The following is a 72,089-nucleotide window of genomic DNA, read 5'->3' on the forward strand; positions in this document are numbered from 1 at the left end:
TTTTTTCATCTCTCCCTTTTGTCTATTAATTTTTTTTTTTGAAGTTTTTTTTATATTGATTATAGAGTTATCAACAGAAATTATAGTACGAAAAGGAATCTCAAGTTTTTCAACTCCGGAGGCATGCCTCACACGGAGAGAAAACAAAAACCGAGTATGCTAAGCAAAAGTTACATCAATACACCATACAGAGACAGTATTACAAAATGATAATTAACATATACAAAGGTTTAATGTAACAGGTCTTCATATTGTTCCATCCAAGCGGTCCATCCAAGCGGTCCATCCAAGCGGACCTTCCATCCAAGCGATGCTTTTGTTGGCTTGAATTTGGGCTATCATTTTTATCTGATCATCGGTCGCATTCTTATTCTTGACGATTTCTTTGTGTAGTTTTTTCACCGTTTTGTTGAATAGGACCATATTGTTCATGTGGTTACGATAGTTGTAACCGTCTTTCATTTCAAAAACGAACATAGCAGAGTGACCCATCTTGAGGAATCTGCTCAATTTCTCCTTCTCGATCATCATAGTGATACAGACCTGCGAAGAAATTTTCAAAAGGGTGAGTTTTAAGAATAACTCAGTAAGAGATCTATGCACGCCTTGAAACCTTTCTTCATTCCTGCACTTCCATAATTGCCACAAGATGTTAGACGAGATAATAAACCATAAAATATTAGAATCATTTTTGAGACCATGAATATATCCAGTCAGTATTTCTAAAATATCAATGTACTTGGGATAAGTTACTCCACACAGAGCCCACACCTTCTGAGCAAATTTACATTCAAAGAAAATATGCCTATAAGATTCCTGTCTGTTACAAAGCTTACAGAGATCATTAGGGACCAAGTAACTGCTGATAGGAAGCCTATTGATCAAAATAAGCCATTTAAAACATTTGATCTTGGGATCGATGTAGGATTTCCAGTTTCGATTAAAAATTTTATTCCATTGCTTCGTATCCAGTGAGGTATACCAGCAAGTATTGACATGCTTAATAATCTCCTGATTGTTATTCATGGTATTGTACACATTTTTAGCTTTTGTTTTACACAGCACAGTTCCATCCGGCCATTTACTGTTTATAAATCTATGCGAGTCTATGAGACATATTGAAGGTATATTGGTGCAAGCTCTAGTAATCATGTTATATGTTTTTTTATGAGCAGCAGGAAGATTGTACTTGATTCTTAATTCATCCCACTTAATCAGACAGTCATTCTCAAATAAATCGATGAAGGTGGAAATACCTAATCTATTCCAAATTTTAGCCGAGCATCCTTGAGTCAGGGCAAGCGGCTTCCCCTGGAGAAACAGATTCCACCAGATGGACCTCTCACCATGAAGAAGGTTACCTGTGTAGAAGAGGTTATCCGTAATATAATGTCTCGAATCCTCCCAAGCTTTCCATATGGTTTTAAAAACCGCAGATCCATGTACAATAGAGGTAAATTTACCGAATAAAATATCAGCAAATGGGAGATTTTTCCAAGATTTAGCCTTCTTGGGGTAGCCTCTTAAAATATTGTTTCGGATAAGCACCTTCCATGGTTCTTCACCATCAACACAGTGAGAGACCCATTTGGAGGCCAGAGCGATGCCTTGGAGTTTGAGGTCCTTCAGACCTAATCCCCCAAAAATTTTATCAGTTCTGCACCAATCCCATTTTACCGCGTGAAGTTTTTTGTTGCCTTTACCATCAGACCATAGGAAGTTCCTAATGGCCTTCTGAATTTCCACAATTTGGTAATTCTTAAACATCCATGCCGAGGCATAGTAAATGTTATAAGATGATAGAATTTTTTGACAAACTTGGAGTCTACCAGCGAGCGACAGAGTTTTGTTGTACCAGCTATTGAGTTTTTTTGTGATTTTTGAATTGATCCAGAGCCACATGTCCTTAAGCGAAGGTTCAACAGCAAAGGGGATACCCAGGTAACGGACTATATTGTTGGGGCCTCCCCACAGAAAACCATATTGCATAAACCAATCCGGAGGATGTTCGACCCAGCCAAGACAAATACACTTGGCCTGAGACAGTTTAGCTCCGGAGATTGAGCAGAAGAGATCAAGTTTTTTTTTAAGGTGACAAAAGTTTAAATCTTCCAATTTAACAAATAAACTGGTATCATCAGCGAATTGACATATGTTCAGCTCTTCATTGTTGGGCAATGTGATACCTTTGACAGCCGGGGAGAGAGTATTGTCAGTGATGATGAAAGATAAAGCTTCAGAGGCAATCACAAAGAGAGCAGGGGCAAGTGGACAGCCCTGTCTTATAGATCTGGTCAGGGAGAAGGGATCAGAGAGAGACCCATTTATATCAATTTGAGCCATAGCATCTTTTAGTAGAATCTTGATAAAATTGCGGAATAGGACAGGGAAACCAAAAGCCATAAGCATAATGTCAATAAAGCTCCATTCTATTCTATCATACGCTTTCTCGAAATCTAGGAGAAGTATCACAGCATCTTGATTGGAAGACTTCGCCCAGTTCATAGCTTCCCAACTGGTTATAAGGTTTTCCAGGATATATCTTCCTTTAATAAATCCTGTCTGGGTAGAGCTAACAAATTTAGGCAGTATGGTTTCCAGCCTGCGAGCCAAGATTTTAGCAAGTATTTTATAAGATACATTTAAGAGAGTGATTGGCCTCCAGTTTTTGATAATAGTTTTGTCTCCCTCTTTAGGTATTAATTTTATTATACCTCTATTAATCATGTTACCCAGAGTACCTTTCTCATAGGCCTCGTTATAAAGGTCCAGGAGGTCAGAGCTAATCCAGTTAACATTGGCTTGATAAAATTCAGCCGGGATACCATCAGGTCCCGGGGTTTTATCCTTTTTAAGAGAGTTGATAGCATTAATAATCTCCTGTATAGTTAATTTCTCCCCCAGAGAGTCATAATCTGTTTGGTTTATCTTTTTAGGTATAATGGTACTAATCTTGTTTCTTAGCTCCGAGGACACACTGTTATCCTCAGAGGTAAAAAGTTTACAATAATAATTAGCAAAGGCTTTCTTGATCTCAATAGGGTCTGTGATCTCCCTGTTATCAACCAAAATGCTAGTTATATTCTCATTGGTATGCTTTTGTTTAAGATAATTAAAGAAGAATTTTGAGCATTTGTCACCATGTTGTAGCCAGTGAGCCCTGCTCCTAATCTTGGCACCATCAACAAGTTTTTGTTGATGCAACCGAAGATTGTTTCTAGCAACGGAGATCATAGGGACCAAACTGTGGTTTGACGGGTTGTTCTAAATAAGAGTTTCCACAGATTTTAGCTTATCAGAAAGAGATTTCTCAAGGAGTCTGAAGTCTTTTGCTTTCTTTTGTCTAAGAGTTTGGAGTAAAGATTTCCAGGCAAGTAAGTTTTTATGCCATCTGTCTCGGCAGGAAAGGGAAGGAAAACTATTCTTATTGAATGCACTGATAAGATGAATAGCAGCCAGGATATCATTATCAGCCAGAAGAGAGGTGTTGAGGATATATCTGGATTCTCCTGATCGAGGGGCATGATGAGCATTCGAAAGTTTGATACAGGCAGAGATGGGATGATGGTCAGACAAGGCAGTAGGATGCAGAGAAACAACATTACCGAGATCATCAGGCATGAAGGCAAAGCTATTCGAGTGGGCGTAAAATCTATCTAATCTAGCATATATTCTGGAATGTCCCTGCTGAAAGTTAGACCAAGTGAATCTCAGATTAGGATCTGTATTATCATTGTTCTTGAGGGGGTCAAAGAGTTTTTTTCTTTGTATCATATTATTCCAAGGAACCATCTCTGCTGGTTTCCAATTGAAAGGTCTGCCACCATATTTATCTTTTTGCGATTCAATCATGTTAAAGTCACCCCCCAAGATCCATGGGATGTCTGGCAGGGAGTCTATCCAAAGCCACAGGGCAGCTCTTTCCAAAGGATCATTAGGAGCGTAAACAGAGCAGATTCCAAATGTCATATTATTGCTACAGATAGATGCCCACACAGCACCATTGCATGGGGATCTACCTGTACCAATAATATGCTTGGACCATTTCGGGTTGATTAACAACGTCGTACCTCCTTTTCCTTTAGAGTGGGCAGAGCATATTTTAATGGAATCCTTCCATATTAAGTCCAAACTTACATCTAACATAAAGTCAACAGCTTTAAGTTCTTGAAGCATAATGAAATCTTTGTTAATAATTGTGTCCATAAAACGTTTAGCAATGTATTTTCTGTCCGGGGACTCAAGACCCCTCACGTTCCAAGATATAATATTCATCCTAAATTGTTTTCCGTGGGGACGCTGTTAAGGTCCGAAGACCCACTTGTATATTTGATACTGTTTTGTAAGGAGGCTTCATCTCCCCCAATTCCACTTGGGCTTTTATTTTTTGACCCAGGAGGTCTGCCCCGTCGTTTAGACCTGGGGAAATCTTTTTGCCAATCTAGGTCATCAGCTTCCGCATCTGAGATTATTGAGTTTACATTTCCACATCCAGGTCTACCCGACGGAATAGACAGACATAGGTCATTTGTGTGCTCTATTGGTATAGTTATCATGTTTCCTTTATTAGCAGGGAGAACCTCCAGATAGTACCCATCGTCAATTTCTTTGAAGATCTTATTAACAACAGCTGTGGGGTTGGTTTCAGCAAGGGTGGGAGGGGCAGCTGGTATAGGAGTCACAGGAGGTGTATTCGCTTTGTTAGTTTTAACTATATGAGCTTCTGTGTTCTCTGTTTTCCTTCTTTTTTTATCTGATTTCTTTTCCACAATTTGAAATCCATCTATCATGTTAACCTCTGGAGAGGGAACAGACACGAGGGGAGGTGCTTGTTCCATGTTAAGTGTAGCAGATGGGGAAGAACTCACAGGAGGTACCTTAGTAGTCTTGTCAGAAGGTTCAGAGTTATTCATTTTCGTATTATCAGCAGATTTTTGGGGAGGGATAGCCTCGCCTTTCCTTTTGATGATGGGGCAATCCCTCCGAAGGTGCCCTTCTTTTTTACAGAGAAAGCATGCATTCAGCCCTCCCAATATTTCCAAGGGACAAGAGATTAAATCTCCAGAAATGTTGATATCAAGGGCCGCTGGAATATCAATACCAGGTTTAAGCGAAATTAGGGCTCTGGCGTCCATATGAGGAACCAGTCGAGTGGTTTCATCTAACCTAATAACTTTCCCGAGAGGTTCCAACATTTGCGTAATAAAACGCCATAGATATGGGGGAATTTTTTTTATAACTATCCATCTAGGAGCCGACAGAGCAAGCACTTCTTCCTGTATAGCTTCAGGGTCCAAGCTAATGCGCGGAAAGAAGTGTTGCCCACGGTCCAGTACTGTCTTTTGAGGACAGCCTCTTGTGCATCGGCGGATTTAAAGAAGATAACAAACAACCCCTTCTGCAACTGCCTACAGAAAGAGATATTGTAACCTAATTTGATATTCCAATAGTTATAAAACCAATCATCCAAAAATTTTCTTGCAGGGCATCTTTCCACATCAACAGCAGCAAAGAAAATGGCAAGGTTTTGTAACCTACTTTTTTCCTTCGCAATCTCACCAAGCATTTCAATGTTAGGGCATACGGTAAAAGGTCTCAAGGCGTCCAAAGATCCCTTACCTTGTTCGGCCTCTTCATGGTGATGAACAGCACTAAACTTAGCCGAAGCAGCGATGACAGAGGAGTTACCCACCGCTTCAGAGAAAGTCTTCGTGTTAGAGGAAGCATTTTGTTTAACAGAGCCGAGGTCATTATTTTTAATTGCAGGGGAGGAGGTGGTGATGGAGTTAATGGGAGTTAACGCAGGTTCTACGGCTTCTGCCGTGGGTATTAAAGGCGGACCTGACATAGCTAATTAAAAACGAATCAGAACGCGCACACCTGTTTTCATCGGGGAGAGAGACCTCGTCGTTCGGGACGCCACGTCGGAGATCAGACCACCTTCGCCTCGCGAAAAAACGCAGAGCAAAACCTTCTGAAATTTAGTAAGTTTTAGGACATTTCTATTATCTTATTTTCTATAAACTAAAAATTTATCTTTCCTTTTTTTTTTTTTTTTTTTTTTTTTTTGAAGTTTTATCATATATTTTGCAAATTATATACTATTTTCTAGATGTATACTTATTTGAAATCTTTTCCAACTTCCTCTTTAATTTATAAATAGTTCTATTATAAGATTTCAAACTAAACACTATAATTTAGGTCCAGATTTATTAATTTCTTTAATTTTCTTTTTTATCTCTTATTATTTTATTTTTATCAATTTTGTTTTTAAAGACTAAAATCACAATTAAAAATAAACTTTCTATTATTATTATTATTATTATTTATTAAACGTAAAAAAAATAATTATATTTTCATATTCTAAAATAAAACTAAATTTTGAAAAATTATATTTTTAAGTCTAGATTTAAATGACACCTCTAATTAAAAAAATCATGTTTTTAAATCTAGATGTAAAAGAAACTTCTAAATTTTTTCAATTATATACTATTATGTTTAGTTTAAAATTTTATTCAAGCTTTCTCTTATCTATTAAATTTTTTTCTAACAATTCTATTATATGTATTTTTTAAAATTGCATGCAATTTTTTTAAAAATTTCTAACAATTTAATTATATATTTTTGAATTATATACAGTTTTCCAATCCTGTATGATATTCCTGATTAACCGGCCTGCATGTTTTCAAAGCCAGCTTCACGTTCAAAGATTTGATATCCAGAAAGAAATCGACATAACCATCTTAAATTCATCTCACTGGACATTTTTATACGTAATTACTACGGAGAGGCCAAGGTTCGACTCCGTTCAAGGACACTGAAAAACACAATTTAGGCGAGGAAAACAAAGATTTTTCAAAGATAAGCCATAGATGAATCCGCCATAAACAGTACAAAACAATCCTTACTAAGTTTTAATTGCATTCTTACCTTTTTGAACGAGTAATCAGTTGCATGCATATAAATAAGTTGCATTGTTTTGATCATGCAATAAAGATTTCAACGAAGAAATTTCAAAAGCAGATCAACCCATGACAAAATTTAGTAGCTTGGGATTCATATTGGGTTTGGTTTTTTGTATTGGAGTTAGCAATGTAGCATTTGGGTTGAATAATATAAGTTCAGGAACTCCAGATGGATCTGAAAAATGGGGTTATGTTGAAGTCAGGCCAAGTAATAAGTCTGTTACTTTATTTCTTTCTTTCTTACAATCTAATTTTCACCTTTGCTTTTGTACTGATTTTGAGTGGTTGTGTAATTCAGAGGCTCATATGTTCTGGTGGCTCTATTACACTCCTCAAAGGACACCAGATACTAATTGGCCTCTTATTCTGTGGCTGCAAGGAGGACCGGTTGGTTTTCATTCTTCTTTCTCCTTACAATAATTTGTTTTTGTTTTGTGTTGGAACAAAATGTTTATTAGTTCAGGATCTATGTAGAAATATTAATGCATCTATCTAACTTGTAGGAAGGATCTGTGATAGGGATTGGAAACTTTTTCGAAGTTGGTTTATTGAATAATGAATTGAATTCTAGTTGACATCAATTGTTTATGGATTCGATTAACATTTCGAATCACATTCCCTAATCTATTATTAGGATTTTTCTTCTATGAGTATGTTCCAAAACTTTGAAGCAAAAACTATCACATAATCAAATCGAGAAGTAATTACAGTCAACAATATGAATTGTTGAAATCAAATATCATTAATTGAATCCTAGTGTTGATTTGTTTTGTATTGGAACAAATTGTTTAATGGTTCAGAATTACATATTCTGATTATTTGACCTATGTACAATATCACTGCATCTATTTAATTTGTAGGGAGGTTCTGGAGTTGGAATTGGAATTGGAATTTTTTTGGAAGTTGGTCAATTAGAGGATGAATTGAATCCTACTTGACTGTAATTACTTTTCGATTCGATTGTGTGATAGTTTAACGTATCCTATCACACTCCATGATCCATCATCAGGATGAAAGAGTGCATAAAGAAAAGAATTTTTTTGATGATGGATCATAGAGGGTAATCTGAAATTCAGAAACAATTACAGTCAATAATAGACTTTGAATATCTAATAGCATTAATTGAATCTTAATGTTGATTTATTTTGTTTTGTTTTGCATTGCATTGGAATACACATTCTGATTATTTGATCCTTGTACAAATATTGCTGTTTCTATTCAATTTGTAGGGAGGTTCTGGAGTTGGAATTGGAAACTTTTTGGAAGTTGGTCCATTAGATGATGAATTGAATCCTAGAAACACAACATGGTTGCAAAAGGCCCATCTGCTATTTGTGGTAAGATCTTACATTATATTCAACTCAATTTGCATTCTGAGTTTGAAATTTATGTTGCACTTTGAGATGTATGACATGGTCATAAATTGTTAAGTATTTCTCAACTGCTGGATTAGGCAGTCTATATGCATTCAATTTGATTTGATGAATCAATATTTCCAATACTTCATACTCATTCCTTTGTGTGTTTTGATGCAACTACTGTGAATTGAATATTCCTCAGGATAGCCCTGTTGGTACAGGTATTATAAGCTTCTTCCATAGTTTATATATCTATTGAAACTAATATCTTATGGCCTTCTTTTGGAGTCTAAAATTTGACTTTGTTGCAGGTTTCAGCTATGTAGAAAATGATACACTTATAGCTAAGTCAGATGTGGAAGTAACTGCTGATCTCTTAAGTTTTTTGAAATATTTCTATGGTGGAAATAATAATACTCTACAAAACAACCCTCTATTTATAGTTGGGGAATCATATGGAGGAAAGCATGCAACTATGATAGGCCTTGCTTTAAGCAAAGCATTTGCTGCTGGAGATATAAATGCTAATCTTGGAGGTAAATTTATATTAATTTAAATCGAGAATAGATAAAAATTGTTTTTGAATTCAGTTATGTTTATGTTATTAGTTTTAAATTTTTCGTTAAATTATGACAATTGAATCCAAAAACAATCTTATCTAATCTACGTAACTTACAAAATTGAAACTGGCTATTGAATCAAAAAACAAATTATGATGATTTTGTATTCACCATGAAAGAAAAAATTTCTATCATGACTAAATCCTGTATTCTAAATCTTTTTTTTTCCTCAGGTGTTCTTTTGGGTGACAGCTGGATCTCCCCAGTAGATTATGTGGTAAGCTTTCGATGTATTAAAACTTAATTAATCATATCCTTTAACATTTATATTCTAATTAAATTTATTTTTATTTAACTTTTAAAAAATTGTGAACAGCTTTCATGGGGACCTCTTCTTAAGGCTGTGTCACGACTGGATAACGACGCCACGGAAGAAGTGAATAGGTAAGTGCAAATCCTTTTCTCTTGATTTTGAAAGATATAGCATCAACTTGAAAATAAATATATTTAATTAATTATTTTTCATTACACATTTTTTTTTTTTTAAATTGTCTTAATGATGGATTAATTAAACAGAATTATTTATTAAAAATATTTTTTAAATTAAAATTAATATTCTTATTTTTAAAGAGAGGTAAACAGAGGATCTCATTCTCAATATAACTATTTGATAATTGCATTTCAATAGGGTTTGAATCTTGATGACAAGAACAACAACATTACAACTTAAATAGTTAATTATCACACCATGTCAATATCAACAATTTAAAATTAATATTAAGATTTTATAAACAATTTATTTAATTTTAAAATGGGTAAGATTTTCTTTGATTAATATTAATGGAAAGGAAAAGTTGGTTTGACTATCATAAATGAGATGGGAGATATTTCTTTGACAAATATCAAACAAAAGGAAAAGATTTCTTCAACGTAAATCAATTTTGTTTAACATCTATAAGAAAGAAGAATATTATAGATTATTGGATGATATAAACTATGTTGGATAGTGTATAAATTTATGACTTCTACATTAAGTATTAAAGTGTCTATTGCAAGTTAAATGGAAAGAAAATTTTCCTTTGAAAATATAGGATTAAAAATGTACTATGAAATATTTATGAAAATTTATAGAAAAAAATATAGAGATTTAACCCATCACAAGAAACAAGTTTCAATAACTTATTTCCAAGGAGCATACCTACATTTTAAGAGGCCAATTTAGAACTAAAAAATGTCAAATTGAGACAAGATAGCTATAAAATCTAAGAAAAGCATAAATGAAGGAGAGAACAATCTAAGGAAGCAACAAAATGTCAAAGTCAAAGTGCTATAGGACGCAACAAACCAGTATAATCATGTACTATAAATATGACAAATTATGGCAATTCTAGTGGGAACTTAAAACTAAAGGAAGTTTTAGATGCAAAATAGGTAATGAAAAAAATAAACCAATATGCCCATGTTGATCTATGCAAAGTAGTATAAAGATTTAGGAGAAAATCAATGTATGGTCCATAGAAAAGTAAGTTTCAAGTATAAAGATTTAGGAGCAAATCAATGTATGGTCCATAAAAAAGTAAGTTTCAAATCTATTAAAATAGATGGAGTGTGACAATGAAAAGATAAATCTTGCTTATAATTCTAATAATAATAGAGAAGGATATTAAAAACAAATCTTCTTATAGTTTGAACATCTAATTAGAAAGAAAGAGTACAAAGCTGAATTTTATAAAGATGGGTGTTTGAAACAAGATCTATGTTTAATGGAGGATATAAATCCATTACTTTAGATACCTTTTAAAAAGAGGCATTTACAAATTCGATTCAATCCATCAAGTCATACACAAAATAGGAAGGAAGATCAATAAAAATGAAGACCCATTTAGATCAAGTGCAATAATAGGTTGCATTGAAGTAGCCCCGTCCACAACTTGGCACAACCCATCCTCCATCAAAGCTACCTTTGTTGAAAATCCCTCACATTAACCAACCCCTTGCATCTTGCAAGCCTTTTTCATGACCTCATTGAGGTTGATAGTGTGAAGGAAATCTTTCTTGGCTAGTCTAGAACTTGTGGTAGTAAAAGAACCTGACATAAAAAGAGTTACAACACTCTTAGGGATAAAGGGAAGGATAAATACCTTGCGTAAACCCTTCTTCAAGCTAGAGGAAATAAGATCCTAATTTCCCAATATAGAAGCAAGCACTAACAAAATATCACAAGAGGGAAGGGAAAACTTTTGTGCACTAGTAGACTAGTAGGCATCCATGTAGAAATCCAACAACTTCACATCCTCCTCCTCATTAGACTAGTTGTACTCCACTTGTCTATAAGATATCCATAGCTACCACTATCTAAATCATTGTTATCATCACCCCATGCACATCTTTGTACGATTTCCCACTTATTTCACATTCAAAATTGTTTTCTCCCTCCACTTTGTCTTGTGTTCTAATATGGACAATTTATAATATGTATTATGGTTTTTCATAGTATATTTTAAATTTTATAATGAATGTAGATCCATTACAAAAATGACGACCTCTATTTAATAGAGAAAAATAACAAACTTTGTCAAAAAAAATCTCAAAAAAATGTGCATCCTACTCCATATAGGTATAATTTTTATTAGTGTACCAATTAAAAAATTAATTAAAAATATAAAAATATCTAGCATTAGACATTGGAGTTAATGATCTATTTTCAAGAAATTATGGAAAGATTTTATTTACATAAAAAAAAAATATTGAAAAGAAAATTATGTAAATATTTTAAAGATTTGAAAACAAATATAAATTGAATCTATATGATTTTTTTTGCAATTCGTTAGTTTTGTATACTTGATACAATTTTCTTGATAAAGTTATTTTTTAGGACACATTATTATATTGTTGTAATCTAATATTTTTAGGTCCATGTTAGAGAAAAAAAAGTTACATTAATAAAAAAAGCCAATGAGAACTTAAGATCTAAAACCTAAATTTGACAATTGACCTTATATTCAAACAATAAAATTTTCAAAATTGTCAATAGAGCGAAGGGGGTTCGAGTGAAGGGGGGTTCGAGCGAAGAGGGGTTCAAATGAATGGGGTTCGAGTGAACCCCCCCAATATAATTAAAATTGACAAAAATAACCGTTGAAGGGGTTTCACTCAAAAATGTAGGTTCGAGCGAAGTGGGGGGTTCACTCGAACCCCAAAGGGTAGTTCGTACGAACACCCCCAGTTCGAGCGAACACCCTTTGAATTTTTTTTCTCACCATTGCGTTTTTCCTTCGTGGGTAAAAATGGGAACCATTATTGTGAACTCGCCCATGACTTTCAAGCAAGTATCAAGTGTATGGTATGTTAAGATTGATGAGTATTTCAAACATAATGATGAAATACTAGTAATAATCATGATTTCTTATGTGAAAAATTATGATGATGGATTTGTAATTGTGGTTCTTTATGTAAATGATATAATAATATAAATGATTGTTACATGTTGAATGATAAAGAAAGAGAAGGTTGTGAAGAATATTTAAGATGATTGTCTAGGATTAATTCATTATTGTCTTGGTATTTACATATGGTAAAAACATGATTGAATACTACTTTCTCAATTCATATATGCACTACTTGGTGATAAAGTAGGTGGAAAAATGCAAAAGTACTATCACATCAATTGAAGTGGGGATGAAATTATACATAAATAATCTATTGTTTTGACAGTTAGTGGAGATCAATCTATTTAACTATAATTAGGAAGAGATTATATAAGTTTTGTTAGCAATAATGATTCCAATCAAACATTATGACTCATTATTAGGAAAGAAGAAAAATGATCACACTTCTTGATCTGTCATAAGTGTTTACAAAATCTATAAAAAAAAAATTTATTGATTATTATAATATTGATGTGTAACAATATGTAAATGCATGTCATCAATGGATCTAATGTGTTGGTGGAGAGGGAATTTCTTCCCTTCCATCCCCTATCAATGGTGGTGGAACTCTGTGCTCCAAAATTGTTATTGGAGCTAAAGTCTGTTTTACAAATATTGTCCACTTGGGTTCTCTAGAGTTGTGATGTTGGTGTTAATGTTGGTTTAGCTACTCATACAATTGGGAAATCTATGTTTCCTTCAACTTAGTCCTCCCTTGTTGTAGTTTGGAGGAAGAATTTATAAGAAATGAGTAATTTTTTTTTCAGAATGGTTTGATATGTAGGTTTGAAAAACTTTTGCCCCAACTTTGCAACCTTAATCTCTAGAACTTTGAGCAATAGTGCCCCATTACATAAGGGAAAATAGAAATTTACCCTTGTGTGAAGCGTTTCTTTGTGGTGGCATTCGATTGAATCTTTGATCAAGACGTTATTTTTAATGTTCTTTCTTGGCTCTAGGGTCAGCATGCCCTCTTACTCAAACCTTAGGTTTCCTCCTATAACCCTCTCATCAAGTCTTTTAATTTGTTGCCAATTTGGATGCACCTTTCAAATCTACCTCTCCATTTTTTATACGAATTTTGCTAATGGTGGTTTAGGCCACTACAATGTTCTCTCACACCACCTATGCATGTATACTTGTAGATTTGGATTTTTCTGTCTCTCGAACGAAGGTTGTTTTACAAGTCATTGATAGCTCTTGGAGCTAGACTTTGGATTATGAAGGAATACCCTTTTGGTGTAAGTGATGTTTTGCTACTAGTCATTTGACATCAGATTTCCCTCACTTGAATGTCTAGTATTTATCCTCCTAGTGGAAGAATGCTTTGCATGAACACTTCACTATGGAGGTGGCTAAAGATGTTTCTAATTCAAAGGCTTTTGCTCCTCTTACTTTTATTGAGGTGATAGTTCATGATCCTCCTGTATCACCTATGATCACTCCTCCATTCTTGTTCTCCGCCTCTATTCTTAGTGGTGGCGTTTGTGTGACTCCTTTGGTTTGTGTGGAGACTTCTCATTGATCTACTTGCCTACTTGGGCATTTCACTCATGTGTCATTCTCTTTTGGGGTCCCAAATAGGGTTTATTCTCCCTCTTCTCCTACCTCTATGGTTGAAATCATGAGTTCTCTTGGACTATATTACAACAAAAGAAGAAAGGTCTTCCAAAACATGTTTCATTGTTTCATGCTCGAATCTAATAGTGTGCATCTCACTGGTTCTTCTAATGGAATACTTCTTTTTGACTATTTGTTATTGACAACATGAGAACATAATGACTATCTTCTGATTTCCTTACTAGTTTCTAGACACAAATTTTCTTTTGGGACAGAATTGCTTTAACAATCCAGGAACAAGTAGAGAGGGGAGACTATCTCAATGCCACAAACACTTGGAATTTCTTGGAAGGACAAATTCTGGCATACTCCAATCAAGTGGTATGTTTTCTTTTACATACGAATACCCAATACTTCTTAGAAAATGGTTAGATTATCTGTTGAAATCCTTTTCTCTGTTTTATGCAGAACTTTTACAACTTCCTCCATGACGAATCATACAGTGGTATTGTTGCCTCAGCTGGTACAGAGTCCATGAAAAGCTTCGCTACAAATAGTCCTCAACACTATGCACAGTATCTAATGTCCAGGAAGAACAAAGGCCAAATAATATCAGCAAGTTCTCTAGACCTTTCTATTTTGATGAATGGGCCGATTCGGGAAAAGCTCAAGATCATTCCATCAAATGTAACGTAAGAATTTCATATACAGTTTCATTTTAATCTGTATAGAATTCTGAAACTGAAGGCATTCCTTACTATCTCCATTTTAATTTTTTTTTGTTTTTTTCCAATCAATGAAATTGACTCCCTTTACAGAATTAGTTTTGCTTAACATCAATGCTATTTTTATCTGTCAGATGGGGTGAGTTGTCAGATGATGTTTTCAATGATTTGATGAATGACTTCATGCAGAGTGCAGTTGACAAGGTAAGAAAGCTTATATCCAGTTTCCTAATTATGTTGAAGGGGTATGATATTTGCATATGGATGTTAAAACGCAAAGATTTATGATAATATGTTTGTGGCATTTAAATGTATGAAAAGTGAAAAAATATTTTATTATATCTTCACTTCCATCTCTCAAGTGTCACTTGGTTTGATCATTCAATTCAATTCTATTTAACTTTGTAATTATCTTAATCTAATATTATTGATTATAGAGAGTTTAATAGAAATTTAAAAAATTTTAAAAATAATATATTAAAATATGATAATATAATCATATCTCAATAATAATTTAATATTAATAACAATAAAATAAATTTTTAAGTGGAACAATGAATATGATATCTTTCGGCGTACTTTACCTATATTCCTTTAAAGATAGGTATGCTAGTAATAGATGTATTAAAATAAATGAAACATCTCAAGGACTATCAAGCTCTATTATTATTTCCCTCTAGCTCTTCTTTTTTGGTAGCTTCAAAGGAACTTCCTATTCCACTATTTTGGTTGCTATCACCCCTCTTACTTTCTAATTAGCATTTTCAGTTCAATATCTCTTCTAACTTTCATGACATATTCATGAGCCTCACCTATTGTAGGTACTTTCACCAAAGCAAACTCATCTTGCAGTTAAATATTTACTTTATTCACATATCAATTTGTTATGCGTCCTTCATTCTCCTATATATCTATTTTTATTTTAAGCCTCATAGTAAGCCTACATTGATTAAGCATTTTGTGTTAAGCTCTAAATTATTTTTATCGGTAATCAAAAGTAAAGAATTGAGCTCTTAGATTTTTCATCGTCTTAGCTCATAGTCTATTTTATTATTTCCTTGTCTTTTTCTCAAACTCTATGCATTCTCCCATCACAGAGTTACATGCAAATTCAATTTGGATGTTGTAATTTATACTCTTTTAGGATCATCTTTATCTATTTCTTCCATCTCACCATATTTCTCCAACTCCTAGACCTAGTCTAACAATAAAATTCCAATGTTAAGTTCACCTTTAGTATGGACTTATTCTACCTTAGATTCTTATTTGCTCATGACTTCAATGAGCCTCTCCATATGGGACCTACTTCCCTAACAACATTTATCAGGTTCTATTCCTATTTATATTCATCCAAATGTAATCTAGCTTCAATGGATTCTAAGCTCCTAACCTATTCATCAACATTATTTGGAGGGATTTTATTCCTGTTACCCCTTCTTCCTAAGTCATACAAAGTCCCCTTTGAGTCATTCCATGCTACTTTGATAATAAAAACTAATGCAAACCATTTGTGGCTACAAATTACATGCTCTATTCTATGCTCTATTCTAGTAGATAAGGAACCAAACAAACTAATAAAAAATTTATAGAATAGAAAATGAGATAAAACTCCAAGATTTCAAGAAAAAAGAAATGTTTTTTTTAATTTCCTAGCTCGAAGACAACACATAAGCCTTCTCATGGCTTCCTCAATCTATTCTTAAAATAACTCTCTTTCTACCTAGCACACCTCACTTAAGAACACCACAAGTAAGAATAAGAAGGGAAACACATAATTGACTAGTATAATCACCACCAATGACAACTAAAATTCAAAACAATGCAATTGGTTTTGTGAAAAGAAATGTACGAGTAGTGGGAGGCCCATCATAAAAGGGTAGTTGCATCATACGCTTTGCCTATATAAGAAAATAAATCTTAGATCATGTAAGGGTGTTGATGTGAATAGTGTATATTACCTATCTAGTTCATTATTTAGGTCCTATTCACATCTAGTTAAGTTACCTAGGGACAATTGTATTTTATCCCCATATTAGTTGTACATTTATTTCTTTTGGTTGTGTATCCTATACATACCCACCTCTTTCTCCCATATGAGCAATCTATTCACATGTATTACATCCATAGGTAGAATACACTTTATTATTTTATATTCTTGGTCATGAGTGGCTATCTCCATAGCCAAATCTTACATGGTATCACAATAGTTGAGAGTTATATTTGGTTATCTTCTTGGGAGATATAAGGTTGTAGCTTGTATTTTCTTGAATCATTGAGAATACTACACTCTTGCATCCAAGGATGATCTAGAGAATTAGGAAGGTGCGATAGGAATACTAAATTCTGAGGATTCCTCCTTCTGACTTAGTATTGTAGGTGCATTTTGGGGGATTGGTGGAGAAAATCTAAGCTCGCCATTATGTCTAAAGTGTCCAAGAAAATTAATATTTCCTTTTGTTGCATTTCAGTTGGAGCTTGGACGTTGAATTTATAAGAGTTTACACTTGGGGAGTGTTGGTGTGAATAAATATATTTCCTAACTAGCTCTTGGTTAGCACCTATTCACAAATGTTAAGTTTACATATGATAGCTTAATTGTCACATGAAGCAGTCATTTAATATTGTTCATGTTAGTTATCTTAGGTGTCATTCTAGATAAAGATGATTCAACATTATGCATTTAATTTTTATCATAGGGTAATTGTAACTACTTCATCTCTTGCCTATATAAGCAAGCTCATTTCATATCAATTAATCATCAATTCATAGAAAGTTCTTGTCTAGCCTTTCAATTTGATCTCCATTGTTCTTCATTGCTCAAGTTTCAATATTCTTGTGTGTGGTTGGATAGTTTCTTGGTTGATCCATCAAAGTGTGCAGCTTCATGGGCTCATAATTTCTCCAACATGGTATTAGAGCTTCATTTAGGCAAATTACCTTCTCGTTTAGAGAACTGAGCAATTTTTTGAGACATCATCATTTTTCATGCTTCCCTCTTTCCTGACATATCTCGAATGAGAAGAATACCCACATCTATATATGGTTTTGTTTCTTCCTAAAGGGAGACAAGTAGTTTGCAAGCATTGGATCACAGTTTTCCTTCATCCACTTACGGTTCTTGCAGGCATTTATTCATTATGGGGGGCTACATAGTCTCTTTTTTCCTTGCCTATGGGGGTTTATTGATTGTATGTTCATGATGGATGTAGTCCTTGGGGGGTATAGATGTTGATACCTTCATTCATCACATATCCTATCACTATCTAGTTTGCATCTCTTTTTTGGAGAGGAGTTTTCTCCCATGTGGTTTTCTCCTTTTCTTTGCTTGCAAGAGATTAGTTGTGCATGGGTACCTAATGGTGTACGTTTTATCATATAACAAACATTAGAATAAAATACCCAAGGATACTATATCCTCTCTTGAACAAAATCACTACTTGTGCCAAGATTGTGAGAAAGACTACAAGGCGACTCCAAGCTCTATATGTGCAAACGGGTGACTCCAAGGTCTATATGTGCGAACGGGCGACTTTGTGTTCAATAGCTACCTTGGTTATGTATGCTGAAATACAAGGGGGGCTTATGCTTGACAAATATCATTCACAAGCTAGGACTTAGACAAATATGGCAATGAATGCTCTCTTTTGTTTTTCTACATTTTCAGATTTTGGACTTCCTCAATAAAGGATAAAAGGATAAGGGGTTCAGAAGTTCTATGCTACTTCTAAGTTGTTCCTATGAACTCAAGAGACGGTAAAGACTAGGTGAAACTAATAACGACACTTTGTTTCGCCACACTTGGACAACTATGCAAAACGGGTGCAATCTTCTAAGGTTGTACTTAAGATTTTTATACTTGTGAATAATACCATCAATTTAACAATATTTACTCCAAGTAAAAGTTAAAACATCCACATTATAAGCTCGGGCTAACTTTACACATTGAATGGAAACCATCCATCCAAAGAAAGTATGAGAAAAGTTCACCAATCTAAACTATCAAATCCTTCATTCATCTAACAATTCTGAAAGCAAATCTACTTTAAGCAATTCTATTGTATTCTATTCTATTGTTGAAGAAAGATATGCAACCATGCAACCACTTAATAACAATAATATTTCAAGGCAAAAACTTGCAAATGAACTTTTAAATTATTTAAGTAGCTCCAAGCAACAATTTCATAAATCTCTCAACAACAATGAAACAAAGAGAATGAGAGTTTATATAGAGTTTATGAAAACAAATGAAAGGTCAAGATCGATTCAAGATCAATGGCTAAGATTAAGATACCACAACCCTAGATAGAGTTTATAAAAAAAAAACTAGAGACAAATTCATGCTAGACAAGTGTTGTAGTTAGCCATCTCCTAAGAAGGTGCATCCTTATCCTTGTGGGCAGCAATGTGTTCAAGGAATCTAGACACAATTGAGTCGACCGCTTCCATGGTGACATGTGGAAACATGTTGATCCTGTATTCCCATCCGTCCAATCATCTGTGCAAGTGGAAAAAACAATATCCCACTCCAGCTCCTATTTCTAGAAGGCATCTCAGATGGACAATAATTATGATGCCTTAGCCAAATTTTGTTTCAGGACTAGTCGTGTGATGTGGAAGAAAATCTCCTGAATTCTGATCTTTAGGCTTTCCAACTACATATCACTTTCTCTGATTGTTTCTTTCTCGATCATATCTGCATCTACAAGGAAGATCTTATCCTGAACCTCTTTTATCTGCTCCTTGGCCTTAGCACTATCTACCTTTACCTTCTCCATAACTTCACTGTGTGCAACTAATGTCTGATGCCATGCATTAAAATCATAGGCAACCCCTGCTGCAATTATCTCTTTGTTAATCAATTCCTGTTTATGCATGTCCTTCAATACTCTAAGGCATGAGATAATCATGTCTTGAATGTCCTAGAGGTCAGTCCATGCTTCCACCATGCTTGCAATTCTAGAGAGAAGGAAGGAAGTTTGCCCATATGTCAGTCTCAATTTTTCAGCAAATGTTGTTGCTTCTTCACTTATGGTCTCCATCCATTCTTTAGTTTCTCAATTCGTAACTGCTTCTTCCTCAGAATATATGACTGTCTGCTATGAATTTAAAAGTGGAGGAACTTCTGGATTGTCTTGATTGAATTTAAAAGTGGAGGAACTTCAGTCTTGTACTTTAAGATGCTTCTGCACTTGAAGAATGTTCTTTTGCTTCACCCATTAGGTCATAAGTCAAGGTCACATTTCTCTATCTTAGTCCATGAATTTGTTGATCGGCCCACCAATGAGAATACCTCACACCTGGTCGCATCAAATTAGCCAAGTCTGCATGCTCAAGTTCTGACCATCTGACAGGCGGAAGAGGTGTATTCTCATCAAATCATGGTTGAGTGTATTTTGCATTATCTTCCAACTGATCAGGCACATGGAAAAGTTTGGTTATTCTGATCAAGCTTACTAGTAGTTTGGACCATACTATCTTCCTGATGTCAAATTCATCTACAACATCTATCCAAAAGTCTTCTAAGTCCACTCTATGCTTGTATTTTTCTCCATTTACTATCCCAATATTATTGTGAGGATCATAGTTAGATTTGGACCGATAGAATGTGAAGGGATACCATTGCATCTCTAGCTTGGCACTTTCAGCTGCCTGTGTCATTGGACAAGACTCCAACATATTTCCAATAAAGAATGGGAAGGAAACAGTTGTCTTCTCCCGTATTATTTTGAAGCCCTGATATGTCTCCAGCTATGTAAGAACTTCTAGTAGGACCATTCTATTGGTGGGATAGATTGGAAGTCGATAAGGATGATCAACAAAACCTTGAACTCTTATGTATGTGAGTTTCAGAAACTAGATAAACCAGGATCCACACTTGTTGATTAAACTCTTAGCTTCAGGAGATAACCTTTGATGAGTTCCCCCTTGTAGTGTCCTTGTGATATACATCAGGAATGCATCATTTACTCACTTGAAATGGATCTTCTCACTAAGTTGCAACTGCGGGTAAAAATCATAAGACCTAAATTCATTTTCACCATTGCCAACTATGCCTCTACAAATCAGTCTGGAATATCTATAATTTCTGGCCAACAAGTAAACAATGTAAGAGCTCATATAAAATGACTTTGTCCTTTCTAAATTTGTCAATTGTTCATGAAGGTTGTTACTGATTATGCGAGACCAATTGAAAATCTTGACTCTCGAGGTGATTTCATCAATGAAGTAGTAGATCCATGTTTCAAATGGTGCACCCTGAGGGTTGCCCATTACTCTATTCAGTCGTAGGATAATGTCACCATATTCCTCTTTGAAATATGGCCATAGCAGCTTATTTGGCATTTTCTTTTACGAAGGTCTTGTCTTTTCCAACCATGACATGTTGATATTTGTTGCATAGAGTTCAAATTGGTCATCATAGATCTTTTGGGTATCTTCTTTAGTTTTTATATGAGGTTTTATTGTAGTTTGATATTCCAAACACTTTCTGAATGGCTAACTCTGAAAGATTAGTTAATACCCTTCCATCAAGTGCAATGATCGCTCTTTCTTGTGCATCATATTGCATAGAACATTCAACCATCAGCTCAGCACATTCTTTAGTTGGTGGAAATCCATCTGCTTGGACGATGCCATTAGTCATCATCTGATGAGCAATGGGTGTTGGCAGGTATCCATCATGGCCATACATTCTCTTTTTGAAGTCTTGAAAATCCACATGCCCAAGGTTAGTATCTGTGGCATTCTTCCACTTGGATTTGATCTTTGATTCTGGCTGCAATCATTTGCTGGAGAACTTCATCTTGAGCTTTCCTGGAAGGAACTCCTTTGGTGACCTTTAACTTGCAAAACATATGAAAACTTAATTTTATTTTCAAGAAAACTTGAAGATTTTAACTCTAATTTTAGACCCTTTTATTTGAAAATCTCTTTCAACTTGTTAAAAAGCTAAATTTATGCAAAAAAGTAGATTGAAAGCGAAGAATTTGGCCAAGAAATCGATAAATTTGTGAGAAATAAGACATAAAGGTGAAAAAAATTAGTCAAATTCAGATTTTGGGTCTTCGTAATTTCTCTTGTGATTGAAATCTACCTTCAATTCCGAAAAATCTGTCTTAAACTCGAAAAAAAACACTTTGTTTTTTACTTCCAATACTTAGAAAAATTTTAATTCTTCAAAATTACTTCTTGAAAATCAATTTTCCACAAAATCTGAGAGAGAGAAAACTTCTTCTCAATTGCACTCCAATCTTCCAACCTGATAATGAATTTGAAAGTGACTGGTTGAAAATATATAGAGTTAAGAATTTTAATTTTAGGAGCTCCATGTTTGTTTTTTTTGTTTTTTTATTTTCACTACTTTTTGTGTTTTAATTTTTTAAATCTTTCCAAAATGGAAAGTTTTATTTTTCTCTCAAGAATCCATCACTAGCTTAAAAAAGCAAAGAATCTTCTAGATCTTTCTCTCAAATTGAATTTTTCTTGAATTTTGGAAAATAATTCTAAGTGTTGAAAATGTTTTCCCTTCAAAAATAATTCTAAGTGTTGGAAAATATTTAAAAATATTCTATGTGTCAAGTTTAATTTTTTCAACCCGTTCATTTGATTGACCTTCCAATGGTTGATTTTATGTGTTTCTTGGTCGAAATTGTTATTCCTCCAACCATTTTTCTTTCTTCGCCATGGCAAGTTGGTCATCTTCATGTTTAATTTTCAAACCATGGGCAAATTTTACATCTTGTTTGGGCATCTTCACATATTCTATTTATGCCTAGGTAGAACTTGAAGATCCATGTCTTATCTTTCTTAGCAAACTTTGTGTAATTCATCTTGCAAACTTGTAACTTCTTCTTCAAAATGTGCTTAGCCAAGAGTGGGCAGATTTTATGGAAGTTTGGACATCTTGTTCATAGGCAAGTCAGATTTTGCCAATGTCTGGCCACCTTGATGGACTTTGATGTTCTCTAGACATACAACTTTGTGTGCTTTTTAAACTTCTCCAAGCTAGGTGGACTTTAATGCTTCTTTGTCATGCCAAAAATCTCTTATTTTTCCCTTTAGGTGGACCTTGGTGTTTTTTTTCCATGTATTTATTCATGCCACCCTTGCTTTAATGTTCTCTTCCTTATGTCTTGCTCTTTTTTATTTTGTCATGTCTAGGTGGACTTGGATGGTTTTATGCCAAGGCGGACTTTGGATGGTTATTGGACAATTCGTTTCATTTCAACCTTGCCATCTATACTTTCCTCTTATGTTAGGTGAACTTGGAAGGTCATTAGCCATGATTTATTCCTTGTTTTTTTTGTCTGCATGGCGGACTTTGCTTTCTATTTGCCAAGGCAGACTTGGCTTACTATTCGCCATTCTTTTCACTTGCTTAAGTCTTCATGCTCTAGGCTTATGCATGACAAACTTTTATGTGTCTTTGACCATGTTTTTATGCTTTAATCTTTTATCTCCTTATGCCTAGCTGGCTTAACCTTAGGTCAGAGTTTAATTAACTCTTGTCATCCTTTTTTAACTGTAGATAGGAGTTTGATGTTTGCCTGCCAACCTTCTCCCTTGGCTAGGTGGACTTGGCAAGTGTTTTTCCAACTTTATTTAGTATGGGCGGAGTTCAAGGGTGTTAGGCCAAGGCGGACTTGGCCTAGTCCTAGCCATAATTTCATCTACTTGGGCAGAGTTCACCTTCCATCTGCCATCTTCCATGTGCCTGGGTAGAGTTTGCATCACTTTAGACAAGGCAGAGTTGGAGGTCTTCATGCCAAGGCAAACTCGGCATATGTTTGGCCATGTCCAAGGCGAGATCTACGTTGCCCTTGCCATGTCTTGGCAAGTGTTTGGCATAGTTCAAGAAATCTTGGACATGGGCAGACTTTATCCTTCATGTGCCATGTTTTTTCTTGTACTGCCAATTTGGGCGAACTTTGGCTCTGGACAGCCACGTGCCATTTTTCCAATCTACCTCCATTGTCATCTTCATGTTTGATCAGTCATGTTGCCATATGGACCTTCCATGTTCATACTTGATCTTCTGGAACAAAACCCTAATTAGGGTTTTTACCCCACTTTTTACACTTGGAGACATATTTATTCAATTCTGAAGACATCAACATTGATCATGCGACTTGAGGAACAAAACCCTAATTCTACTTTCAAAAAAGAAAAGAAAACAAAAAACAAAAAACAAAAAAAAAAGCAAAAAGCAAGCCAAAAAAGTTGCTTCCCGGATTGGTCCCAAAGTGCCAAAAACAAACTTTCTCAATTTAGAAAAAAAAGCAAAAAAGCAAAAAATCCTAAAAATAGAAAGTTGTCAAAAATGACTCAAAGCAATTGCGATCTTCATCCTTCAAACCTTCTAAGCACTTTGACAACATTCAAACACTATTCTAAGCATGAACTCTCTAATTGACTCCAGATGAGTTCCCAAAAACCCTGATCTTAAATTCTCAATGAAAAGACTTAAGAAATTGCAAAGCTAAGACCAAAAACCCTAAAAAGAAAACAACTAGGGGGTTCCCATTCGCAATGGGGTGATGTGTGAAATAAGTCACAACAGTACCTAACATGGCCTAGTTGTCGAGACCCATATATTTCATTTTAGTCTTGCATCATTTGCATAATAATTTATCTTCCTAAGTTTCACTTAAGGGGGGTTGTTGGTGTGAATAAGGATATTTCCTAACCAACTCTTGGTTAGCACCTATTCACACATGTTAAGTTTATTTAGGATAGATTAGTTGTCACATGAAACAATCATTTAATATTGTTTATGTTAGTTATCTTAGGTGTCATTCTAGATAAAGATGAGTCAAAATTATGCATTTAATTTTGTTATAGGGTGGTTGTAAATACTCCTTCATCTCTTGCCTATATAAGCAAGCTCATTTGTACATTATAACATATCAATTGATCATCAATTCATAGCAAGTTCTTATCTAGCATTTCAATTTGATCCCTATTCTCATGTGTGGTGGGTTTGATTCTTGGTCGATCCATCAAAGTGTGTAGCTTCATGGGCTGATCATAATTTCTCCAACAGGGAGTGGTTGCCAAATTCAAAGGTTAGTCATCATTTTGGTGGATTTTGGGTTAAAGTTGACCCTATATTGTATCCAAAATACCCAAAAATTTATATTTTGACTATAAAATCATCACAATTGAAATGCTTTGTTGTAGCACCTTAGAGGAATTTTTGGTATGCCTACCATACAACAATTCATATGGATATACTATGTAGTCATATCATAGACTATTCTTTTACATAATCACTAGATAGGTTTTTGACATGTTATTTCCTTTAACTACAAATTTAGATTTAAATTATTTTGAATATTTTTTATTTCACATAAGTATTGCAAGTTGTCATGTTATACCCAATCCTATAGCCATACAATCAACAACCACCACTAGCCTACTTGCTAACCCTTGTAGTAGATTTTAGTCACTCAACTAATGATCCATAATCTCTCCTTCACTCTACCAAAGGAAAATACAACCCTCATTGACATCCCTATAGTCAAAATGATGCAGGAGCATCCCCGGTTCTTGGCAATCTTGCATTAACCAAAAACATTTATTTTCAGTTTGTTTTTTGTTTTGCAGTTTCAACATTTCTTTCTGCATTTTCTCGCTTTTGCTCAGGGGATCTTGTGGAGCTAGATTTTGCTTGTAAACATGATTATCTTCCTTATTCCTGAACCGCGGGACGTTTGGATCTTTTTCCGGCAAGTTATCGCTTCCAGATTTTGAGACAGTTTTCTGGCTTAGAACATCGGAACCGCTTGGACCTATTTGCTATTGGTGAATCTTGCGGATCCTTTCCATAGCTTGCGGAGCCCTAGTTTATTGTTTCCAACATTCCTTGGAGTGTGGCCGAGCTTCCCTCTGATCCGCACTTCTTCCTATGAATTTTCTGGAGGATTTTCATTAGCGGAGGCCGACATGGTGGTTTTACACGTTTCATCATGTTCATCGTTGTTTCATTCTTCTTGGGCTGACCCGGATCCCTCTAGACCATATAAGTCAATGTAATTTAGTTTGTAGTAGCAAATTTTTGGAACGAGAGAGATCTATCTTGAGGTTAAGAGGTCTGGTATAGACCGAGACTGTAATTAAGCATGTTTGTATCAGGCCAATTAGTCAAATCTGGTAGTCTGCATGTTGTCGGCAGATTGTAAACAGATTTTCATTATATAATTAATTAATTATGCATTATTTCCATCATCTTGTCTTTCTTTCATTGTGTTTACTCTTGTTGCATGGTCCGGATATATCTCATTGAGGTCCCTCCTAATTGTGACTGCACCAAGTGGTATCAGAGAAAATTTCATTTTGGAGATTGCATTGTCCTGAAGATTTTGTTGTGGGGTGGTGGATTGTGGATCTGACTTGTAGTTGCAAAGGACTAGTGTGAAGATGACACGAAGAGGAAGTAGAAATGGTGGAGTGTGTGGGAATGCAATCCCTGTTGTGATGGAAATGTTGAGAGGAATTGCAGCCCAGTTGGAAGTTGTTGAAACAACCCAGAGAGGAGGTTGACATATTGAAGATGTGAGCGAAGATGAAGAAGAAGCACCAGTAGAACAAGTAGAAAATCAACTGGCAATCGATCCAGATGAAGAGAGGTTCTTGAGGGTTTTGAGTAGGTCAAACACCAAACCGCATTTTACCCCACTAGAGTATGATGCCAAGTTGGACTCAGATGAATTAATGGATCGGATCTCATGGATGGAGAAGTATTTTGATTTTGAAGGCAACGTTGAAGAAAGAAAGGTGAAATATGCTTGTACTAGGTTGAAAGGGCATGCATCTTTTTGGTGGGAACATTTGCAGGCTGATAGACAGAGAAGAGGCGAAGAGAAGATCAAATCATGGGAGTGGATGGTTGCCAAGTTGAAATCAAAGTTTGTGTCTGCTGATTACAAAGTAAATCTATTCTAGAAGTTGTAAAACTTGAAGCAGAAAGAGTCTAGTGTGAAGGAGTATACAAAAGTATTCTACAAATTGAATATTAGATCCAGACATGTCGATGATGAGATTGAACAAGTTGCGAGATATTTGAGTGGATTGCAAATGTATATACAAGATGAACTCAGTTTGCTCAAGTTGCAGAGTGTTTAAGAAGCTTACTAATATGCCTTGAAAGCATAAGAGAAGTTGAACAAAATACATGAGCAAAGACAAAGAGGTAGAGGTGGAAGGTTTTCCGGAGGAAGGTTTAAAGGAGGAAGAGAATATTCCAGAGGAAGAGGAACCTGTACAGATCAGAACAAGGACAAAGAAGTAAGCAAAGATGGTAGTTCATACCGGAAGGATGATAGAAATTTCTACTAGAGAAGAGAACCTGATAGTAACCGGAATGAGGGTTATGGAAAAGATGACAGAAGACAAGATAAGAGAGTGTTTAGAGGAACCAGCTTTAAGTGTTGAGGAGAAGGACGTCGTGATTTTGAATGTAAGAAGACAGAGAATACTGGGAGAAAAACATTGGTAAAAGAAGATCCTACTAGATCAACTAACAAACCAGAAGATGCAAAACTGTTGATGATGAGGAGAGCCTTATTTCATACCAGAGGGGATGAAGAGCCCTTGTAGAGGAGAAATTTATTCAAGACCAAATGTAAGGTATCTGATAAGTGTTGTAAAGTAGTTATTGATAGTGTTAGTTCGGATAATCTTATTTCAGAAGAGATGGCGAATAAGTTGAAGTTGAAAAGATTGAGACACCCTAAGCCTTACCAAATAGCATGGATTCAGGATGATCATAAGTTGTTAGTGAGTGAACAATGCTTGAGAAATTGAAAATTGGAAATTATCATGATGAAGTTTCATGTGATATTATGCCTATGGATATTTGTCACATTTTGTTGGGTAGACCTTGGCAATTTGATAGACAAGCAATACATGATGGGAGAAATAACATATACACTATTGTAGCAAATGGGATGAAACAAACCTTATTACCCTTGGAGGAGCCCTTAGAGAGTGAAGTCTGTACGAATGCTAGAATCTTTTTGGTGGATGGAATGAGACATGAGAACATGTGTTTTGCTTTAATTCCTAAGAAGACTAAGAACCCGGAGCATGAAGAACAATCGGGGGAGATAAAGGAGTTGCTGACAGAGTATGAGGACATCATTTCAGATAATGTGCCTGATGAAATACCACCTGTACTTGGAGTATCAGTCATTGCATGGACCTGATTCTCGGAGCTAGTTTGCCTAACAAAGTTGCACACCGGATGACACCAATAGAGAATGAAGAGTTGAATAGACAAGTGCACGAATTGTTGAAGAAATGTTTGATCAGAGAAAGTTTGAGTCCTTGTGCAGTGCAATTCATGTTAGCACCTAAGAAGAATGGAGAATGGAGGATGTGTACCGGTTCCAAAACAATAAATAAGATCACACTGAAGTGTTGGTTTCCTTTGCCTAGTATGGATGACATAATGGATTGCTTAAGTGGAGCCAAATACTACACCAAGATAGACTTGAAGAGTGGATATCATCATATCAGAATCAGAGAGGGAGATGAGTGGAAGACAACATTCAAGACAAATAAAGGATTGTATGAATGGTTGGTGATGCCTTTTGGGTTGACTAATGCACCAAGTACTTTCATGAGGTTCATGAATGAGGTATTGAAGAAATTCTTGGGTAAGTTTGTTATTGTGTATTTGGATGACATTCTGATTTTTAGTAAAACAAAAGAGGAGCATTTATTACATTTAAGACAATTTTTGCAGAGGTTGAGAGTAGAGAAGTTGCTGATAAATCTTAAGAAGTGCAGTTTCATGAAGGAAGAGTTAGTCTATTTGGGATTTGTGATAGTTGTGGATGGATTGAAGATGGACCCTAAGAAGGTAAAAGAAAATGTTGAATGGCCTACACCAGAAAGCATTGGAGAAGTTAGATCATTTCATGGATTGGCTAGTTTCTACCGGAAGTTTATCAGGAATTTCAGTTCAATTTGTAGCCCTATGACTAGGACAATCAGAGGAGATATGAAATAATTCAAACGGACAACCAGAGAAAATAAGAGTTTTGAATTGTTGAAGCAGAAGGTGACTGAGCAACCTGTGTTAGCTTTACTAGATTTCAACAAAGTATTTCAAGTAGACTGCGATGCAAGTGGGAATGCAATTGGAGTCATGTTAAGTCAGGAAGGGAGAGTAGTAGCTTATTTTAGTGAAAAGTTGAATGATGCCAGGAGGAGATATTTTGTGTATGATCGGGAATTTTATGCCATAGTTCAAGCCTTGAAAAAGTGGAGACATTACATGTTGCCTAAGGAGTTTGTGTTGTATACTCATCATCATGCCTTGCAGTATTTGAACAGTCTGAGTAAGTTGAATCAGAGACATATGAGATGGGTAGAGTTTTTGCAGAGTTACACCTTTGTGTTGAAGCATATATAGGAGTGGAAATTCAAAGAAATTTGTTGATGCATTGAGTAGAAGATGAAGTTTGCTGACTAAGATGAGAGTGACAGTATTAAGATTTGAGGAGTTGAAGACCCTGTATGATGATGACCCAGATTTTGCAAAACCTTGGAAAGCATGTAGAGCACCGATTATGGTAGATAGAAGTAAGTGGTTGGATTATTTCATTCAGGATGGGATGTTATTTGGAGGAGTTCAGTTGTGCATACCTAAGAGTTCCATGAGGGAGAATCTGATAAAGGAGAAGCATAGTGGAGGATTAGCCGAACACCTTGGTATTGACAAAATAGTAGCATTGGTGAGTGAACATTACTTTTGGCCTCAGATTCATAAGAATGTCAGGAAATTTGTGCAGAGTTGTAGAATTTGACAGGTTGCAAAAGGTAGTAGTCAAAATGTGGGATTGTATAAGCCTTTGACAGTTCCAGAGAGACACGGAGAGGGAATGATTCTATATTTGTGGAGGTGGATAGATTCTCGAAGATGGCTCATTTCATACCTTGTAAGAAGACATCAGATGTAGTGCATATAACTAACTTATTTTTCAAGGAAGTGGTGAGATTACATGGATTACCTAAGAGCATAGTTTCAAACAGGGACACTAAGTTTGTTGGTTATTTTTTGAGAACACTTTGGAAGATGATGAAGACAGATTTGAAATTCAGTTCACCCATAGACTGATGGATAGACAGAGGTAGTAAACAGGAGTTTGGGAAATTTGTTGAGATGCTTAGTTGGGGAGAAAACCAAAAGTTGGGATTTGATTCTTGCACAAGTAGAGTTTGCCTACAATAATTTAGTGAATAGGAGAGTACCGGAAGAACACCTTTTGAGATTGTTACTAGAGCACACCCTACAGGTATATCAGAATTGAGGGATCGGTAATAAAGACAAGATGAGTGTAGAAGCAAAAGAATTTGCAGATCACATGAAGGCCTTACATATTCAAGTTAAACAATAATTGGAGAATATGAACAACAAGTATAAGGAGAAAGCAGATGAGAAGAGAAGACATAAGGAATTTGAAGTTGGCGATGAAGTGATGGTGTACCTGAGAAAAGAAATATTTCTAATTGGAACCTATAACAAGTTGCAAATGAAAAAAGTTTGGACCTTGTAAGATCTTGAGGAAATTCAGTTCCGAAAATGCATATGAAGTGGAACTACCAGATAGTTTGAATATTTCACCTATATTCAACATTGCAGATCTACATCAGTATCATGAATTAGAATTCAGTGAAGATAGTATTGCAAACTTGGAGAAGCAGTTGCCCCGGAAGGAACCAGATCAGATTGAAAACATTTTGGACAATAGGATTGGGCATAGTACCCAGAGCAATCAGTACAAGGAATATCTTGTGAAATGGAAGGACATACCAATTGAAAATTCATCGTGGATTTATCAGGCAGAGGTAGACCACCTTGGTTTTCCTCTAACCCCAGCAAAGTGAGGGACTCACTTTTTCAACAACCCCAGATGTCTGATGTAGGAGCATCCTCGGTTCTTGGCAATCTTGCATCAACCAAAAACATTTATTTTTCAGTTTGTTTTCTGTTTTGCAGTTTCAGCATTTCTTTCTGCAATTTATTTCTTTTTCTCACCGGATCTTGCGGAGCTGGATTTTGCTTGTAAACATGATTATCTTCCTTATTCCTGAACCATGGGACGTTTGGATCTTTTTCCGGCAAGTTATCGCTTCTAAATTCTAAGACAGTTTTATGGCTTAGAACACTGGAACCGATTGGACCTATTTGCTATTGGTGAATTTTACAGATCCTTTACGTAGATTGCGGAGCCTCGGCTCGTTGTTTCCAACATTCCTTGTCATGTGGTCGACCTTCCCTCTGATCTGCACTTCTTCCTATGGATTTTCTGGAGGATTTTCATTGGTGGAGGCCGACATGGTGGTTTTACATGTTTCATCATGTTCATTGTTGTTTGATTCTTCTTGGGCCGACCCAGATCCCTCTAGACCATATAAATCAATGCAATTTAGTTTGTAGTAGCAATTTTTTAGAACGAGAGAGATCTATCTTGAGGTTAAGAGGTCTGGTATAGACCAAGACTGTAATTGATCATGTCTGTATCAGGCTAGTGAGCTGAATCTGGTAGCCCGCATATTGCCGACAGATTGTAAATAGTTTTCATGATATAATCAGTCAGTTATGCATTGTCTCCATCTTCTTGTCTTGATTTTGTTGTGTTTACTCATGCTACACGATTCAGATAGATCTCATTGAGGTCCCTCCTAACCATGACTACACCACAAAACCATGATCAAATCTTCTAAGTAATTTCTTACTCAAAATTACTAATTTTTAGGCTTGAAGACAATGGTTTAAGAGTATGAAAGCAATTTGCTAGGTTTGACAATAATTTAGAAATATTTGGAGGAATCAAAGAATATTCTTATGATTTTGGTGGGTGACATCTTCATAGCACCATGTTGACATCAACATCTTCTCTAACTCAACTCAACTCCCTTCACCATTAGAGTATTTTTATTTACAATTCAACTTCAAGGACTCTATTTTGGCTCATATTAGCTCCTTTTTTTCAAGAATCTTTTATTTGGGCTATTTTTCTATGCTCTCAACAATGGTGTAGATGGTTTCAAATTCTGATGTGTAGATTTTTAATTTTTTAAATTTGGCATAAGTGATATTTTACACTTTTTATTTTAAAATATTTTGAGGCTTGGATCTAGCTCATACTAATCCCTTTTCAAGTGTATTTTTTTAAAGTGCATGTTTTCCTATGTACTTTGAAGTAATTAAGGTGATTTGTACTCATTATGATAAAAAAAATTACACTTTCAACATTTTAGCCTTGATTTGATAGTTACAAAGCATCAAAATCATATTTGTTTGGGGTGTTCCTTGTTTGAGTAATTTGGGGGCATGTGTGATTGTGTTCCTTTCTTCTACATTGAGTCTTCTTTTGTACTCTCCATCTAGCCAAGGGTGATCGTAACTCCATTGAATCCTACAACTATGCAACTGGGAAGTCAAACACATGGAATGCTTTGATGAGTGAGTGGCATACACCTTACATTGAGAAATTATTGTTAAAGAACTAATAAATGTTGCAAGAAAGATAGCTTAGCTCATTACAAATATTAAGTTACTTGGACATTTTCATACAATTGTCTCTTTTGATATTTTTTTTCACACTTATAAGTGTACGACACCTAAGGACGAATGAGAGAAATTGAAAAAAAAGTACTATCAAACTAATGAGGTTAAGTGATATTAGATAGATACTAATTTAATGAACCAATACCAAAAAATATTACAATTATATTTGGGATTGTGTCACTAAGATTAATGGTCTAAGAGCGCAACTTAAATACTATGGTATTGATAAGATGGTTACACAATTAATTTTCAATCCGCTAGGCAAACTTCCTTTTGAATATGCAAATTTGGTTTCTAGTTTTCACATTAATTGGTTGATTATGGAACAAGCCTATATTATGTCATCATTTTAGTCATTTTAAAAAATGTTGATGCTTGAACTTTCAAATTTGATGACAACAAATATTCTCAATCCATCCAAGCCACAAGCTTTGATGTCTAGTCAACCATAAAGTCAAAATGGATCCAAAATTCGACCAGGAAGAAAAAGCAATCTAACCATGAGACATGGAAAGACATAACACAATTATCTTCGCAATTAGAATCTCAAACCTCTTCTACGAAAGGAGGATCTTAGAAGGAGATTCTAACTTGTTCCTATTGCAAGAAAGTTGGTCATGACGAGTGTTAGTGTCAAGTCAAGTTGATTAATGACCTGACACCTTCTTCAAAAGAATCACACTGATCTACCATCTTCCCTCTCAAACACTTGTTGCATTGACAAATTATCATATTAGTACTAGTCTATACTTTAATTAGGTGCTTTGCACCACATGGGTTCTAACTGAGAAGACTTTTCTTCCTTGGATCCTTATTCCTTGTTGCATATTCTCATAAGTGATGATACACTAGTGGGTATTGTTGGGAATGGTTTGGTTGATATAGATGAAGGGTCCTTTGATAATGTTCTATGTGTTCTTGATTTGTATGTCAATTCTCTCTTAATCTACCAAATCATTCACATAGAGAAAGGGTTACAAGAGAGTTGAGTTGATATAAAATGAAGTGGTGATTTGATATTTTGAGGACAATGCCTTGGTTGCATGAGGAATGTACCATCATTATCAGCCATATGCATCCTTCAAATTTGTGCCTCATACTCCTTTAGATTTTCTCACCCATATAGACTTGGTTAGTAAGCTATGGCATGATTTGTTTGGCCATCTTAACTACAACTATTTTTTAGTAGCTCAACTCTTAGAATATGGTCACAAGAGTCCCATGTATAAGTTTTTTAGATGGTGTATGTTCATGTTGTGCTATGGGCAACCATCTAAAGATTTTTTCCAAAGGATTTAGTCTTAGAGGGATTCGCAATTCCTCGACTTAGCTCACAATGATCTAATGGGACCCTTTCCATCCTTGTCTTTTAATAAATTTCACTATATACTCACTTTCATTGATTAGTATTTTAAATATGTGTGAGTCTACATCCTTTGACACAAGGGCGAATTATTTGATACGTTTTAGGATATCAAGGCTCATGTTGAGAAGCAATCTGAGAGGTACGTCAAGATTCTTTATACTAATGATGCCAATAAAGTGTGAATCACCATTTTGAGAATTTCTACTCTTGAGGGATTGATCTTAACATGTAGTTGCATACACACCACAAAAGAATGGTGTTTCTAAATAGAAGAACAAGTCATTAAAGTATATAATTAGTTGAGTGATCCACATTAATGTAGATTCACATTCATTGCATTGATGAGTTGATTCAAGAGTAGGTCATTGATTTGTGCTATTATCTTATAGTATAGTAGATTTGAAATATCTTCACCAAACCAGGACTGATTTCACACATTCACCTGTTTTGAGTTTGTGAAAAATGAAGCACTTTTAATCAGATTCAAAGTTGTATTGGGTTTAATGGACTTGACTTTTATGTATTGGAAATTTAGTGCAGTTTATGGAGGGAATAATCTAATGTCAGACACCCCAAATGGTTCTGAAGAGTGGGGTTATGTTGAAGATAAACCAAGTGAGAATTGTTTCTAATTTTGTGCATGCCCTTTTGAACTTTGACCATATCTATTAATGAATTGATTCATTAAACTAATAAAAACTTGTGTGAATATACATGTTAGAGGCCCACTTGTTCTTGTGGCTCTGTTATAGACCCCAGAGGAAATCAGATAGCAATTGGTCTCTTCTTTTGTGGGTGCAAGGAGGACCGGTTTATTGTCATAATTTTTTTTTTTAATTATATTGATTTCCAATGCTTAATACTTGATGATTGCAACTATGCATGGTTGATTTAGAAGCTTTGACCCATGTCCACCAAATTGCTAAGTTGGCATCAAGATAATTTAGCGACTTCATTAATCACACTTCATGTTTCCTTAATGAGAGGGATGCAACTTGTCATTTCGATAGACCCTACTTGTCATACTTGACTTCAAAATAAGAACTTGCATAATGTCTCGAGTTATGCTTCATTAATGTGAAATATTCCATTTTGCATGTTACTAACTTGTCTATCACAAGATTCTTTCTATCCTAGGCACATACGGGATATCCTAGAGGATTTGTCAAAACTTAGGCAAGTTTGTCATTCCTTCCCCTTCTAGAGGTGGGCACAATTTGAACTTAGGGAAGGGATTTTCTTTTCTCCATGAAGCTCTACCATTTCATGTCATGTGAGTGCTTGGGTGCATACAGTCTTGAAGGAAGAATTCTCTGATGCCTAACCATATTTTTCTATTTTCCAAGAATTTTGTCCTGCTTGGGGTCTCAAGGAGGAAAATTTCCAACACTTGGCCATTTTTTCATGATTTCCAAGAATTCTGCATAGATGGGCGCATTCTGGCTCTGAGGAAGGAATTTTGCACATGAGGAAAAATCCTCCTCCACTGTGGATTTGCACCCTGACTAGGAGCATTTTGGGGGTCAAGGAGAAATTTTCTCCTTAGGGAAAAATCCTTCCTGCCTTGGGATTTGCCCCCAAGACGTGGGTTTGGGCACATTTGAGGCCTAGTGAAGGATTTTCAAAAAAATGGAAAAATCCGCCATCCCTTGTGATTTGCACCCTAGGAAGGTATCTGGGCACACTTTGGGCATGAAGAAGGAATTTGGAAATTTTGAAGAATCCTCCTCTCCTTGGGAAATGTGCTCAAGGAGCCTGACTGAGCACTCTAGAGGCCTAATGAAGGATTTTTTTAATATGGGAGAAATCCATTTGTCCTTGGGAAATGTGCCCAAGATGGATTCTTCACAATTTATTCATTTCAAGAAGGATTTCCAGACTTACACAAAATTTCGATCACCTGGCTACTCTTCAACTTTTTCAGATTTAGGACTGGATTTTTGGGAACATTCTGTCGTCAATGCTTTGCCAGTTGTGAGAGACAGACCTTACAAAAAAAGAATTCCTAAAAATAGTAAGTTCTTCTAAACACCAAAATAGGAAAAATCGGGACATAATGACACTTAATAAAAATTGTAAGTCCTCAGAATTCGCTCAAATTTTACTGGTAGCTTCCTTGAAGGGTTCTCTTTACAATGCTTTACTCAGATTTCACAATGCCCTAGGCTACTGACTCCATTTCTAAGTTTGAAGGATAAAAATCCTAAAATAGACAATACATGCTTCCAAACTTAGCCAAATTTCTCCAAAACATTTGCAGACTTAGCCAAATTTCACCAAAACACTTGGGTGCTTGAGGAGATTGAAGAAATTGCTGCCTGACTACCCAAAATACCACAACCAAAAGACCAAGTGACGAAAATATAGGGGGTCCCCATTTGGAATGGGATGATGTGTGATTAGGTCACAATAAGAGGTATGTCAAGATTCTCTATACTAATGATGCCAAGAATGTGCGAATCGCCATTTTGAGAATTTCTACTCTTGAGGGATTGATCTTAACATGTAGTTGCATACACACCACAACAAAATGGTGTTTCCAAATAGTAGAACAAGTCATTAAAGTAGATGATTAGTTGAGTGATCCACATTGAAGTAGATTCACAATCACATTGAGGAGTTGATTCAAGAGTGGGTCATTGATTTGTGCTATTATCTTATAGTATAGTAGATTTAAAATATCTTCACCAAACCCTTTAGTCAAAAACACCTCTTTAGGGGAGAATTTTTCCCTATGGGTTTTCCTTATTCTCCACTTATTTCAAAGGAGTTATTTTGTACATGGGTACCTAACATAGCCTTATAGTCGGATCCCATATTTGAGTGTTTTTAATGTCTTTATTTTCCTCCCTAAATCACACTTAAAGAGGGGTGTTGGTCCACTGGATATATTACAACAATATTACTTTACTAGTTTATCATTTAGATCATATTCACACCTAGTTAAGTTTATTTAGAGATATTTGAGTGTTTCTAATGTCTTTATTTTCCTCCCTAAATCATACTTAAAGAGGGGTGCTGGTCCACCTGATATATTACAACAATATTACTTCACTAGTTTATCATTTAGATCATATTCACACCTGATTAAGTTTACTTAGAGATATTTGTACTTTCCTTCATTGATATGCCTACCTCTTGCTCTCATATGAATGATCTATTTTCATATATCACATCCTTAAATATAATACAATTCATTATCTAATATTAGACTTTCTTGATCTTAGGTGGCTATCTTGGTAGCCAAATTTTATAGGAGGTCACATAAGAAGATTACATCAAGTGAAATATATAGTGAGAACCTTATTCTCGATAGGGCGATAACCATACTAAAATCTAAGTATGGGTCGTGCCATAACATCAAGGTTCCAAGCCCGACAAATATTGATTGGATTCATGATGTCTTTAGAAAGATTCCTGTCGTCCATAGAGGATACACCACTCACATTGACATTGAAGAAGCTTGTTCAGTGGGGTCTTTTATTTGCAAAAACCAGTTGAGCACGAAGATACTCCTCTCTCCAATCCCAAGCAATTTTCCAATAGCTGTATTGCAATTATGGATACTCTAATACACGTATTTGAGCATAAAAGTACTGTTTCTTGTTTGGATGGTATTTTGGTTTTCTTTAATTCCATGGAGATTGTTGGAAAGAAAGTTGAGGAGGCACTGATTTACTATAATAAGCATTTTGAGCTTCTAAAGCTTTCAACTTTAGATAAGTAAAAGAGCCATTGATTATTTCAACACAATGTTGGTGGACAAATCCCTAGTCTTCTTAGCCCTCTATTCGCCATTGTGGTTTCAGACATAATAGAGGGTAAGGTTTCAGCTATGAAATGCCAGGGAGGAGAACTTGAGGACCAAACCAGATAAGGTGGGTGGAAAAAGGGGGTATTGTTGAGTGATGATAGCTGGATTGGGGAAGACAATGGAGTTCTACACTTTGAGGTGAGATCAGCAACTTGATTGACTTTGGTGGGGATCCGGGGTTTGGAGGAAGAAGACTTAATATAATTGAAGGCAGAGGTGAAGGCGAGCTTTCTACCTTTAGAAATGGTACTCTGTTATTATGACCGCCTAACTTCAGTAAAAACAAATGTTTTCTTTGTGGCAGGGGTACCCCATGACACAGTCCAGCGTCCAGCTTGTCTTATCTTAGTCTTGTTTACTGTCAAGTTGGGGTTAGAAAAGAACGAACTGAAGTTGACTCCTTCCTATCTTCATCCAATATTATAGTGACAGCTTCATTAATCTTAGTGACAGTTTTCACAGTCTCTGATGTAGGCATACTGTTAAAGTGCATAATTTTACTTCTGTAAGTAATGAGCTGCATGTAGTTAGTGTTCATCCCTGTGCAAATGCAATAACCCATACTTCTATTTATAGAAGTTTCATTAGTTTTCAGATTTCTTCATTTCATCATTCCCCTCCCAAGCTTTCCACCCCACATGGTACAAACAGGGTTTGAATGTTTTGAAATCCTCTGGTACCTATTTACACCAAACATTCTGTGTTAAACTCTATTTAGATTGATCCTTCTTTTCCATGATGTTTGACACATTCTTGCTAGGCAAAAACTAGCAAAGTGGTTGGTTTTGAGGTAGGTCTGACAAACAAGAGAGAATCTCTCGTTTTTTAAAGGAAAGGTTTCTTTTTTAAGCACTCCACCTCTTTTTAGAAATACTGCATCTTCTCCATACTCAATGAGTTCCCGCTCATGTTTTAATGAGGAAAGCTTTGTTATTTTAAGTACTCCACCTCTTTTGACATATCTAATTGATCTAATCATTGTGCAAAAACATGTGAAGCCTTAGGCATCATAATTATTTACTTGAAAATCATTAAATATCTAAGATTGGTTTATTGAAGCTGGCATCATTATAATGGATCCTATCTCATGGGCTTTAAAATCATACTAACTACCTTTGAAATGTGGTGGGTAATTTCTTGTATATCTGCAGGTGGATGAACTATTATCTCGAGGTGAAAAGGTCACAATTTACAATGGGCAGGTAAAATCATATGTTGGCTCTGTATCCTACTTTCCCAGACGTCAAAATATTCAGTAGGCCTTGATGCTGATCCTCGATGACATTTGCAGGTGGATTTGATATGTGCAACTGCTGGAACAGAGGCATGGGTACAGCAACTGAAGTGTGTAGCCAACTTATTCTTCATTATACTATTATGTAGCAAACTTATTTTTCATTATACTATTATGTAGCAAACTTATTCTTCATTATACTATTCTTCTGATTCCTTTCAAAATAAAATTATTGAGAAACCTAGTAACACTCCACTCCCTGCCCATTAAAAAAATGAAAACAAAACTACAACAGATGGGATGGATTGGAGGGGTTCAACTCAGCAACTAGAAGAGTCCTTTACTGCAACGAATCAGAAACAAAGGGATTTGTGAAATCTTACAAAAATCTGCAATTCGTGTGGATTCTCCTTGCAGGGCATATGGTAATTAGCATTTCAATTTGTTCTGCTTCAGAAGAATAGAATAGACTACAGAGCTCAGATTTTCTCTCTTTTTTTTTGAAGTGGGTATATGTATGTGTAAACAGGCACCAGCGGATCAACCATGTGTAGGTTTAAATATGCTTGATATAGTCACAAATTCCAGCTCGTCAAAGGAGAAGAATGTGATCAAGCTTTCCAGCTCGTTAAAGGAGAAGTATGTGATCAAGCTTTCATTGTTTTCTTTCTTAAGAAATCGACCTTATATGCCCATTTAAATAGATGATTAAGAATGACATGCAGAAAGAAACCAGGACTGTTTTCACACATTCACGTATTTTGAGTTTGTAAAAAATGAAGCACTTTTAATCAAATTCAGAGTTATATTGGGTTTAATGGTCTTGACTTTTATGTATTGGAAATAAACAGTGCAGTATATGGAGGGAATAATCAAATGTTAGGCACCCCAGATGGTTCTGAAGAGTGGGGTTATGTTGAAGTCAGACCAAGTGAGAATTAGTTCTAATTTTGTACAAACCCTTTTGAACTTTGATCATATCTTTCAATGAACTGATTCATTAAACTAATAAACACTCGTGTGAATATACATGTCAGAGGCCCACCTGTTCTGGTGGCTCTATTACAGTCCCCAGAGGAAATCAGATAGCAATTGGCCTCTTCTTTTGTGGCTGCAAGGAGGACCGGTTTGTTGCTATAATCATTTTTTTGGCTAATCGTATTGAATTTCAATACATAGTACTTAAGAGGCTTTGACCCATGTGAATATTAATGCATTCATTACATGCAGGGAGCTTCTGGGGTTGGAATTGGAAATTTTTTGGAAGTTGGTCCCTTAGATGATGAATTGAAACCCAGAAACACAACTTGGTTGCAAAAGGCACATCTATTATTTGTGGTAATTATGCCATATATATCCTTGAACTCAATTTGCAGCAGTTCTATACTTAAAATTTATGTTCTAAGCTTGATGGTTATAATATAGATTTCAGATGGTTAAACCATAGATGGTATTTCTTATCTGTTTGCTTGAGAAATCTATAAACATTTATTATTTTACTATTGATATGTACTCACTCTTGGGTTTTGTGATGCAACTATGATGAATTCAACGGTCTACAGGATAGCCCTGTTGGTACAGGTATTATGAAATTTCTCTTCAAACCATTTTCATATTTCAATCTGAAACATAGTATTAGTCAATACCATTTGGAATCAGTATATTGATGGTCTTCTCATAATTTTTGAATTTTGACTTTCCTGCAGGTTTTAGTTATGTAGAAAATGATTCATTGTTGGCTAAATCAGACGAAGAAGTAACCGCTGACCTGTTTAGTTTTCTGAAAGAATTCTATAGTGGAAATAATTCTCTACAAAATAATCCTCTATATATTGTTGGCGAGTCATATGGAGGAAAACATGCTTCTATGATAGGCCTTGCTTTAAGCAAAGCAATTGCTGCTGGCGACATAAAAGTAAACCTTGGAGGTAAGCATATATACCTAAATATAACTAAACTAAGTTGGATCAAAGGAGCAGGATAGTAAATAAGTTAGATACACAGTTCAAATGAATCAAAATGCTTGTGATTTGTGATTCTGCCAAATGAATTTTCATTGTTATTAAAAACTCTTCTTTTTCATGTAAAAGAAATCAATCTTCATGTATTCCAAGATGCCATATCCTTTTTGTGCAAATGATAGCTTGAAATATGAAGAAAGAATATTAAGCTCCTCTGGAACTGCAGCCATACTTAAAATAAAGTTATTGATGTACCACTAAAATAGAGTTTTATAATCTCCATATCTACCTCCATAACTTAATGACAAAATCCTGCATTTTAATCTCAATTCCAATTCATCTTGCTCTTCATAGGTGTTCTGTTGGGTGATAGCTGGATTTCACCAGTAGATTATGTGGTAAGCTTTCACTATATGCAGCACATTAAGTGCACTAAGTTTTGTTCAGATTATTTTCTACCTTGTAATGATAGAACCACTTGTCTAATAAAAGTTATGAAATGGCAGCTTTCATGGGGACCTCTACTTAAAGCTATGTCAAGATTGGATGCCGATGCCACTGAAGAGGCCAACAGGTTAAGATAATGCATTATTTTCAGTCACAGGCCTCCTCTTCTTTTCTTTAAAGTGTCCGACGGGATCGTCCCCCCATCCCCCCCCCCAAAAAAAAGTCCGTGTTTCTTGTTGTTGGGGATGTTTCTGAGACTTGGGAACTTGGAAAATGTTTATCCATAGCACCACCACCTCTGTCAGGGATGCCAGGTTGTTTGCTATATGGCACATACCATTACATACTGATTGCAATCTTTAACTTTGTGAAAACTAGTTAATTTGTCATGGGATACTCACAGAGATGTTATGTTGCAGATTTTGCCTTACAGATTTTAATTCACCTCTATTTTTATATCAGCACCATCCCTAATACCATTCTGCCTTGTCACTCTCTGTCCCCTCACCTTCCAAAAATTTAGACCCTTGATCCCCGGTCCCTGACACTTGTCCCCACATCGCCCCGTATAACATTCTGCCTTGTCACCCACTGTCCCCTCACCTTCCCCAAATTTAGACCCTTGATCCCCGGTCCCTGACACTTGTCCCCACATCACCCCGTGAAACTCTGTGGAACTATTTAAAAGGAAAAAAATACCATCAGTTCAAGACAAGCACCACTCAGCCCAATTCAAACCATTTTCTGGATGTAATTCTTACACTTAGGCCTCCCAAATAGACAACGGTTAATGATTTTTTCTGCTAGTGTTTTTTTTTCATACTATAAAGGTTTCGTTCTTTTCCTTTCAGATATAGCATCTATCCTACGCACAGTTGTACATTTTCACTGGTATTGACCTAGTCTATTCATATGTGGTCATTAATACAGTTGTACATTTTCACTGGTATTGACCTACTCTAATCATATGTGGGCATTAATACATTTCCTTCTTTCTTTGCCACAGAATTGCTTTGAAAATAAAACAACAGGTAGAAATGGAAGAGTATTCCAATGCCACAGATACATGGAATGATTTGGAGTCGCAAATTCTGGCAGATAGCAATGGAGTGGTATGTTTAAAAATTCAAGTTAAAATCCATATACGTGGCTAAAATGATCATGAACCATGAATGACTGGAAATCTTTTCCTGTTTTATACAGAACTTTTACAATTTCCTACACGACGATTCAAACAGTGACATTGTATCCTCAGCAACAATCTCGCTGAAAAGATTATCCAGTAGGACTTCTCATCACTACATACAATATCTTATCTCCAACAAGGGAAATGGCCAGATTAAGCCAAGTTATGCAGGATTTTTCAGTGTAATGAACGGACCCATTCGCAAGAAACTCAAGATCATTCCGTCAAACGTAATGTAAGATTACAATCAGTTTTCAGCTATATCTACTGAATTCGAAACCCCAGAACATCCATTAGTACTCCAATGGACGAGAAAGATTGTTAAAGTACTCAAGCATAGATTTTTTATTATTTATTTATGATCGTCTTTCAGCTCGATAAGATTTCCTTCCTGTAATGAATAACATGTATACTGAATTTATTTCTCAGATGGGATGAATCATCCGGCGTTGTTTTCGATGCTCTGACTAATGATTTCATGCAGAGTGCAGTTGATAAGGTAAGAAAGTTTACTTATAAATTTAAAAAGTAAAGTAAAACTTTACAGGCTTTTATTTTGGGGTACACTAAAATCACACTTCTCTTAAATCACATTTACATGTTTAATGTTCTTTATTTTGACTATAATGTTATAGTGTTTTTTTATTCAATTTTTTTATTAATCGGTTAAGTTTGGGATTTGAAAAGGTTTTTTTTATAAGAGTAGGGTTGTTTTGGAAGCATTACTATTGAGAAATATATGTTAAAAATGTTACAAGTAGTAAGTCGTGAGAAAAAATTATCCAAAAATTAATGAGGTTACTTGGTGGAGGACAAGATGAGGAGGGTTTTAGCTGCCTTCCCTTCCTCCTTCAAGAATTGTAGATGATCTTTGAGAAGTCATTTTTTTATTCTTCAATCTCAATTACTTTATTTTTCATTTGATGTATAATATGTCTATTAGGACTTGAGTCTATTTGTCTCTTGTTCTTTCCTACTATTCCTTCCTAAAATATAAATATGCTAGTCATCAAATTTTTATAATTGTTTTATTCAATTGTAAGACTTTTGTCAAATCTTCCTTTATAATATCAAGTTCATCATGAAGCATGCCATTCTCTTCATTTTATATTTTATTCTCTTTGGATTTGTAGAACTTACTCACAAGATCCCAATACCCATGATTATTGCTCAACAAGGGAGGGAAGTCCTTAGCCACATTAGGTTGAAGAGAATCCAATCTAATTATGGGCCTATTGTTTTCATTTAAAACCCACTAAAACATTATATTGCAACTCTAAGTTCTCCAATGATCCCACTATATCCTACCTAGCTCCTTATGTAGACTAAAACTCTAAAAGACCTGCCAAACTCAAGGGGCATTGCCATATTTGGTCTACCAAAGTTAAAAGATTAGAAATATTGATGACTATATCCATAAACAATCTCTATTCATTTGTCTCTATTGCCAAACATCTTGAGAGAACAAATATCTTTAACTTTTTAATGGCTTTTGAAGATACATTACAAAAATAAAATAAGAAATCAAAAACCAAAAAAATCATTTCATAAGAAAAGAGCTCATAATCATATTTTTATAGCAGAAATTATCTTCCATAAAAAATATATATTTATAGGTGTTGAGGAAAAATCAACACTACAACTCTCAAGGATCACCTGCATGCAAACCTGTCACAGAAGAAGAGAAGCAAAAACAAAGCTATGGAGGCCAAAATTCAGTGATCCAGAAAAAAGGAGTCATATTGATTGTGCAAGAATAATGCAATACAATTACAAATTACAAAGAGAGAATCCTTATAAAAGGATACTAGCAACCCTAAAGGAGAAAACCCTAAAGAATTATAAGATGTCTAAGTTTAGCTTAGGCGTAGGGTATAATAGATTAATAATTATTAGCCACGGCATGATAACTCTAACACCCCCCTTAAGATGAACTTAAGGAGTAGCTAAAAACAACGCAAGACTAAAAAATGCATGTAAACAAAGTGCGTGAAAGTAACAATGGGTCCTGGCAACTAGACCTGGTGAGGTACCCAAGTACAAAAGATCTCTCACAACTGGAGAAAAGGAGAAAAACTCATGGGAAAAACTTCTCTCCTAAAGAGAGAGAAATACAAGTGAAGGATTGAAGAAGCCTCCAAAGAAGAGAATTTCCCAGAAAAAAGGAACAAAGGATGAACATGAAGAACACCACTGAAGCATGAAGATGCAAACACTATCGATCTAAAGAACCTCCACTAAAATAGAAGATGATCAAGTAGAGAAGACTGTAATCTGCATGAGTGCCCTCAAATAACACTATTTGAATCAGATGGCAAACAAAGGCAAACAACTCAACTCGAAGATACAAATGGCAAAAACACCAAAGTTTGAAGAGTTGATCAATCGAAGATGGAAGGTTGCCTCCAAAAACAGGAATGAAAGAGTGTCCATATGGTAAATGATCCATCTCACCGAAATGCATAGGTAACTAGCCACTGCATCCTCCTAGTACACAGAAACAAATACTGAATGCATAACTCACTCCAACGAACCAAGGAAGCATTAAAACCAACAACCAACATGAGAAACCCCCCATAATGCTGACAAGGGAGAGGGGACAGGTACATTGAAACTGAATGCCAAGAAAAACTGCATGACGAAGAACCAGGAACATCAAGAGTGCAACAGAAAGTACAACCACATATAAAGGCTAGTGTCGTGGAAGGAACACTCACTTGACACACATCATGAGGCTATTGTTGTGGAAAGAACACTCACATGACAAAGGTAGATGGAAAACAAAGGCAAACATCAAACCCCCCATGGCACTTTATAATGGAGTGCGAGTACAATAACGCACAAGATGTGCAAGATCTCAAGCATGCAAGGCATAGTGGCACTTTATCTCAGTGCATTTGCAAAAAGGAAAAAGCTTACAAAATGATGCATACAATGCTCAAAGAATACAAAAGGCTGGAAATAGAAATAATAGCCAAAGATGAGTCATCCCACACAAAGAAAAGGATCCCAAGAGCTTAAACATCCAAGATATTCACTAGAGTGCATAAATGCACAACACTAAATAAAATGTACCTGGAGCAAAATATGGAAAGAAGACCCAAACCACTGGAAAGTGCACAGAACCAGCTTTCCAACAATATCTCATGTACCCAAAAAGGAGTCTGGATGCTCAAGATATGCCTTCCGGAGTGCAAAAAAGAATGTATGGCTTTGACGTCAAAAAAAGACATCAAAACAACAAAAACAGAAGATCAAACCTCCAAATCTGAAAAGAGTTTGAAGAGAGATTTTCGGCGATATAAAAATTTTCAAAAACCGACTTCGTTTTCCCAAGTTAGGGTGAAAAAACCACCCCCCTATCCAAAAGGCTTGCTAGAGGGGCTTGAGCGGTGACTAGACGGAGTTGTCGGCGAAGGTGGCGTGCAGGCGAAGGTGGCGTGCAGGCGAAGGTGGCGGCGGATTGGGGTGCATGGGCGGCGATGGTGGTGGTCGGCTAGCGGTTGGTGACCGATCCGCTAGCGGTCAACGGTGGTGGTTACCGCTGGTTGTAGCGATTAACGAGCCGTCGGACCTGCTGATGGTCGCAGCAGCTAGAAATTTGTTAGCGGTAGCAGGTGCTACGGTGGCTACGATCACCGTGGCGGTTAGGGAACCGCGTCAACCTAGGAACGCCATTAAACTGCCTAAAACAATTTTTTAAATTTTTATTTTTTTTGCCTCAATCCACGTGCAGAAGGGGCTATACGGCCCTGAGCAAAAAATAATTCCCTAGAAGTCAACTTTGTCCAAATTGGACAAATTATATATAGAAATAGGGATTTTGGGGTGCTCTAAGCACAATCGTGTGGTCCGTTTGAGCTCAAATTCCCAAAAAAAGAAGGCTACCCACAGATCCAATAGAAAACCTCTTAAATTTGAAACCCTCGAAGCTCCAAAAAATTCTTCAAAAAACAAGAACAGGCAGTAGCAGATCTGGAGCTCTGATACCATATAGGTGTTGAGGAAAATTCAACACTACAACTCCGAAGGATCACCTGCATGCAAACCTATCACAAAAAGAAGAGAAGCAAAAACAAAGCTATGGAGACTAGAATTCAATGATCCAAAAAAGGAGTCATATTGATTGTGCAAGAATAATGCAATACAATTACAAATTACAAAGAGAGAATCCTTATAAAAGAATACTAGAAACCTTAAAGGAGAAAACCCTAAAAAATTATAAGATGCCTAAGTTTAGCTTAAGCATAGAGTATAATAGACTAATAATTAAATAAATTATTATTAGCCTCAACATGATAACTCTAACAATACTTTAAAATATATATATTTAAATTAATTATCAACTAATACATCTAAATATATATTTTTAAATTAATTGTCAACTAATACATTTAAATATATATATTTAAATTAATTATCAATTAATACATAATGTACCACTTAAATACTCCTCATTTAACTCCATTTATAATCATTTCTCCATTGACTTTATCATTTAGAAAATGTGGAGAACTATTCTAGATAAATGGGCCTAAAATACACTTCAAGCATCGCTTCTCAAAAAACAACTGGTTAGGTCTTTAAAATCTCTTACGTGGGTTGCCTAGCAAAAGGAACATCCGATCAAATGTAGAAAAAAACTTCTAACTCTAAGGTTGAGTAGGTCTTTAGAATTTCTAACATTTTGTCATATTCTTAGGGAGTAGAATATAATGGCGGATTGCCTAGCAAAATGAGCATTTAAATATTGTAGATAGGGAAGACAATTGCCTTTGGATTTATCTTACAACAATTAATTATGAAAGATAGGAGTGGGTAATTCATTGTTCTCTGACCATTCTTATTTAGAAATTCTCATTTGTGTTTAATAAATTTTGACCTTTATAAGAAAAGAAAAAAATACTTCTCTCTAATGTTTAAAATTTTATTATCAAAATATTTTTTCTTCAAAATAGTTAAAACTCCAAAATAATTCATTCATTTCTCTGAATCTTTTATCTGTGATGAATTCAGGTGGATGAGCTATTATCTAGAGGTGAAAATGTCACAATTTATAATGGCCAGGTAAAACTCTTAATTGCCTTCTATCCTACTTTACTACACAAATTTATTCACTAAAACTTCATGATAATCACCAAATAATACTTGCAGGTGGATTTAATATGTGCAACACCTGGAACAGAAGCATGGGTACAACAATTAAAGTATGTAGCAAATTTATACTTTCAATAAAATAAAATTTGGGTTCTATATATTTTTATTATTTTTATAACATGAAGACAAAAACTCATATGAATTTTATTTAAAAAAACAATAAAACAGGTGGAGTGGATTGAAAGAATTCAACTCAACAGAGAGAATAGCTCTTTACTGCAACGAATCAGAAACAAAGGGATTTGTTAAATCTTTTGAAAACCTCAAATTTGTGTGGATTCTATTAGCAGGTCACATGGTAAGTAGCTAAGATTTTGAATAGTTTTTCTTTATTAGCAGGTCACATGGTAAGTAGCTAAGATTTTACATATTTTTTGTTCAAAAAATAATATTAAATTAGAACTATTTTGTTTTAAAATGTTTGTTTGCATGTGTGAACAGGCACCAGTAGATCAGCCATGCGTTGGATTGAACATGCTTGATTTAGTCACCAACTCAACTATTTAATCTTTGTAATCAAATTATTATCATTTTTTAATATGTAATTTAATTTTTAGTTTTATAAATATTCTTATTAAGAATAATGGAGGTACTACTTCAACTATTTAATCTTTGTAATCAAATTATTATCATTTTTTTTTTAATGTAACTTAATTATTTAATCATTAGTTTTATTAATATTCTTGTTAAGAATAATGGAGCTATTCAACTATTTAATCTTTGTAATCAAATTATTATCAATTTTTTAGTGTAATTTTTAAGTTTTATAAAATTCTTATTAAGAATAATAGAGCTTCTTCTTCAATTATTTTATCTTTGTAATCAAATGGAGTTGTTAAATTGATCCAAATTCTTGTATAAATCTATCTAAAATATAGTAATTAAGTTTTGATCAAAATAATTATTAGTTGTATATTATTCTATTAAAAAAAAATGGCTCATATATAATTTATTAAAATAAAAAGATTACACTTCCATGGATACCCAAATATCCAAACCCAAAATAAAACATCCACCTCATTGTATAATCATCTCTTAGTTCTCTTTCATTCTAACGAAGATCACAAAATGTGATCCAAAACGTTGATTAAAAAACTTTCACATAATCTAATCTAGAAGCAACGTCAAACAAACACAATTAAAGCAATCGAACATCAAAGAAATTATGATAAGGACAAGAAGTAGTGCAGTGTAAAACTAACAATTTCTAAGATTATAATGTCTTGCATTTTTTTATGTTTGAATTTTTGTGTGACTATTAGATTTGCACTATCTAATCTAACATTGTTATCAATTTAATTTTTAATATTGAATATTAGTTATTTTCAATTAAATATTTTTATTTTTTAATTTATGTGTTTTTATATCTATTTGAATAATTAAAAAACATTATTGGTTGAGAATTTAGATTTTTGGTTTTGGATTAGCATAGGGTTTTAATATTTTATATTAAATAAATTTGGGTTGGCTAAATAAATTCATATAATCAAATATTAATTAATTTAGACTATAGAGTTTAGATTGATTGTTTTCATAAATATAAATAAATGTAGAAATCAAATTAAATTAAAAAATATATTTAATTAGATAACTCATGATGAAGAAGTATTGTGATGAATGTCCAAATTTGATTCACCAATGCTTTGGTCTTCTAGTTGACTCAAATAAAGACACTACTTTCTAAAAAAATAGCATTTGTTGTTTTAGATCACTTAAGTGAGTGCAGATTTCATTCTCCACATAGATCTGAATATTTAATGTGCGGATATGATTTTGCATAAAATCTAAAGCTATGATATATAGATATATGATTTGATAAAATGTAAATTGTGGAAGCACTCTTATTTTGATCTCTAATATATTAATACTTGTAAGTGATGACAATATTTACAAACACCTTTAAGGAATTTATCAAATCATAAGATTTGTATTCTCTTGATTTATATCAATATATGAACCAACATTACAACTCTAAATGAAGACTTAAAGAGAGAAAGTAATTGTAGAATAAACTTATGATAATGTTATAAATAGACAAATGCAAATTTATTTTTTTAAGCTTGTAGATCTAGTTGATGTCACAAATAGAATGAATATATTGAGGGTAGAAAGTGATTTTCAAATTGGACCCAACCCTTTTACATAGAAGATAACAAATGCATAAATGAAGCCTAGCAATGTTAGGATTTAGGTGTCATCAACCCTGTGAATCCTTTAATTTATTGTTTCCTAATTTATTTTGTAATCTACCTATAAGAAGTTAAATTGTTTAACCAAAGGTAGTTAAAGAGATCATGTAAAGGCAAAGTTACTTTTATAGTTTGTCTTCTAGGAAAAGGACAAAATAGCTAGGTGACCACTCTTGAAATATTCTATTTTGAGGTGCTTGGACACTTGTAGGGAGTTGTAAGAGAATATATGATGGTTATGATAGTCATTATTGCTATGACAACATCTATGACAATATTTATGGCAGAATCTTTACACAAGTGCACATGCATGAGAGATGCATTATCACAACTGTAAGAGGCTATTTTAGGAGGTGTGTGAGTTTTTCCAGGTGGTTTTGCTACATGTTGTTTGGTGGTACCATAGTGGTATTTATCCTCACAAAATCCTATAAATTGGTTCCTTGAGCTAGTGTTCTTCATTTAGTCTTGTTTAGTTTCTAGGGTAACGGAGGAAGTGTATCATTGTTGTAGTCTTCATTAGATTAGTAATATACTTGTCTCTCTTTTTGTGGTGGATTTATTTTTTTCCTGAAAGGATTTCTTCACATAAATCCGGTGTTTCATGTGCAATGGTTTTCTTGTTCTTATTTTGATTCTACAATAACTTTTGATGCCCTCCTAAATGGCACAAATAGTTAGTTTAAGATCAAACAACACAAAACACACAAAGCATTAGCGTTAATCAATCAAAAACTAAAACATATGAAGGCATTCCAAGAGAGACACTAAAAACATGCTAATGAATCTAACTAAAGAAGTAAAGACAATGAGACATCTCCAACTATCTCTTAGCATGAGATTAGCTCCTTCTCCCTTGTTCCTCTCCTCTCCAAGTTCCAAAATAGTGTAGCTCTCAGCAGCTTTTTGCACTATGGATGCTTATGGAGGATTGAGATTGTAATATAGCTCTAAATGTGAAATAAAAAGCTAATGCTAATGCTAAAATGATATATTTTAACCAAAAGACAAAAGATTAGATTGTTTATGCTAAAATGCTCTCTAAAATGTCTATAGCTTAGATGCATACAAGTTTTCAGGATCTGGATTAGGAAGGAATGGGGTCTATTTATAGGAAAAATGGAGCAATGGATGGCCAGGATTGAAAGGTTTAATCAAGGGTCAAGCTTGAAAGTTGGGGATCCATGTGCCCAATTGGCACCAATAAAATAGTGACAAGTGTCAACATAGGATTGGGTTGAGAAAAGAGGTTGGAGGCATTAAAGGCCTGAGAAGACCTCATGGTTATCTAAAGGCTAAGGGTCAAGTCTAAATTAGGATTACCCACTGGATTAGGAGTTAATGCAAGGATAAACCTTTGTGCAAATGATTAAGAGATAATCATGGTCAAAGCATTAAAGGCTTGATGAGACCCTTGGGTTGAGTAGAGGTTGAGTCAAAACAAATGTTTTAACCATGTGGGAGGGTTGAATTAACCATTAATGGTTATTGGAGACTTTGGGGATTAAGTGGTTGAAAGTTGGAAGCCTTCAATGGTTATCAAAGACTTTGAGCCATTTAGTGGTTGAAGGTTGAAAGCCTTTAATGGTTATCAAAGACTTTTAGACTTTGAGAAGTGACTCCATTTTGCTTATGAATGTGACAATAATTAGGGGATGGATTAGGCTAATTAGGAAGGGGTTAGAAGAATCTAGAAGGGGATTAGATTTTGCAAGTGGATTTGGTGGGTGAGGGAAAATAGGATTTTATTTAAAATAAAAATTCATTTATTTCAAAATGTGTGCAAGTTGCATTTGTAGGAAAATGCAAGTGGGGTGGGGATAATGATTTAAATAAATGTTTTATTTAATTTATTTAAAAGAGAAATAGGGGGATTTTAATTAAATAAATAGATTTTATTTATTTAATTGATTTGTAATTTGATTTAATGAATTAATTAAAATAAATTGAATAATTTATTTAATTAATAGAAGAATGTTTGGGGATGAATTAATTAAATATTTATTTAATTAACTGATGGCTAGTGGATTTTTAATCAAATAAATACGAAATATTCATTTAATTAAGATGGACAGATTTGTGTGACTACAACTTTAATAAGGGTTAATCTTAGTTTCATATTTGTAATAATATTTAATTTAAAGATCATATTACAAGCTTTGTTCACCTTGTTTTACTGCATTTGGTATCAAAGCTAATGCCTTTCTCTATAAGTGTTGAAGGTTTTTCACTACAGTGGGAGCTTTCATTTTGTGGGTTTTTCGTAGATTTAAAAAAGGTTGCATAACATGGCCTCCACCTCTCATCGAGATATTGAGAAGTTCAATGGCACTGGTTACAAGATGTGGAAGTTGAAAGTTGAGGATCTCCTAGAAAAGAGAGATCAATGGTTGCCAATTTCAAAAGAAAAGAAACCAACGGATTCTACCTTGATAGATGAAGAATGGAAAAATTTAGACAAGAAGGCAGGAGGAACCATTCAATTGTATCTCACTAACTATGTCCTCTTGAATGTCTCTACAAAAGACATCACATACAAGTTATGGAGGAGATTTGGTGATATATATCAAACTAAGAGTTGGAGGAGGATTGGTGATATATATATCAAACTAAGAGTTTGTTTAACAAGCTATACTTGAAAAGAAGTTTGTATTCTTTGAAAATGAGAGATGGTGATTCTATTACTGAACATTTGAATTCTTTTTATCGTATTTTAAGTCAGCTTGCATCAATAGATGTTAGTACTGAAGAAGAAGACAAATGTATTCTTCTACTTTTCTCTTCCCTAGTTCTTGAGAAAATTTAATTGTTGTCATACATAGTGTTGGTGTAAATCCTTAGATGGACAATGTGATTCTCATACTTCTTTTAGAAGAGATGAAGAGAGAGACCATGAATGTTGGCTCCCAAGATGCCTTGCATTTTCAGGGATTTCCTAAAGAAAAAAGACCTAAAGGGGATAAAAAGAAGGAGAAGTCAAAAGGACGTTCTAAGACCCCTAGAAAGAGTAAAGTGTTGGAACTGTGGTAAAAGAGGGCAAGTGAAGGAGTGTAGAAACAAAAAAAATAGTATTGAAGCTTCCATGGATAAGTCCTTAGATGATGGTGATTACGATGCTTTGTTTATTTTAGCTAACTCCATTAGTAATGACACTTGGCTTATTCATTCAACTCCTCACAAAGCGTGGTTTTCTAAGTATAAAGGATATTATGGAGGAGAAGTTTTTCTTGTTCATAACACCTCAATGAATATTGTTGGCAAAGGAAAGGTAAAGTTGCAGTATTTCAGTAATGGGAGGATTGTTTCCATTGATAATGTTTTACATATTCTAGATCTTGCAAGAAATTTACTTTCAATTTCCAAGTTAAATGATTCTAGAATGCATGTGATATTTGATAAGTCTGGTTGTAGGTTGGTAAGGGGAAGTTTGGTAATTGCTAAAGGATTTCAGATAGGAACTTTGTTTAAGCTACATGTTTCTAAACTTTGTAATTCAATTTTTGTAACTAGGACTAAACATGCATGTATGTTGTGGCACCATAGATTGGATCGCATTGGTGAAAAGGGCCTTAAGACTATTCTAGATAAGAAACTAGTTAAGGAGATCTTTGATAATTCTATTAGTAAGAGTGATTTTTATAAGAACTGTGTGTTTGGTAAACAAAATAGATCTTCATTTCATAAAGGAGTTAACAAAGCTAAGAGACTTTTAGAGATTATTCATTTGGATGTATGTGGTCCATTTGATGTTGACCCTTTGAATGGATCCCGATATTATATTTCCTTTATTGATGATGTCTCAAGATATACTTCGATTTATTTTATGCATTCAAAATCTGAAGTTTTCACTAAGTTAAGCAATTTAACACATTGGTTGAAAACAAAATCAGATTATATAAGATAAAGGTATTAACATCTAACAATGTGGGTGAACATTTCTCTAAGAATTTTGATGAGTTTTGCAAACATGCAAGAATTGTTAGACAAAAGACTGCACCTTACACTCCCCAACAAAAAGGGATAGCCAAAAGAATGAACTATACATTAATGCAAAGATCTAGGAGCTTGTTAAGTAATGTTAAGCTAGATAAATGTTTTTGGAGAAAATTTGTTGATACTAATTATTTAATCAATAGATTTCCTTGTAAAGCTCTTGTTGATAAAACATCTAATGAAATGTGGTTAGGTGAAAAATCTTGAGTTTTATATTTAAGGGTCTTTGGTTGTGAGGTTTTTGTTCACGTGTCTCAAGAGAAGTAGTCTAAATTAGATCCAAAAGCTCAGACATGCCTCTTTATAAGATATTGTGAGAATGTAAAAGGTTATAAGCTTTGGAATCCTCTAACTCGTAAAATGATTTTTTCTAGAGATGCTATTTTTTATGGAATTTATAGTTGACTTGAGTGAAGAACAAGCAAGGGAAAATTCAAAAACATTGCATTTTGAAACTAGGCAAGAAGATGCACATGTGGAAGAATAGAGAGATGGAAAAGAAGAAGAGAGTTGGAGTGAAAGTTTTGAACATTTGATTGCGATAGAAGAAGTTGGAAACAATGAAGAACATGAGGAAGAACCTCTTACTCCGCCTTTGAGAAGGTCCACAAGACAATGGAATTTAGTTGATAGGTATAGCCCACCAGATTTTCATTGTAAGTTCTCTTTATTAAATATTGATGATGAACCTAGATCATGAAAGTTAATCTTGGATGTAGGCCATCTAGGAGGAGATAACAACTCTTGATAGTTGTGACACCTCTAATCTTTTAGTTTACCCAAATAAAGAAATCCATTTGATGCAAGTGGATACTTAAGAGGAAATTTGGAGCAGACGGTCAGTTAGAGAGGTACAAAGCTAGACTAGTAGCTTGTTGGCAACAATGCAGCAAACTGAGAGGAGGGGAGTTGAATTTTTCTCACAAAATCAACACAATTCAAACTTAAACTCGGATCTGATAATTAGCAATAAAAGCACAAATCAACACCACATCAATAACACACATAACACCGAGATTTTTGACGTGGAAAACCCAGTTAAGGGAAAAACCATAGTGGGAACCTACCCACAATAAGATAATACCCTGTTAGGAGTAAATGAAATATTACAATGGGGAATGCACATGCATTCAGGCACACTGCCTAGAGCTCACTACTCAAATCACAAAACAAGAAGGGCTACAACCCTGAGGAAGACTCACTGTCTTACGAAAACATTCGGATTACATCCGAAGGATCATGAACTGATGAACTAGCATCTCCACATGCCTGTTTAGTTATGGTTAAGCACATATACTCAAACTCTTCTTTTTCCACTTCTTTACACTCTTTCGCACTCTTTCGGACTTCTCATCTACTATTGAAAGATCAATTCAATGTTTGCACATGCAGATACCAAGCAAATACATCCGCAACATGACAATTACATATATTTATACAAATCATCAACCTATATTTCAAGGTCAGTTAAACCCTCGACATAAATTACAAAATAATAACCTCACATGCTACAACAATACGTGAAGACCAAAACAATATTGGCTAAGATATAATATGGACCCAAATCAACACCGCAAGCAAGAAACACCACCAAGAATTATGCCTAGAACATCCGCAACACGCTACAATCACCAAGAATGTCGCATAACACGAAGAACACCACCGGATCAATAACACGCACAACAATCAATGCGAACCATCAACATAGATAGAAAAAAATCTAGAAACATCCACAAACAACATGAATTGCACCAGAGATAACCGCAACATCACCACTTACTAGAATCTCCATCATCAATATACCGAACCTCAAGAACACACGTTGAATTGACTGTCAAACTGAAAGATTAGCTTGTGGACTTCCAAATCACAAACCATCTGAATTGAGGACACATATGAACGTCCCAAACACTCTTCCAAATCCGCAAACCAAGATAATGCAATTATGGAGCAATGCGGAGCACAAACCAAAATACCGAATAACATGAACAATTGAATAACCAACCATAATACCAGACCTCATAACTCAATCAAATCATCATGCGGACCATTGAAACTTTTACATAATCAACTAAACATGCATATCTCAAAACCCATTAAACTGCAACAGCTCAACTACAACACACTAGCCAAACCAACTTATTTAATCTAACTACTAACTTCCACACTGGAATGCACAAAAGAATATGTTGACATCAATGACAACACATCATTCTAGCAAATTTCTCAGCAATATCCAAAAATCTACCCCTTTGGCATTGATGGCAACATATGAATGTGAAAAACAATCAATACAAAGAAATAAGTCAACAACCAATGATCTCCTCATAACTCACAAAAATCTCCCCTTGAGATCAGCACAGGATATAGCAGTTTTTCACATGCTCTCCTCCCCCTTTGAAATCAATTCAAAAGGCACATACAAGGCACAAATCTTGATTCTCTTCCCCTTTGACACACACTCTAACAACTTGGAACATTTGAAACACATACTAACTACTCCCCCTGAGTACCAGTCTCACTCATCAATCTGGATCACAAGATATCTTTGTGAAGTCCATCGGACTGATGCAACTCCATGCATCCTAGTTCTCAACAGGAGGGGTAATCACCCCTATCTTCTCTCTAAGATACTCAAATGTATCTTTAGGAAAAGTATTAATGAATATATATATGCAATCTTTTTTGTTGTCACAAAATTTGCACCCTGTGATGATCAACCTTGTGAAACATGGAAACAACCTCCCAAGTGTGGGACTTGCAGAAGTGAAGTTGAGTCTCCGGAGAAGGTCGACTTCCTATTCAATCTTATGCAAGTGTTGAACCAACCTAACACCAACTAATCTATTCTATTGTCTTGACAGGGAAAATGGAGAAAGAGGGAATGCATGAAAGAAGGGAAATAAGGTTTGCACCTAGACTAAAATAGTGATCTTCACTGCCTACAACTGCACAAAACATCAATAAAACTACCTAAAGATACACTATATTCTACCTAAATCATCTTCCTATCTGCATAAGTGAAGGTTGGAATTCTAGAAAATGACAAGGGGGACTGAAGCTAGTCCACAGATGACATTCAAAGAGGGATCAACACAGTCATTATGCAAAGGAAACAAGAAAGAGATACATTCAAACAAAGAGGTAAGGGAAATACACACATTTGTTCAAACCGAAACAAGGTAAGGGAAAGAAATTCTATTAATGGAAGGCAAGGCAAAATTTACAAGTGCAGAAGAAAGAGAGAGAGAGAGAGAGAGAGAGAGAGAGAGAGAGAGAGAGAGAGATAATCCTAAAGAAATACACAAAAATTACCTTTATAGTTGAGGCATAACACAAAAATGAACTATAGCTGGAAAACCCTAACCCTCCTAGGGTTAGGTTACAAAAAAAATCTCAAAGAGAGATCGTATCAGAGAATGATCTGATGGCATGTGAGTACAGTCTAAGAAAAGTCCATCATCTTGGAGAAAACCAAAAAATCCCTGCATAAAGCGGAAATCTTTGTGAATGATGTGTCTGGGATGGTGTATGCATGAGTAAAAAAGTCTTCATTCTATACTGCATAAGCGTGGCAACATCAGAAATCTACCACAGAGTTACTTCTGGAGTAATGGCATCGAAATTCGGTGGTTGGAAGCAAAATAGATCCGATCTAAGGCGTCGATTGAACAAACAAAAAACACGAGTCTCGACCATCGATTCGACAACCACCTCCCTACAGAGCTTTAAATTTAAATAGTGATCATGGGTTCAAATATCAGTCATTGATCAAGAGATCCCATGCGCAGATGGACGCACGATATCTCGCCATGTAAGTGCACCCAAAATCTCAACAAGAGATTACAACGTAGCTGTATGATCATCCCCTAAGTGAAAATACACGGCCAAGATAGCGCCATGCATCAGGTTGGGTCCACCGATACCAAGCAAGCCCAAGATGATCGAACGACCAGTGTGCCTCCGTGGGAGAAAAAAGTTGTTAGAAAAAATGGAGGCCACGCAGCCACACACATAAAAAGAGAGATTATCGTTGGTAGGGTAAAGGATAAATCTGAAAGAAATGTTGAATTGAAGTGCTAAAATGAAATGATTATACCTTTGATTGATGATACAATGCTCTTTGGATAATTCCTCCAAGTATTGATGCAATAGCATGATAATTCGTAACAAAATTCATCATGAAAGCATACTCGAAGACAACGTGTTGAAGCTTGATGCTCCTTGTACTCGGTTTTTCTCGTGAATCAAGAAATGGTTGCTCCTAAAATGAATTTTTTAGATCGTACATGATCAAAATAAATTAAAGGTGAAGTCTTATATAGGGTTCTCAAGGTATTTTTGCATTTTGGTCGACTTACAATAGTCATATCCTAATTTCAAGACCAGATTCGACAATGTTAAGGCTAGCATGTTACTCTCCCAAAATTTTGGCAAAAAAATAACATTTGTACAGTGTGCCAACAAAATAGGCCCCAACTTTTAGGGATGTGAGATGATAGGGCCCTAATATTTCATCGATAATTTCATTGAGAAAAATCTACAATAAAGGAATTTCTAACTCCAAGGGCATGATTCCATTAGCATTCTATACGAGAGTATATGGTACTACTCGTAGTTGTATGAACACTCATTTGGTAAGCCCATCATTCATAAGAAAGTTGAGTGTTTCGATTCTTGCCGTGTGTGTTAACATTTGAAAAAAATCTCAATTGTTTTATTAGAAGCTTTTGTGTAACTATTTGATTGAGGATAGTATGGTGTAGAGAATAAATGTTGAATGTACAATTTCTCATGAAACTTCTTCACTTCTTTGTTCTTAAATGATGAATCATTATCATAATCTAGAGTAGAAGGAAGAACAAATCAAGAAATGATATTATTGATAAGAAAATGACAAATTACCTCAATAGTTGTGGACCAAAGTAGAACCAAGTCAACCCATTTCATGAAGTAATAAGTAGATGTTACAATAAAATTATGTCTTAGAGAAGAAAAAGGAGAAATATTTCCAATAAGATGCAAGCCTTACATGGAAAATGGATAAGGGGCATCATGGCATGAAGTTCTTGGGCAAGAGCTCTAATCAAATTGTTATGTTGTTGACATTGAGGGCACATATTCATCAAAACAAAATAATCATGTTCCATGCTTTGCCAATAGTAACCAATACAAAGCAATTTTTGAACCAAAGATCAACTACCCAAATGTCCCCCACAAGCACTTGAATGTGGTTTTTCAATGGTAATGGGAATCTCTAATTTATTAAGATAATAAGGAAGAAGACTGTTATATCCTATATGATAAAGGATATTAGATAAGATGAGGTAAAAAATAACAAATATTAGAATATTTGGGAGTACCATTTGTCTAAATTGATATTATAGCAGGAAAAAATATCATCGTAATTTTTAAAAATAGATCGTTAAGAGAGATTATGAATAATAAATTGGTAATTCATGGATGAATAATCAAGCGATATAAGGGAGGCAACATTCGACATTGCATCTGCATGTTGATTATATTCATGGAATCATGTCAATAGTAAAAGAAGAGAATCATTCCAATAGTGATAAGGCTGAGTCATGATATTGAGATAACTTATCTTTCTTTTCCTGATAAGATCCATTGACTTGCCTTATAATCAACTATGAATCACCAAAGATATGAAGATGTTGAATATTGAGAAACAAAGCACTCCACAAGCCAACAAAAAGAGCTTTGTACTCTGCAATGTTGTTGTTGAAGCTAGTTCGACATCTAGAACCATCAAAGAAAAAATACCACATTTGATCAATATCCAAAGGAAGAACAAGATCATCATAGAATGAGCCTTGATTTGCAATAGCAAGTGGCGAAGGAGCATCAGCTAAGTGGTCGGTCAATGCTTGACCCTTAAATGCCTTTTGCAAGAAAAACCTAAGATCAAATTTTGTTAAAAACATCACTCACTTAGCCAAACATCTTGAAAGATTAGTTTTAGAGAAGAGATGCTTCAACAGATCAAATTTTACAATGACATACATTTTAGAATTAAGGAGATAATGTCTTAAATTATGTGTAATAAAAATACTAGAGAAAGACATTGTTTCTAGATTTTTTTAATATCATACATCATAATTGAGAAAAGTGTAATTGATTAATATACAAAACACTCTTTATTGTCGTCGTCATATTATGCCAATAGTGATGCAAGAGTATTAAATAAGAAAAAAGTATATAGAAGTAAAGGACATCCAAAAATAACTATGCATGTAAGACATGATGATTACAAAGGTTATTTTAAATCATCCAAAGCCTTTTTACATTCCTCATTCCAATTGAAATAGGAATCATTGTTAATAATTTGAGTGAAAGGGAGAGTCTAATCTACTAGTTGTAAGACAAACTAACAAATAGCTTGAACCCTTCCCTATAAATTATGGAGTTGAGAAATGTTTTTTGGAGGCGGAATGTTGATTATAGTATCAATTTTCTTTGTTTCCACCTCAATACCACGATGTGAAGCAATGAATCACAATAGTTTACCAATATCAACATTGAAGACATATTTACTAGGATTCATTGTATTTACTAGGATATGTTGATGACATTCAAATGTTTGACAAAGGATTTTAATGTGATATTAGTACAGGACTTTCTTGGCCAAGATGTCATCAACATATCCTCAAAAAGGTTGTGAATGAATTCATGAAAGCTAAGGTTCATAGCACATTGGTATTTTGCAACAGCATTATTTAAGCCAAAAGGCATGGTCACCAAAAAAAAAAAGTTCTCTAGGAAGTTGTAAAAATTGTTTTATATTGATCTTCAAGATTGATAAAGATTTGGTTGTATCTAGAGAAGCCATCCATGGAAGAAAGGCATGACCGGTAGTGGAATCAACAATCATGTCAATGTTAGGAAGAGGAAAGTTATCTTTTAAAGAATCTTTATTGAGATCACAAAAATCAATACACATCTAAATATGGTTATCAAGTTTAGTGGCACCAATGATATTCAATATCCAATAGGAATAGTCAATAGGGTGGATAAATCCATCTTATAGAAGCTTCTCAATCTCAATCTTAACTAACAATGTCACCTTGGGGTTTTTCATATCTTTTGTTTTACAAGCTTGGCATCAAGATGTAACATGATGTTATGTATCACAACATGTGGGTCAATACTAGGAATGTCTAAATATGACCAAGAAAAGAGGTCAACAAATTCATATAAGAGAGAAGAATGTTCACACTGTTCATCAAAATATAGACACTTTCTAACTTGTATAACCTTTTCAAAATTAGTCAGATCCATCAATACATCAACAATATCTTCAACAAGGAAAGTACTATGATTTGGGACATGAGCTAATGAGTGAAATATTGAGGTATCTCCTAAGAAAGTGAGGTATTGTGTGATAAACTATCCTCTTTCCCAAATCATGTTTCGTCATTTAAATAATATGCAAATTCACAATCATAATGGTATAAGGGGAAGTGCTCATAAAGTCGCAATGACTTAGGAAAAGACATCTTTTGGAAAAATATCAAAGGAAGGTGTGCTAGAGATGGTCGATGAGAAACTTTGGTGGTCTTCAAGGGGTGGTATCCAAGACCAATCAAAGATTCATGTGGATTTGGCTCTAAGAGGATCTTGATACCCTACTCATTTACACCACAACAAATGCCTCTATACCCAAACTTTGATAATATCTAAAAACCATGACCAAAATAGGATGTCATATCCAAATGAGATGGTGGATCACCACTAGTGGCATACTCAAAGTTAGACATTTAATCAACAAAAATTGTAGAAGTAGAAGAAGATTGTATGGATTCCACTGAAACAACCTTTGAGGCCTCGGAATTTGATTGCTATATAATTTATTCTCTCTAATAAAGGAAGGTGTAAAATCTAATGAACCCCAATCATCTCTTTAGAGCGTGCACTACTACGTGATTTACAATTTGTTTTGGCAATGTTGTTATCAATGGAAAGCAATGGATCCACTTTTTTTGAAGATAGAATCAAAGTGTTGAAATATTTATACATAGAAGGTTGATATCCAACTTCTTCTTGTAAGCAACTTTCTGGATTCAAGTCAACCTCAACTGTATAAAGATTGTTATTGTATACAAATTTATCAAGTGGTGAAGAGAAGATAGGAGTGTCCCTATAACATGAATACATGGTCTTCCAACAAGACTATTGTATGAGATATCATCAAGAATGACACAAATATGTGTAGGTAAATTCATAAGTCCTACCTCAATTGGTAGTGTGATTGTACCTAACTACTATCTACCAACTTTGTCAAGCCATGAATAGAGAGATAATTAGGCTTTATGAGGGGTGCATCTACATCTATCTTACATAATAGTTCTATTCTACAAACATGAAGGCCCAATACATTATCAATTACAATACATTATTTATTCCATTTTGATTAATGATAACAAAAGTCATGAGAGGATCATGTTGTCATTGAACTTAAAGAGAAGGCAATTCATGTTGCAAGGAAGTAATGTCTAAGTTTTTTGCATTCTTACAATCTAAAAAATTTGCTACATCATTTTATCTAACATAAGGTGGTATGACTATCTTCTATAAGGTCTCATGGAGCATCTCATGGTATGTAGGCAAATTTTGTATCAATTCCCAGAGTGAGATCTTAGGCAAAGTAGAACAAGGCTCCTCATACTCTTTACCAACATTTTGAAGAATATGAGGTGCTAGAGGAATAATAGGTTGACAGGGTGGAAGAGTAGCAGGAACCAATGATGTTTATTTGGGTTTCTTATTGTTTTGAGCGTTATACATGTGAGAAACTACTTGATAATGAGGTTGCTACAACACATTTAGATTAAGGTTATTATTTTGAGTAAGTTATTTTTTAATGTTTAGAATGTAACCAAGAGGTCAAGGTGGGTTTGGAGCACCTTGAATTGTAAGAATGGGAGTATTTTGTAGTTAAGGTACGTCTCAATGACGATGCACAACAAACTTTTGTTTCACATGTCCATTTATAGAACTAGAAACATAAATTGTGTTTATTAATCTTTGACAAAGAGATGTTCTAGGATTCATAGAGGAGGATTCTATCAAGATGAAGTTGTGAAGGGTTTCATTTAATATATCAAAAACATCATTGTTAAACAACTCATCAAATTCATGAAAATATTGTAAAAAGAGACTTGAAATGATTGGATGATCCTATTTTCTACAAGATTATGAAGATAAAAGGAAAGAGAAATAGAAGAAATAGAAGGAAAATGATGACAAGACGGTAAGTTTTGATTAAGGGACAAAATAAATTTTGCTTATAATTGGTTTTTTAATCTAAAAGCAAAGAAAAAATTAAGTGTTTTTGTTTTCTAAACTAAACTTAATATTTTTGTGTGTAAAAGTGTCTAATTAATCTGTCAACTAATCAAACACAATATAAATAAAGAAGATATGCAAGTGTAAGATACATCAAGCTCACAAAAATGTTTAATGGAAGAAGAGATCTAGATTAATAAGTAAATTAACAAATTAATATTTCATCCACAAAACATTAGAACACAAACCAATGGAGATGGTGTACTTGGCTAACAACCTCAAATGAGAGCCAAGCTTCTTGGGTTTTATTCTTATGTTGCTAAGAGAATGGATTGACAAAGATGTGATCTAATAAACTAGGAGATGTACAATGTAATATGAATGAACTAATAATTGCACAAAAAAATATCGCAATATGCAAGAAGTAAACCCACGACACCCACCAAAAAAAATAAAACAAAGAACAGAAGAGTATTAAGCATAAATAAATTTTGATGCGCAGTAAATTACTTATTCACAGGATAGGGATTTAACAGAGTATATATATATATATATATATATCTTTGTGTGTGTGTGTGTATGTTAACACAAACTTGATTTCTTAGAATGATACCATGAATCTAAATGCACAAATACCCCTCTAAATTTGTTCGAACCCCCAAAATTTTCCAGATTTCACAATTTATATTTTTTACCTAGATCACAGATAACTTTCAATAACCCAAAAAATGTTCCCCATTTAACAAACAATCCATTCAAAAAATTTCTTATCACAATAAATCAAACGTATTGATTGTTATTCAGATTGAAATAAAATTTTACATGCAAGAAAAGAATCAAAACCCCAACCTTTTTAACGTTGTCCGGGAAGAAAGTGTGTAGAAGCAGAAGGAACAATTTATCAGATGTTCCTGGGCTACCGAATCTGGAGAGCCAGACACAAAATTCTAGAAGCTATGATAAAATCATTCAAACCCCCATCTTTGATTTCTTAGCAAAAATTCAATCAACCCCCTTGTTTCCCCAAGAACCTGAAAAATTCATGCACAGAGCTTCCCCAATTTTCTTCACGGGAAGAGCTTGTGTCCATTTCCCTTCAAAAAGTTGTATCCAATAATTTCTCAAAGTAACTCCCAATGCATGCGAGATTTTTATTTTTCCATAAACCAAGATATTAATTATTCATAACTCCCCACACACAATATTAAAAATTAAAATAATTAAATATTAAAAATTATAGTATTATATATATACTTTTCTTTTATAAAAAGGGTAAAATAGACTATTTAATGAGTGCCAAATATATCAAATAATTACTTTTAAAAATTTAATTCCTTTGAGCACAATAAAATAACACATTAAATGTTTTAATTTAATTAATTTAATTTTAATCCAGCACAATTTACATTTCATTAATTAAATCATTAATCAAGAAAACTCAAGTACTATTTGATTATAAGAATAATCTTTTTCACAATATATTTAATCAAACATTAACCAACTCTAAAATGACAAACTGCAACTAACATAACATGAAAACACAAGGACATGACCGGCAATACCAAGCTAACTATGAACACACAGATACCTGACAGGAAACTCGTTCTATAAGAACGATGGTTATAACTAGGGTCTGACTGATATCTCCAGTTTCCACTTTACCATTGGGTTGGAGAGCACGCTCAAACCGGAAGATTCAGGTGGAGTCGATGCTTGGTACCTGCAGCTACATCACCGAGAAAAATGCACGTATATACATCTAACATGAACAGGTACATCGATGGAGGAGAGCCGTGACATTGTGTATCCCTTCGAAGTGGGTGACAAAATATCATCCCATTGCACCCCATACAGACTCGTACCCATACAAGAAGATGAACACAACATACAACTCATACACTAAGTAGGTATGTCAGTCCAAGGTCAGTACATAAGAATAAGATCCAACATCTAACATCAAAAGAGATAAAATGCATAACCAACATCATATCCTAGAATCATGATAAAATTCATTACATTAGAGGGTATCCCCCAATCACATAAACAATAGGAGAAGTCAACTAGAGTCAAACTAGGTTAAACAGAGTTTGATCGAGGGAGGGGGATTACAGTGTGTACTTTGAAACTTAAGTGTGTCTAAAATTTTGTTGAGAAAAGACAAGAAAATAATAACCAAAACCCTACTCAAGTGTATTATAGTGGATTTCTATTGTGAAAGATGAAAATTTGAATCACGATAAAGGAAACAATGTAATATAAAATCCAAATTCACATTCACAAAATCACTCAATAAAGACTAAGATCTATGCATAAAATTGAATGATAAACAATAATACCATAGAAAATACCTTAGATTTGTCCATTGTTTCTTAATAAATACTTGAATGCTTGATGTATATTTTCTCTCAAAATTTGTAGCATAACTTTGATATCATTATGAGTATGAAGGTTTGATGCTTGATACATGGTTGATAATGATAGTGCTAGCTCTTGATAATGTTAATGCTTCATAATTTGATGATAGTGTGGGTGCTCAAAAGTGCTAGATATTGGAAGAAATGAACGAAGGTCTTATTTATATGCCTCACATAACATTTGATCAATAGTGGATATTAATTAGAAAGATCAATGGATGAGAAAATTAGAGAGAGGGTAGGACCTATAATGTACCTTTATTAATGAGCTGGAAGGATAAGGTAGGGTGTAAATGCATAGATGAAATATATAAAATATTGATTTTATTTATTTTAGGTGGAAAAACTAAATAAGTTATTTGAATTTATTTAATTTTAGAGGGAAGTGTTAGTTGATTAAATAATTCTTGAAATTTAGTTAATTATAGTGGACCAAAAAGATGAATTAATTAAATAATAAAATTATTGAATTAATGGTGGAGGAAAAATGATGAGTTAATTAAATAATTAAAAAATATTTAATTAATAATAGAAGGAAAAGGATAATGAATCAATTAAATGACGAAATTATTTAATTAATAGAGGAAAAGGATAATGAATTAATTAAATAATTTTATTATTTAATTAATATCAGAAAAGGACAATATCACATAACATCATAATAAAGATACCTATAACCAAATCACCATCCTATGTATAGCATAAGCATCACCACATCCATATAGGAAATACCATATGCATGTATATACATATCATCGCCATCATTGCATATCTATAACTATGCCTTGCATCCATAGAGAAGACTATATACATCATAAATCATAGTATCCATTGTATAATCACATAAACTATACATCATGATTATATCCATTGCATCATAATCGTCCATAAAACATACATGATATTCATATCAACCCATGACATATATAAATATAGCTCATCATAAACATATATCATAAAAATATAAGAATCATAATCATACATCAAGACATAGTATTACCCATATAATTAGTACATACAACATGTCATATCTACAAAAGCTATCACATGCACACAATAACATACATAAATCATGTCATATCCATATAAATCATCATCATACTAAAGCATCACATAACATATATTAGGATTCCAATCAATCTTGTCTCATCTCATATATACATACAGAATAAATTAAGCTACGATACAAAGCGTCATAAATAAATGTATTTACAAGGGCTTTGAGAGCATCAATAAAATGTACAATGACCCTGTAAACATATGGTTCATGGTCTATCAAAACTCATAATTGGTGCTACCCCTCTAAGGGCACTAGCAACATTTGTGGTGATGGTGTTAGACCCTAAAGAGGTGGTGATTGCAATCATATTAAATGGCCTTGACCTTACTAATATTGATCCTCTTGAACTACTACTCTTGATAAAGCTAGGTGCCTTCTAAGTTACTGACACTACCTACTCATATTAAGAACAATAATAATAGGACTCTTGTGTTTTTTGAGTCATCTCCCTTTATTATTGAAGCATGTTCAAGTACCTTTGGAATATTAAGAATTATCCTAGTAGCATCTAACTCATTTCTTAGTCCCACTACCCTTTGCTACAAAATGTAGGTTGCAGCCTACTTTGCAATAGCTTTGTCTCTCTTAGTAGTCACCCATTCCATTTTACTCCCACCATTGTCTCCAGCCAACTACTCTTGTAAGGCGTCTACTTGCACCTTGTATGTGTCCCACTCGACTTGCACTAGATTTTTATCTATATTTATCTAACCTTTTCAAGCTCTCTCTACAACCACCCTAATATCTCCATCCCCTCCCTCTCTATCCACATGTTCCTACAGTTTTTCCTTCTCTATAGATGTGTTGTAGCTAGTAAGGTTGTACCATGGTAAGCTACACCTATAGGTTGACACACTCGATAGTGTGCTACTCTACCTCCACTTGTGCATGATATAGACACCCAATTTTGTTCACTTAATTAAATAAATATTCAGTATTTGTTTGATTATTTTACCATCATTCAAGTATAAATCAAATTAATATTTAGTTAATTCATTCTACTAATGTTTCTCTATTGATTAAATAAATTATTCATTTTATCTAATTAATTCATAAACCATAATATAACTATTAATTAAATGAATAAACATCATTTATTTGATTAATTCACATTATCCCTCTTCTTCCTCACAAATTAATTAAATATTCGGTATTTATTTAATTAACCTTTTATCCACTTCTTGCATACATAATTAATTAAATGTTGTCTTTTATTTAATTAATTTATCTCCATCCACTTGCTTTCTCCAACTTTTCCCACTTGCCCCCTAACCTTTCTTCTAATCATTCCCAATCCACGTCTAATCATAAGCACATTCCTAATCCAAGGGATTACAGAAGGGTCACTTTCTTTTCCATTAATGACTTCCCACTTTTCTTACAAAACCTTAAACGCCTTCTCATAATGGCAAAAAAACCCACATGGACTTTCTTACAGAGGGTCACTTCAAGGAATTATTTTATTCCTTTATTCTTTTCTTCCATCCTCCTTGAAGTGTGAGGACAAGGAAAGCCTTTATGGCTTGATCTTCCTTACACTCCATCCTCTTCTCAATCTTTCCCATCTGGACATTTGTCAACACCTCATGGGTTGAGAAGCCTTTAATCCATCCAAGCCTATGGGAATCAATCCTAACCCTTCTTAAGGCATTCAATCTTTACCATCCATTAGCCCACTCTTCCTATAATAATTAGCTCCCATTTCCATTGTAAAATAGGTTCTTGGATAGCAAGTATAGAGTTAGAGCAAGTATGTTGTGAAGACTTTGCATATCTGGTATAAAATGCAGAATATCATAACAGAGCAGAGTAGCAGAGCAGAGCAAGATTATGTATTTTGTGCTTAACTGGATCTATACTCATGCATTTGTTGATGCTATTAAATAGTTCAAACCTTCTTGTACCTCTTGTAATCATTTTATAAGGCAGTGAGCCTTTTGGGATTGTAGCCCCTATTGTAATTTGAGCAGTGTGTCTGAATGCATGTGCATTCCCCTTATGTAATATTTTTATACTTCTAACAAAGTATATTAATATTGTGGGTTTGAATCCCACCATGGTTTTTCCCTTAACCAGGTTTCCACGTAAAAATCTTGGTGTTATGGTGTTGTTGATCTTTGCTTTGTGTTTTTGCACTTTACTTTTCTTCATTTCCATTAAGTGGTTGAAAGATCAGGTTAATAAAGAAAAAAATTGCAGAACACTGATTCAACCCCCCCTCTCAGTGTTCCTTGATTCCAACATCCTTAGCATCACATAATATATTTCATGTTAGCGCTCTTGCAGCTCTGACACCTACACGTCCTCTTCATCTCCTCCTACCCGTAATATCAATCAACCTCATATCCATCTCCCCTACGTCCACATCCATTGGCTCCTTCTCCTATGTATCAATCTCTACGTATCCCCTCTCCACTATTTATTGTACTCATCTTCCCTATCATCTCCACCTCCTCCTCCTATCATCTACCCCTCTAGAGTAGTAAAAAAAATTATCTTATACACTACCTACCACACATGATTCAATCTACATCTCCCACCGTCAACCTCTATACCTATGACCTAATGCATGCACCCCCTCTAAACATCCCTAGCTACATATCCATCCATAGGCATCCCCCATGGACCAATCTCCTTGCCCACTCTAGAAAACAAGCCCTCATATGTGTGTAGGGTCTATACCAATCTAAATTGATGCATCACTCTCTTTGGAAAGTATTGTTCCACCACACGAATCATTCAACTCACCAAATAATACATGTATTTGACGTGTATATGGGAGCTTCCCATCATCATTAAGTCATATCTCACAATCTCACCATGGTTGTTAGATCAACAAATCAATCATATCAATGGCATGCCTCCAATAAGTCATGCCACCCATCTACCTACATTGAATGGTGTACGTGTATAGGTCTACATAAGGTTTCCCTTGGTCTCTCATCTTACCTATTATTGGCTTCAATACTACTATGTGCTCCCAAGCACAGATATGTAGCACATTCATGTTCCATCCCAAGCTCTATCCATTCCAATACATAAACATATGCATGCCTTGACAAAGATATGCCAGCACACATGATCCCCAATCATAAACTACTCCCTTTCAGATCATTCTCTCCAGCATGCAAGCCCCTCCAAGCAACTACCTACTCAACAACAACACGTGTTTCCCCCACACAAGTATGACTTTGTGCATGCAGTCCCTTTCTCATGCAAGCATGAATCTACACAAGTGAGCTTCCTATTTGAACAAAAGTGCACTCTTCAGGCATAAGCGAGCTTGTGTTCCACAAGTGTTATTTCACTCCGCAAGTGCACTTTCATTATGGAAGCAATGATCATGTGGTGAAAATGTGAATATCGACATGCAAGTGATAGTTTTAAGCAAAATCACACATGTATTTTTCCTTCATATGACCCCCTAAACCACTCCATAGGGACCCAAGATTAGACACTTGTCATTGGTCCTAAGCCCCCTGACTGTTGGAACCATCAAATGCGCATCCTACAACGTGTGTAAGGAAAAATGTTCAACTCTGGTATTTACAATTTACTCTAATCACCAAGATATGTGAATGCAAATGATCTTAAATAGGCCCCCCTAGGCCTATCTATCGAATTTGTCACCCCCTTTCAAATGCCTAGGCCTTGAATTTTTCACTTCTTCCTTCATTTCTTCGTTCTATGTCTCTTTTCATCCATTTTCTTTTTAGTAACCCTCATTCTCTATATTGTATAACTTCCCAACCTTTGTTTCTACATTTCAAAGTATCATCTTGAAATGTTTTTTCAAGTGGCCTCTCGAAGAGACATCATTCCACCATTTTTCCTTCCACTCCACTTATAAATATATTCTGTCCTTGACACGATGCCACTTCTATTAGCCATTTCTATTAGTCAAAGAGAGGCAAAACATAGGAACCTCAAAATCTCCTCACATAATTAATTAGGTAAATATTTATTTAATTATTCTTTGTAAATTGGTCATCTCATAATTTCTCATAATTAATTAAATTTATATTTAATTTATTACATTTCCCCTCTCATGGTTGATTAATTTAGTTTGATCAACAATATCCCTCGGTCATTAATTCTCTTAACCTAGATTAATTAATTAATTCCCAATAATCATCATTAAGATTTTCTTCAATTAAAATTTCCTCTAGATCCCCAAGTTTGGCATCATGTGGCAAGTGTTTCTAACTCTCTTCAATACTCACGCAAGTGAGAATGTATGGGACACCATCACCTTCCACCTCATCTATTGACAATTATTTCCATTGGTTTCTCGCATGTGTGAGGTTCTCCCATACATGTAGTCACCCTACACTTTCCTCTTTCATCCACATGTCATACTCTTTGAATGATCCCCTCTTACATTTGTCAAAACCTCTCACTCGTCAACCTCAAGTTCTCCCCAATGTGTGCTCACACATTTGTGAGCACAACTAGACCTTTTCCCATCTCACATGTCACTTTCACAAGCCTCCACCTTGTGACACTTGTCACAATGCTAAGCATTCACCCTCTTGTGCAATCCTAGCCCTCTTCCCCGTGTCACACCCTTCAAATTCTTCCCCATGTATCAAGATTATGTTGATTTTATGCTAGATAAATGCACATTATATTCCAATAGCATCACGAAATCATTGAAGAGCATATCAAGTGGAGAAGGGTGCCTCTACTTCAAGCTCATTTAGAGTAAGTTGGTAAAAGATATAAGATAGTGTTTCAATTGCTTTATCTTTGTCCTTTTGCCTTTCACCATTTTCTTTCCTTCACTAATAACACATATTATAATATTTTGAAAGATTATATATTTATATAGTATTAACATTGATGCTATCATGTTTGTAGACAACACCATGGAAATAATATAGTATTAACATAGATACTAATCATAGCTCTTTTAAAATTATAAATGACCTTAAATGATACTTTTCATCTTAGGCAACATTTTAAGGAGTACCTAGCTTAAACAATATTTACTATGAAGATGAATATAGTAAGTTATAACATGTCCTTTTTTAGATAGATCAACCACCTTGGATCTTATATAAACATTCTTTCATAACCAATAACTTAAATCTTCCAATCAAAAAATTATCTATAAAAAAACATTTAAAAAGAACATGTTTCTCTTTTAAAACAAGGTTTATATATTTTGAAACTTGTTACCAATTGCAAAGAGATTTTTCATTATTTCTTTGAACATCTTCAAATAAAATAAAAGTAAAGATGTAATATTTTCTTTTCAATAATACTAATCAATTTCATGAGTGAAATGTAAAAATAGGAATCTATGTAATTGATAATCTATTCAATATTTTCCTTCCTTTTATTAATTTCCATTAAAAAATAATAATTCATGTATCATTTCAGTTGAATAGTATAATTAGAAAGAAAGCTTACAACTTCACTAATTATAATAATTTATACAACTACAACTAACATTTTTACAAGAGATTTTCAAGAATATTTACACAAGTTTGCTTCAAGTATCACACTAATGTGCAAAATCATAATGAATTTTCAAACCTAAAATAAAAAATTTACAAGAAGACGCTCATCTCCCAACCTCAATCTTGTTCACAAGCCAACCCTGAGCTAGGATCTCTTTGTGTGTGTGTACATACATACATACATACATACATACATACATACATACATACATACATACATATATATATATATATATATATATATATACACACACACACACACATATCTATACATCTATATATACATCTATATGTGTGTGTGTGTGTGTGTATATATATAT

At 34.5% G+C, this 72,089-nt stretch overlaps 1 protein-coding gene across 1 annotated transcript; it reads left to right on the forward strand.

The window, feature by feature from the left end:
- Positions 1-6,987: 6,987 nt before the first annotated feature.
- Positions 6,988-48,016, forward strand: LOC131041986 (uncharacterized). The gene is made up of 28 exons (XM_057975271.2): positions 6,988-7,173; positions 7,264-7,352; positions 8,195-8,302; positions 8,526-8,544; positions 8,635-8,859; positions 9,117-9,160; positions 9,260-9,327; positions 14,147-14,252; positions 14,340-14,563; positions 14,731-14,800; positions 38,509-38,559; positions 38,649-38,701; positions 38,887-39,016; positions 39,121-39,230; positions 39,443-39,522; positions 39,629-39,717; positions 39,822-39,929; positions 40,154-40,172; positions 40,298-40,519; positions 40,907-40,950; positions 41,059-41,126; positions 42,006-42,111; positions 42,203-42,420; positions 42,615-42,684; positions 47,202-47,252; positions 47,340-47,392; positions 47,511-47,640; positions 47,784-48,016. Exons 1-28 carry the CDS (start codon positions 7,032-7,034, stop codon positions 47,847-47,849), a joined length of 2,763 nt encoding a protein of 920 aa, XP_057831254.2. The 5' UTR covers positions 6,988-7,031; the 3' UTR covers positions 47,850-48,016.
- The last annotated feature ends 24,073 nt before the right edge of the window (positions 48,017-72,089 follow it).

The sequence above is a fragment of the Cryptomeria japonica genome, chromosome 1 (genome assembly GCF_030272615.1).
Source record: "Cryptomeria japonica chromosome 1, Sugi_1.0, whole genome shotgun sequence".
In the NCBI taxonomy this organism is placed as follows: Eukaryota; Viridiplantae; Streptophyta; class Pinopsida; order Cupressales; family Cupressaceae; genus Cryptomeria; species Cryptomeria japonica.

What these genes read in the sequence shown, in the direction of transcription:
- LOC131041986 (XM_057975271.2), top strand. Translation starts at nt 7,032, where the DNA reads ATGACAAAATTTAGTAGCTTGGGATTCATATTGGGTTTGGTTTTTTGT. An exon ending in TGTGGCTGCAAGGAGGACCG is followed by an intron (nt 39,718 to 39,821) that starts GTTTGTTGCTAT and finishes CATTACATGCAG; the next exon opens with GGAGCTTCTGGGGTTGGAAT. An exon ending in TGCAGAGTGCAGTTGATAAG is followed by an intron (nt 42,685 to 47,201) that starts GTAAGAAAGTTT and finishes TGATGAATTCAG; the next exon opens with GTGGATGAGCTATTATCTAG.